Here is a 64490-nt window from a genome sequence, read left to right on the forward strand (position 1 = left end):
TGATGAAGACGTCCAGCCCACCCTGGATACTTAAAAGACTGAACCTCGACAAAAGGCTGCAGCGCGGCCTCAGCTGATCAAGTGTCTCAATGAGGCTGCCCCTGGTCCCAGTGTCCTGGGAATCAAACATGTATGTGAAGAAAGACAATGAACACCAATATTCTTGAGATGAAGAAACAATAATAGTATGGTTACAAAAACAAACACAAGATTTGGTTGCAGCTAGGTATAAAAAAAATCCACATAAATCGTAAAAAAAAAACAAAACAAAACAATCAAGAAATATAACCACATTATGCACTAGTCTTGACAGATTACAGGAACAAACAGTACACATGTGGGTTCACTTCAAATAAAGACAAATGAAGTGCAAAGAACAGCTGAATGATTATTATTTAATTTTGTAAATTTTTAGATTTACTAGTTTTTAAGTGTCTGTCTAACACTGTTGAAAATATAGTGCTAGAATGTGAAAACTGTGCTGCAAATATAAAATGTATGTATGAACATGTATGAATGTAATGTATGAAGGACAAAGGAGTTCATGGATTTAGGAAGATGTGGTCGTTGAATACATGGTGATCCGCAGTTAGTCCACATAGACTTCTGTCTCACTGAGTGTGAAGAGATTTGACAATATGACTTCAGTTGCGTTCAATGCGTGTAAGCTACAAAAAAGCCAGGAGAAACAGGAGTCATCCCCTTCATGTATTTGCATCATCACCTCGGTGGATGTCAAAATAGTGCTTGATAAAAAAGGGCTTTCATCTTTATTGAACACATAGAACTTTGAAGAGGCCCCCTGAAGCAAAAAACAGACATTTATGGTTGCAAACCATTCAATGACCAGAATGGACTGATGAAATCATCACTGACTCCTCACTGAAGGGCTCAATTCTCCTACTCCTTCAGCTAGGTAAAGTCTTTCAAAACAATTCTGAATATGATGCACTGCTATAGATTAAAGTAGCCAACAGTATGTACTGGAGTTAAAATTTGCTCAACCTTAAACATCTACAGCAGTAAAATGGCACATACACATTAATGCAGCAATAATATTAATCCAACAACAATTAAATGATGAAAAGTCAATACTAGCGCAATATGTCTCCTAACACACGTAACTGATTTTTTTATGTCATTATTTTATTTAATGTGAAACTGTTACGGCGCTGTCTTGACCAGGACTCCCTGGAAGCAGAGACCTTCCTGGATAAATAAAAGTATATAAAAAGAAATAAAAAAGAAACAAAAGTAAACCTACTCATTATGCAGACAGAGTATTATATCATTAATACATTATCAGATTTGATACAAAGAAATGTACGGCACTCACTACAACACATGTAGCTGACCTGTTTTGCCAAACTAATTTTATCATGTCATCATGTGGTCCACTGAACCATACACATCGCTTTGTTGTAGCAGCTGGTGTGACATCACAGGATGCTCTCTTTTACTTGTTGTCTCAGAGTGGATAGGAATGGTTGAAAGTGTATACAGTTCTCTCTGACTTAAAATGAATGTGGGCCAGGGGAGTAAAGTAGGGGGATGATGGCCTTAACCTGTTCTTCCTGTCTCCACAGCATTCTTCAAGCCTTCACTTTGACCTCAACTACACACCCACCTGTAAAGTTTCATCATATCTTGGTGATGGGATGATATTGCAGCGTCTTCTATGGCAGTTCCCACTACAGTAGGTGTCTCCAGACCACATTTTGCCATGACACACACACAGACTTACCCACACTCCTAAACACAAGGTGAAACAATACCAGCCACGATGCCATGGCTGTAATAACATGACAATGTTCAGATCAGTTGTTCTGTTGTTCACACATTAGCCAATGAAATCAGTTTACATTTTCAAACCTTGAAAATTGGTTCCCCGGGGAGAACACTGACAACTAATGCAGATGGCAAAAGTCCAGCTGCTGACATCTTTCTCACCTATTAACAAGAGCACACACAGACATGCAAGCACACACACATTCACACACGCACACAAACTCATGCACACATGCACACAAACGCATGCACATGCACACACACACTCACACGCCCACACAAACACATGCATGCACACACACACACACACGCCCACACAAACACAATGCATGCACACACACACACACACACACACACACACACACACACACACACACACACACACACACGCACACAGACAGTGTTCATCATAATTTAGCTGGTGAGTACAGTTGTTTTCCTGCGGGCTCCTGGGGACCCAGCTGACACACAAAGAGAACCCAAGAGGCCCTGCCTTGTTTCAGCCTGCCAAACACAGACACAGACACACACACACACACACACACACACACACTGGAAAACAACTTATTGTATGTGAGTGTGTATTCCTCTCAGGGAATAGACACCCCCACCCTGGGGTTTCTATGGCAACAGGCATGTCATAGCAGTTCCCCCCGGTGGCGTCACCAGCTTATACACATACACACTGGCAAATGTAGACCCTTTGTAGGGGTGCTCAAGCACATACATACATTTTGCACCTAAATTTACCCCTTAAGAATAATAATTCTTATTGTCAATTATTCAAATTTCTTTTTCCCTGCCCCCCTAAAAGGAAAAAAAAAACTTCATTGATCTTATTTATAGGACTGGCAAAATAACATGTTATTTTCGTTAAATCAATTACAGAAAAAATAACGTATTAAAAAAACATAGTCTGTTCAATTTTAGCACCAGGAAAATATTTTTTTTTGCTTAAACATAAAATTAAGTTATAATTAGATTAAATTAAATTATAATTAAAGAATTGTCTGGTAAGATCATAAAATTACCAAAGCACACTGGAGTGGGGTGTCAAAAAACACACACACGCAAGTGTTAACAGCAGCAATGTTATGTAGCAGTTATTATTAAATCAATCAGCTCCTACACTATTTGCTGACTATTTTTGATTTCACATTGCTAAGTGGTGGATTGATATAGGACTCATTTATGAAATGTGGATTCTCCCCAAACTCCTCTCTTTTCCCTGTTTTTGGAGGATGCACGGTTACTATTCTTCGTGGCCTATCCCAAGATTCTTTGCGCGCCCAAAAATGAACAGAGAAAATGGCGACATCGCGTGGCGTAGATTGACACTTCTAAGGCCTGGCCGGCAGGAATCGTTACGTAAGGGTAAAATGTCTGGTGACGCAACAAGGAAATGCTCCAAAGGCTAGACTGGGACATTTAACAACGGTTGACACTGATAACAAGGTCTCTCCGAAGGACTCCCCTTTGAAGACTGCAAAGGCCTGGTCCTTTGAAGGATGCAGATCCTGAATTGAGACACAGCCATTATCTGAGGAGTGATTGGAAAAGGTGTGAAAAGTACATGGCACCTGGCCTGCTGATTGGTCAGATCTGCTATCTACCAGTTGATCAGATCTGCTGTCTACTGCGCCACGTTGCTATGACGATTCCTCTACTAGGCGAGGAGATACCGGTGGCATGGCGTCAAAACGAACATACTCATCTGGTGCTGAAAAAAGAAGAAATTAGATGAAGAAAAATGCTCAGAGGATAAAAGCAATGTTTGTTTTCATGATATGGGATGGAGGGGCTAGCTTTAAGCCACATTTTTTGCTAGCTTACGTGTTTGCTTTAGGAAAGGGCTCAAATAAAATGTATATGTCACATGTGAATGCCGTAAGACTGATTAACTAAAGTGACACCTGTTTATAGCAGGTCCTGCGTGTTGGCAATACATTTGGGAGCAAGGGTGTGTTGTTAGGCAGATGTCTGTCATGTCTGCTTCATCATCATCCAGTGGGAGCTGCTGTTCCATCATAGACCTCCTATGCTGTTCAATATTTGCCACATAACATTACTTGAGGATTATTATCATTTATTTTTTTTAACAAATGTGTTTATTGATGTTTCAAGCGTTACATACTTAAACACACAGAATTTTTCTTATTAAAAGCTTTAAATTCTTTTGTTCCATACCTGAGTAAAAAAAGGCAAAAAAAGGAGAAACAGCATGAACAGAGAACCTATCAGCAATGTGGTTCCATATTCTTATGACAGTGTCAAAGGTATGAAAGTTAAAATAAATGATTGAATAAATAATAATAATATTGATAATTATGTATAAATAAGATTGAGTAGAATTACCATGGTGATTGGCCATTGATGTCTCCATCCGTGTCTGGGATTCTTAAATTTGTCGTTGTGCCTCCCCGGATTGAATTTTCTGAGCTCTTTTAGCATTAGCTGTTCGGCCCCAAACTCACTGTTGGCTTAATTTATTAATTTTAGTGTGTCCTCAGTTTATAGGTCTCTACTGTGAAGTGGGCTAAACAGGCTAAACACACATACATATTAGGCCTATTGTGGATTATTATGGACTATTGTGTGGCAATAGTGTGGCAGTGGATTATTGCTCTGAGTGGATTATTGTTAACTCTACTGAGTTAGTTGCACCTTTCTTTACCACATTTATTGGTAAATGTCTAAAAATCTATCACAGTTCTAGTGTACGTTGTATATCTCAACCGTAGAACCTCGGTATCCCTATGTATTAGCACAACTGGGCAACAGGTGATCTGTGAGCGGCGAAATACATTGCAGGGCCCAGCTGCTGGACGAGAGGTTTACTTTCGATAAAAACGACAATTTCAGACATAGACACAGACCGTAGAACCTCCGTATCCCTACAGGTAGCGCAGAGGTTACCTGTAGGTAACCTCTTTAGAGGATACAGAGTTTGAGAAAATGTAGTGCCAAAAGAAAGGGCGGTCTGACGGCGATTTACAGCGGTGTGAATTTTCTCTATACAACTTGCACTTGAACAGTTGTAGATTTTTTTAGCTGAGCCTTGTTTTAGGTGGTTAAAATTTCTCTCTGCATCTTGACCCCGTTCACTGAGCAGCTCTCTACCTCTCCAGACTGAGGCTGCGCTGATCGGTGATTACAGTAGGGAACTTATCGACTATAGATGTGTACTTTAAATGGCCCCACTTCAAAAAACATGAACTATCCCTTTAAGGACCCCAATCAATGGTTTAGCACACCGCATGTAATCTGATTGGCCACCCCGTGTGCCCCCCCAATGGTCATTGACTCGGGGTAATGTGATCATTGCGCTAGAGCTCTTTACCGATGTTGCATGTTAAAACCGAAGTAAATCTAAAACCTTGTGTGACTAGACTGTTAAGAACTCATGAAGGCTTTTATTTTGGAAAAAAGACAAAGGAAGTGGCTCCGAGGCTGCGCTAATGAACTCATATAACTTACTAGTCACAGACTTTTTCTCAACATGATGCTCCCAGGTGCACCGAGTGAAGGTAAGAACAGAACTCTACAGGTTATTTCAGACTGTCACAACAATGTTATACCAACTTTTGTTCCATTTGGGTCTAATTTGGTTCAATTTGCATGGGAAACTGTTCTTGTGTGTTTTACTTTACTTAGCTCTCCATCTGGATAAACGTAAACATCTCTCCACTGTTTCTGTAACGTTAGCAATTAGCATCCGTTCTATGTTTTGCATTTTGTGACATGAATTAACAGTCAACAATAGAGTATCATATCATATCATTGTTGCTACTGTGATGTTGCTATAATATAAATAACATGTTGCTTTTCATTGTGTTTGTGGACATGTTTTGAATGTAGACTACAGTATGAAACGGAGGCAGGGACATATCTCCAATTACTTCACCAAGAAAATTAGCAGGCAGAGTGCAGATGACCAGCAGGAGTGTGAGAGTTGTCAAGTTGAATGCAGCCAGGCAGCTAACACAGGCCAACATCTCCAGGGCCAGACCAGCCCTCATGGACCTCCAGGTGAGAATGCAGGTATTAGGGAAATGCATTAAAATGTGTAATGTGGTGTTCTGCATGATTTTACAGTTATTCAGTGAATGAAGAAATTTAAATACCTCCTTTTAATCAAAGTACTAAACTGGCATTATGCACTAAAAATTATGTAATTGTTAAATATTTGCAATTCATGCTATATATTATTTAAAAAATCATGTACACTTTATTGAAAATGAAATTAAATCATGTATGTTCAATTAAAGATAGAATTATTGAAGTGTTGACTGTGTCAATCAATACTTTCAGATGCACACAAGGAGAGGACTGACCCTGGTGATGATGATGCTGAGTCAGATGACAGCTACAGCAGCTCCAGCACCAACAGGAACTCCCAGTTAATCCTACTTTTGCCACACTGAATAGTCTCCAAGGTAGAGGTAGAATATTGATTTAAAATGCTATTAACCTATCACCAGCAATATGTGAAATACTCTTTTGTAATACTTGCCTGCTGAAATGTAGTCGTCCCTTAATATATTACAATACAATCTAAATGTTACTTTGTAGTTGCTCAATGATCCAACTCATCTTTTAAAAAGTTGCATAAAATGTTGAACATCTTTAAAAATCTTCTTCATTAAAAAATTCCATAATCTACATGTATGCATACATTTTCCGACATTTTCCGGGAACAAGAACAAAAGCATATTTTTGTCTCTAAATGTCAGTGATAATCATGAGTATTCATTTTCAAAGACTCATTTTGGATTTATTTAACATTTCCAGACATTTCTCAAACCAGAGCTGCGGCCCTGCACAACCTATCTTGAAGACCTTCCCTCGCACTCAGCACGGACAGGGTTGGACCAGAGCCTTCAGCACTTTCTGGTAAAAAGCCTATACCTGGGCTGAATACTCTTAGTGCCAAGACAGTGCTTTTTGTTTTGCATGCAGACATTTTTCACTGCCCTGTTTTGTTACTTCTTTTCCTGTTTTTTGGAGTATTTTTTTTCTGAATCATTGCGATACTTTGAACTCCCGCAGGAACCTCTATCCTGGAAGTGACGCCCATGGGCCTATAGTGACTCCTGCCCGCACATTCATGCCCGTGGAGCATGCCATATCTGTCCAACTGATCCTGGAGAAACATTGCTATGTCTAGCAGATCTGAATGGGCTTTCCTTCTGAACAACCGCAAAGTCCTCAGGTGCCTGCGTAGAGTCGACAAACTAATGGTAATACCATCGATATGACTTAAAGACAGGACTATCTCCCAGTGTCTTAAACCCAGCTCAAAGTAAATCTTGATTAAACTAAACAAGTCGGTCATGATTGTTTCCATCGAGCTCACAATAAAGGAATGAATATGGCTATTGTTTCAAATGCTCTCTAAACTCAGAAAAATAATTATTCAGAAAATCAGAAAAAAATTACTCCGAAAAACCAACCATAAAATAAATTACTCTGAAAAACAGAAGAAAAAATTACTCAGAAAAACACACCAAAAAATAAATTACTCAGAAAAACTGAAATAATTACTCAGAAAAACTAACCAAAAAAAATTACTCAGAAAAACAGAAATAATTACTCAGAAAAACTAACCAAAAAAATAATAATTCAAGTGAAGCCTTCAGAAGTCAACAATTGGACAATCCCTCTACCAAGAACTCTTCTGCCTGAACAACCATTGCCCTGGTGCCCTCTCCTCAGTGTTCTTGAAGTGCTTTCAGATGCTGATTAAGGACTGCTGCTGCTGTCGAACAACCATCTAGAATTATGACCCTGGTCTTTAAGCACGGCCTTAAGAAATCCCTGGATTTAAGTACATGTCATTTGTGTAAGTGACAAGTGAGCGTTGAAATCTTTGAACCATAGACATTGTTACTTGCATTGTAATATAACTACAGGAGGAGAAGTTAATGACTTTTTTAAAAGATTTTTTTTTCCATTTTGGATGGGAAGAGACCATGAAAGTCATTTCCCCATTCTTTCCAATAGCCTTACTAGTCGGGTTCTTTTCATGGTGTGTTCTACACAGAAACAATGAAAACATGAGGAGCACAGTGCTCAGCCAGCGAAGCAGCAACTATCTCTCACTTCAGTCTGTGTAGTAAATCAGTGTTGACACACACTCCACTCTGTGTGAATGAGTGGAGGCACACACACTCTCTGTGTCTTCATGGAAGTGAAGTGTTAAGTGATTTACACAACAAGTGATTATGCTGAGCCACTGAGCAGAGAGCCAGGAAATAAAGCGAATGTAAACAGTGTCTTTGTGGTGACCACTCTGGCACATTTACACAGCCGGGTGGAGTCAGCACAACAGAGCCAGACCTGATTGGAACTGTAGAGCTATCCAACAAATGATGACACGACATGAAGACATGAGGAGGGGCTGAAACAGGAAAATGTATTTAGAGAATTTACATGTTTATAATATCATATATGTTATTGACTCACACGGTGTTACAAGATAGTGGTATAATGCATTTAGTTTAGCACATTTTTCACTGCCTCTGTTAAAAAAGATTGTTTTCAGTCTGGCGCAGAGACACACTGGATTAGTAGATCTCCATCCCTAGAGCTAGCACCTCCTAATTCTGGACCCTGTGGCCAGCCCTTTGTGTGTGTGTGTGTGTGTGTGTGTGTGTGTGTGTGTGTGTGTGTGTGTGTGTGTGTGTGTGTGTGTGCGTGTGTGTGTGTGTGTCCGTGTGTGTGTCTGCTCCTCAGCAGAGCATGAATATGTGAGGATAAGAATGACAGATGTTAGGGTCCTTGTTTTTGTGAAGAACACTCACAAGAGTAATTCATCAGAAGGTTGTCAGCATGTGTCTTTTTCATTCCCTTATATTGTAGTGTTCTGAATTTGTGAAAAATTATTACATTTAAAAAAAGGTCAATTAAAAAAACGTGTAAGAATGTGAGAATGCTTTTACAAACTTGAGTCCCCACTGTCTAAAGACACATTTTTGGAAAAAAGGAACCCAAAACATTCTGCACATTAAACATTTTATAAATTATAAGACATATGATTCTGAAAGCAACAAACTGTATGAAGAAGCAGAAACATTCAAAATGAAGAGAAAAGGTAAATGAGAGACGCATAAAGACATCTCTCCTCTTACAGGTCAGTTTTCTTCTCCTCGTTGGACATGTCAGTGGAGGAGCAGCAGCTGACAGCTCTGCCATCCACCTGGTCTGCACTTCATTATGACAGCACATGTAGAAGAAGAGCAACTAATGGCAGCTCTCTGTCATCAGGTCACGTCTGACAAGCTGCTCCTGTCAAAGCTTTTATGGATGTCAGCGGAGTGTCTCTGCTCTGACTGCAGTGAGGCCTTCAGCTGTCCACACAGCCACTCAGCGTGAGATGATGGACTCTTCCTCTCCTCTCTGTCTTCCTTCTCCTTGTTTAACACTGTTACACTGTACAGCCCTAAGCAGGGGAATGAAATATACATACAGAGAGATTATATTAGTGTTTTTGCATTATTTTCTAAGATTTGAAACATCATCAACTTCTGGCTTTTTATCAAATCTGAAACTAAATGTAAGCAGCTAATGTTTCCCTTTCCTCCCTGCAGGATATTTGGTAGAAACATTCAGTCTCTCTTACCTTTCTTTAAGTTGAAGTTGTGCGGACTTACTAGATAATTCAATAATTTTTATTGGGGGGGGGATAATATGCATGCTGGATGCGACACAATTGTCTATACATGAAGGGGAAAAAACACACTGTCTGGATCTTCATCAACACTAAAAAAAATGACGCATTGAATTTACTCAATTCAGTAGAGGACATTGTTGCACACTGATCATTGCAACGGCAGACACTCACAAAATTGTATGAAAGCAACACAAACTATGTGTGTTCAATCAACACAAGTAATCAGTGTTAATAAAAAAGGATTGAAATGTGTTTCCATAAAGTAAATTAATCATTTTACTTCTACACAATGTTATCACTTTATTCCAACATGATTCATTCACTTTTACTGCAACACTATCTGTTCACTTTATTGTAGCAATATTTGTTATTTAAATAATGTGATGTCAATTACATTTTCATAGATTACAATTAATTAATTTCTTTATATACAGCATTTGCTCTAAATATTTATATGAATTTAAATACAAGAAAATAAATTAATTTGAAAATGTATTTAAAACAATTCAAATGTTAAACACAAAAAATGTTAAATATTCTCAGCTAGGAAAAATACAGTCAGATGTTTCAGCCTGGCGACACCAATTCTCTACATCACCGAACTGTCTTGCGTTTACATCTTACAGCCATATCAACCAGCAGAGCCGGTCCTAGACCATTTGGTGCCCTAGGCGAGCTTTACTGCAAGCGACCCATCCCCACGAGAAAAGACCAAAGACCATGTCCAAAGAATTGCTCATTTATTTAAACAATGATAATCCAAACAATATAACAATATGGGCAAATAAATAAACATGTTCAATAATTAATACACAAAAAGGAAAAATTAAATCAGCTGGTACATGATACGGCCCTCTCCGAACCAACTCTGTTCTCAGTAAGTCTGTTACATGAAGAGGCCAGTCAGCAGGATCAGCTGAAGGTGAATTGCCAGTGTTTGCTGCATCTAGAGGTCACATGAAGCACACTTTCTCACCTTGTATTCATGATAACTTATCACACACACACACACACACATACACACATACAAGATATAGAAAAAATATTATGTCAATGTAATGCTGTTGTGTGACTACAGCATAAAACAGAACCTGATATTTGTTTAACATCCTTGAGCCAACTTATATGAATAAAACAGGACAGTTCAGTTAGTGCTAAAATTCTTTACATACATCAGGCACACACCTGAGACACACAAGGTGTGGAATCAGTGGTGCATTCAGGATGAGCAGCTTGCACTCACCTGAACATCCAGGCTCAGTGGTTAGAGGCAGGCTGAGGTTAGCAGGAAGCAGGGGTGGACTGGGACAAAAATTTGGCCCTGGACTTTCTGGTCCAGACCAGCTCACTACAATCCGTGCGCAGATATTGTGCCAACTCGCCCAGTTGATGTACATACAAACACACAAGCTCTTAATAACACCACTATACTAAACAATATCCCTTTATATTCTGAAGCCTTGAATAAAATAAATGATATCTTCACAGTGTGTTGCTCACTTGCTCTTAAGAAAGATACCGGAGAAAGGATTTTAGATTCAAGAGTGTTTATTTGTCACTCACTCATACAGGTACAAGCAGTGCATCATGGCATTGGCAGGCTGGCAGCCAGATACTGTAGGTCACTCAAAAACACACAAATAGAGAGCCCTGTGAAAGACAGGCAACAAAAGATGTATACATTATTTAAGTGATTACTGAACAATATCCATTCAAGTCCTCAAGTCTTCACTAATATAAATGTTTAATAGACAGCAAAGAAAAGAGGAAAGTAAGTGTATTGCTCTTACAAGGAGGATGCTGGCTAAAGAACATCAGAGAGAGAAATGCAAACTCGATATGTGAGAGCCTGTCACAGCCTCAGAGATGAGCAGCACAACACATGAAAAGCAGTTTGTCTCCTCACTGTCTGTCCAATCACCTCCTCTACTCCATGTGGGCTTTTTGTTTGTTTGTTTGGGGTTTTTGTTCTTGATCTGTTTCTTTGTTGTTGTTTTTATTTTATTTCAATTTTTTTTAATTATTATTATTTTATTTTATTTTTATTTATTTATTTTATTTGACTCGCTATTGTATTAATATATTTGTGTTAATTGTTTCTTTTTTTTATTGATTCTGAACAAATGTTAATTACTTCTATGCCATTTTGCCATTCTGACATTTTTTTTTTCTTTTTATTTATCCATCTATGTTATTCTATTTAATGAATTGTATCATCTTTGAAGCTTTGGCAATATTGTTCACCTAACATTCATGCCAATAAAGCACATTGAAATTGAAATAGAGAGAGAGAGAGAGAGAGAGAGAGAGAGAGAGAGAGAGAGAGAGAATGGGACATAATGATTGAGTCAGATCACAGTATCTTCAATCAGAGATGGTTGGATAATAATAATAATAATAATAATAATAATAATAATAATGTTATTTTTTTCTACTACTGCTACTACTGTGCCTCTAAAATTGTCTTATTAGATGAGCTGTTTAGTCAGCAGTGCCGTCTTCTCTGCTACTCTGTTGATCACATTGTCTGTGTCCAGGTGCATGAGGACGTCCTTCTCAGTAGCCATCAACAGTTAAGCAACCGTCCTGAACCATTTATTTTAATGAATGTTTATCCACACCATTCTAGAAGGCACATACCTGCTTACCACGGTATCACTACCTCCTTCACATGGTGGAGAGTCTTCCTCAACACTTATTTTTTCAGCCTCCTCCTGCACCATAAGGGCAGTGGTAATGGGAGCCTCACTCTCTTCAGACTCACTGTCAGACTCACGTGAAGGACCCGCTGCTGAAGCTGCAGCATCGGTGCTGCTAGCCCCGGCCAGGCTGGCCCCTGCAGCAGACATCTGCGGAATTGTTTTACTTTTGGCAGCCTGTGCTGCTAGAGCTTTTCTTTTCCTTTCCCTCAATTTTTCCGCACTGCCTTTGCGTTTTTTTACTTTCCTTCTCCATTTTTGTTTTTCATGTGCTGGTGTGTTGTTTTTTTTTTTTTTTTTTTTTTTTTGTCTCTCACTCTCTCTCTCATCATCGACTCCTCATCATTAAAAGTGATTGGACGAGGGGGGGAACATGCGTGGGTGGGACTCATGGGCCTCTGTAGCCTCTCATAGGGCCATTGGGTCAGGTATTCGTTAGACAGACAAGCTACTGGGCCAATCGTCACCTCTCTGCTGTGTCTGTGGGCCGAGCCGATGCATGTCTCTCTCCCCGGGCCTGAAGAGTTACAATAGTTACCAAGGCAAGTTAAATAAATAAATAAATAAATACAAATAAAATAAAAAACGGCCGTCCATCGGCCCATTAGTGACCGGCCCACCGGGAAAAGCCGAGTGACGCCGAGATCCAAAAGTGGCTGAAGGTACGTTGATTGCTGCTCAGCGGCATATTCTGATCCCCAGACTGACATACAGATTCTCGAAGTGATACTGATCCCCAGACTGGCATACAGATTCTCGAAGTGATACTGATCCCCAGACTGGCATACAGATTCTCGAAGTGATACTGATCCCCAGACTGACATACAGATTCTCGAAGTGATACTGATCCCCAGACTGACATACAGATTCTCGAAGTGATACTGATCCCCCAGACTGGCTATTGCTATATGCTGCTATTGTTATTCCACCGACACAAGACGGTATGTGCCGCTTGAGATTGTTATGGCACTGAGAGACTGTTGGATGGGTACCGCTCCCTGATGAATATGCCAATATAATGCCACTGGGCTGGTTTGACGACAAGTACTGCAATTTACCGCAAACAATGTTGCTCCGACCATGTGCTCCATAGGAATTACATTGAGCAGCAGTTAGCTTGTGCTAACTTCGGGGAACTTTTGAGGGGCTCCATGCTCCACCATTGCTGTGAAAAAACTGAACCATTGCAGTGAACGGAGGTGGCGCCACTCTCTCTCTCTCTAGGACTCTAAGTAGACTATAGTCTGTGAGTGGTATTAACCTGTGGCTTAATGTCCATAGTGAAATAAGCTAGCTAGCTACAGACTAGTGTTAGCCTATATTTCAACAACATTTAATCAATGCAGGGAATTGTTTGGCAAGATATTCATTTCAATCATTGTCCCTGCCCCTTTTAGCAGACGTAACAACAGATGAGTCAGCAGCACCCCAGTCTTCCCATAACTGTCGCCTCCCTGTCCCAGTGAAGAAGGTGAGCAACATTGTGAAAACCTACTGATTAAGTGATCTCCTGATCTGTTTTGTAGCACTATAATAACCCTGGTGTGGAAATTCCATTTTGCATGTCAACTTTATTTTCATGGTGGTATATATGTGCAGCTAAGTTAAAACATCTGCTGTTTTCATTGTTTTGAGATGATAATTTATTTTGACAGAAAAATGAACATATATTTAAGTTTGTTCATTTTTCTTTTTTTGAATCTTTCATTAATGTCAAGAAAATTTTCCATTTTTAAATTTTATAATAAAAATACATTGATACTGTAAAAGATGGCCTTTATGGCGGCTTTTAATCTTGCATTAAAAAGTGAACCGCATACTGTATGCAGACTTGCATGTACAAATCACCAGCAGTAAATATTGTAGTAGTACTAGTATTGAACTACAAGACACAAGACAGTTGCAAGCCTTTAATTAGTTATGTAAAGGTTTTGATGGGACAGTTGTGGTGACAACAGCGGCGCAGAGGGGGCCCAATTTGATTTTTGTCATGGGGCCCAAAATTCCTGGCAGCACCCTTGCATCAGAATCCTCGTTGAGGTACACACTGGTATCTTTGTCTTTCATAACAGGAATAACTGTGGGCTGCTCAGTAGACCCCTGGATGACAACTGATCTGTGACCTTTAGAATCCAAATTCACAAAATAAAACAAGAAGAGATTAAATGTCGGCATTCAACAATTAAGTCAGATAGAGTCAGGAATGTGCACATACATACACATTACATGAACCACCCTCACAGGCCATATACAGGCTGAAAGAGTTGTTAGTGTGTGTAATCATTCTGTCTATACTTATAGTCTGTGAAGAAGTCACTTCATATAGTGGGGGGAATTATCGACGAAAAAAAGGCTGAATCGTTACAAGGTGGATAGAAGCACAAAAATTGGTATAGATACTCTTTAGGATGTTTTTCATCATTTCAGAAGGGGTGCCTAAATGTTCCAGTCCATCAAAGTCATTTTTAAAGGGAAAATCCAAGATGGCCACCAAAAAAGACCCAAGAGTAATATAATATTACTTGGCTTCGAAATTATGCTTTATTCTGCCATTTTCTTTTTTGCATGTGATGTATACCCAGATAGCAAAAGACATTAATTCAATGTTGGATTTTGGTCAGACTGGTTATTTTTGGTTGAGGTTGAAAAATCTATGTTGATGCAATGTTTAATCACAGTTAACATTTCAACGTTTGAAAAACTGTTGTTGAATCAGTGTAGTATAGATGATGATTTTTCAATGTTGAAATGCCCTACAATTAATCAACATCGTTTCAATAGCCCCATTCACACTGGCTTTTGGGTGCGGCTTTAGTACACCAATTCTGCTTCCGTCTCAGTGTGAATCGGAGGCGGCGAGGGGTGAAATTTCTCTCCGGCCCTGATCCGCCTATGGAGGTAGTATCAGGGCTGTATTATTGGAGAACCGAACCAGTGTGAACGGTGTTGCTGCAGGATTTTGTTCCAACCAGTCAAGAGCACACAGTTTGAAAAATCAAGTTTCTGAAGACTGAGATCAGTTAATTAAAAGATTCAGGTCTGGTGTGCTGCTGCTTGGTTGAAGAGAACACCTGCAGCCACACCAGCCCTTTGTGGAATAGTTTGGACATGCCTGCTTTAAAGCTACTGTGCTCTTATGTCCAGTTCATATTGAACTGGGGTCCTATTTGTCATGTTTGTGTCCCCTGGATTTTCAGGGCAAAGGTAGCCGGATAATTCATTAAGATGTTTGTTCATGTTGAACTGTGGTCTTATTTCTGAAGGGCATTTGCCATGTTGGTGTCCCCTGGAGTTTCAGGGCAAATAGATAATTCTCCACCTAAGCCAGGCAGGAAACCTGATGAAAGATAAAAAGGTGTGTGCTAAAAAAAAAAGTACAAAAGCGTAATTGCTTTTGAATATTTCATAAATAACTTAAATAATGGTCTGTTTTGTTAGGGTTTTTTTTGTTCATACAGCATGCAGTAAAGCAGCTGTTCTCAACTTTGGTTTCTTAAAAATAATTGAAATAATCTAATGGGGTTTTTAATGAGGCATATTAAAAACATACAAAGTTTAACTGCCACAAATATTTATGTAATTATTTGATGGTTTGTTATATATTTTATTTTTGTACTGATCATTTTCATGGATAATTATTTTTATTTGTTTTTGTTTGTGTTGAAGAATGAGTAGGAACTTATTTTCAACCTGTGCTGCAAGTGGGACGAATTTGATCACGACACGTTACTCAGGAAGAAAAGAGTGAAAAAGAAAGTTATGAAGCAAGTGTGCAAGCCTCTGAAAATAAGTTTGAACCTTAAGTTTGCAGAGATATTTACTGCTCAATTGAAAATATTTTTTGTATTAAGTATTACGTTTTGTGGACGTTTTATTTTTGTTTTTGCAAGATTTCTGAAGTGGACTCATTTCCTCTCGGTTGTGTGCAGCCAGCAAGGTACGTTTATTTCTGTTTCTGATGTTGATTTAATTCTACATTCTCTCAATTTTGATCATATCATAGTTGAATAAAGGTTGATTCATTGTCAGGATTGATTGGACATTCAACGTTATTTCAATGTTGATCACAGCGAGCACTTTCAATGTATATTTCAATATCTGACATCAATGTTGATTCAATCCAACGTTACTTCAATGTTGATCATATCATAGTTGAATAAAGGTTGATTCATTGTCAGAATTGATTGGACATTCAACGTTATTTCAATGTTGATTACAGTGAGCACTTTCAATGTATATTTCAATATCTGATATCAGGGTTGATTACAATCTTCAGCCTGACTATATCTCAATGTTGATTCAATCAAATTTTGCTATCTGGGTATAGACCACTATCAAAAAATATGTGCAATATATACCATGAAATAATGTTAGATGACTTTTAAACAGCTTTAAAGAGAAATGGTTATAAAAAAAATGTCAAAATGAGAAGTCATCAAATGGATCCTCATTTGAGTGGGAAATTTTTTGTAAAATACAAACATAAATGGTTTTAAAAACTTTTACAAGAACTCATCTATAACTTTGAAAGAGTAGTTTATCGATAAAATGTTAATGTGAGCAGAGATAACGCCTTACATTGGGACACAACTCACTGACATAAGGTTATGCCAATGTTAGCATTAGCATTAGTAAATGGAGACTCAGTAAGATATGCTAATAATGATGATGCCTAAGTTAGGGTATTGTTGCTCCCAACCCAAACCTCCCCCTCCTGTACTGTCAACACCATTTGAACAAGACAAGGAAGTTTATGCCGCCAAAGGTAGACATGTTCTCTCATCTGGTCATTCCGTTTCAATGCCAGAGTGTTACCATGAGGAGGCCGACAAAAGAGTATGCATCCATATAATAGATGCTTTACTAAAAGGTGTGCAGAGAATTGTAGCAAGAACAGTGGATACAGACATTGTTGTGATTCTTCTTGGGGTTTTTGGACAGCTTCTTGACAACTACCCATACATGGATATGTGGGTTGCTTTTGGTATGGGGCAAAACTTTAAAGAAATACACAACAATAGTATTTTCAAAACTCTCGGAAGTAACATGTTTGGCTTTCCCAGGTTTCCACACATTCACAGGTTGTGATACAACCTCTCAGTTTCAAGACAAAGGCAAAAAGTCAGCATGGGCTTCATGGAAATCATTTTCCAGAGGTAACAGATGCCTTCATTGCCATGACTGCAATGTCCTTTTCAACAGCTTAACCAGAAATCAAACATTATAGCAGTGCTTGAGCAGTACACATGTTTTTTTTACAACAAAACAACTGACCTTGAAAAAGTTAATGATCTCAGGAAGGACTTGTTTTCACAAAAATGTCTGTCAATGGAAAATATCCATCCCACACAGGCTGCACTGTTACAGCATTCTAACCAAGCAGTGTACAAAGCCAACATTTGGTCCAAATGTCTGCAGACAATTCAGTTGGTGCCTTCACTAGCAAAATATGGATGGACCAAAATAGATGATTCTTGGACACCTTTATGCACACTTTTACCAGAGGCAGCCAAGTATGTAGAGAACTTCTGAAATGCGGCTGCAAAATTGGTGCAGGTGCAATAATGCAGGGTTGCCTTGCACAGCACTGTGCCAATGTACTGTGTAATGTGAATAGATGTGCTGTACAGGCCTTTTTTATGGTTCGATATGTCGGGCCAAGTCCTGTCATAGCCCTTCGGTCGGAGGCCTGGCCGAGTCCTGTCTCTGCTCCTCAGTCAGAGGCTCGTCCGAGTCCTGTCCCTGCTCCTCGGTCAGAGCCCGTCCAAGTCCCGTCCCAGCCCCCGGTGAACCTCTGTCGGTGGCTCTGCCAAGGCCCTTCATCTTCGCCGCCCGCTTCCAGTGCGTCCCAGCCCACACCCCAGACTTCTGAGGGCTATCGTCTTCGCCGCCGGCCTCCATTTGGGTCCCAGTCCACGCCGCATCCGCTGGCCATCAGGGGGTCCCAGCCCAATGCTGCATTCGCCGGCTTCCAGTGGGCCCCAGCCTTTGTCTTCACCACCAGCCTCCAGTGGGTCCTAGCCCACACCCCCGGCCTCCAATGTGTCCCAGCCCACGCTGCTTCTGCCAGCCTCCAGTGGGTCCCACCCTACACTGCTTCTGCCGGTTTCCAGTGGGTCCCAGTCCATGTCGCGGATTTCCAGTGGGTTATAGCTCATGCTGCTTCTGCTGGCCTCCGGAGGGTCCCAGCCTTCGTTCCCGCCGTCGGCCTCCAGAGGGTCTTAGCCTTCATCCCCGCCGTCAGCATCCTGAATAACTCAGCCTTCGTCTCCGCCGTCGGCCTCCCGAGTATCTCAGCCTTCAACCCCGCCGTCGACCTCCTGAGAGTCTCAACCTTCGCCCCTGCCGCCACTCTTATCAGGGCCTCAGCCTTGGCCTCCACCCTCCCATCATCGTTTGGACTTTGACCCCCCTCCCAAACCCCTCCTACCTCCCGGCTTCGTTTGGACTTTGGCCCTCCTCCTGACCCCCCTCCACCCTCCTGGCTTCATTTTGACTTTGATGTGTTTTGGGATTTTGATTGTACTTTGTTAAAACTCTTCTGTTGCACTTTGTTTAGCCGTTTCACTTGCTACTTTGGTTTTTGACTCATTTTCATTTATGCGCCTTGGGTTTTTTGTTGCCATCAGCTTTTGTGTTAATAAAAGCTCGCCCTTTGTTCTCCCTCAATCCTGCTCCTTGTCTCGAGAGAAACTGCATTTGGGTCCACCTCCTATTTCCCTAGTTTTCCCCTTTAAAAACTCCTTCCTGACAAACTGGCACAAGTTGATGACGGGCAGATAAACTGGATGACGGCTCATTAGAAATAATGCATATCAACGGACCATCTCTAACTCTTACTGATTGTATGGTTTTAACCCTTTAGGCGCCAGAGTCGCAAATTTGCGACACACTGCGGTACTGAACAAAACAGCTGTTTTCTCCCAATAGAGTGTTACATGTCGTTCATACTCCCCATCACTAGTTGGCAGACATCCTATACTTAGACCTTAGCTCATAAAAACGTCTTGCTTCAATGCAAAAAGTTCGAGGAAGTCCCATGCAAACTGTGGGGTGAGAGAGCGGAGACAGTGCGCCAGGAAGCCATTTTGCTGAAGGGGTTTTGCTGGATTCAGAAGTTATTGAGACGAAATAAACGACAATGGAATGCAAAAAGTTGACACTTAGGGAAGTGATTGAGCTCCTATTCGGTGATTCTGATTCTGAAGTGGAAAATCTAGCTTTGGGAGATGACGGTCAGTTGATTAGTGAGCTTGCTAGTCGCGGTGCGTCTTTGCATAGCAATGGCGGTGCCGCGCAGAGCGAGGAAAACGCACAAGCACTAACACACGATCCTTTGCCCAATAAGTGGGAATGGAAATGATACACGAACTCGTAGTATCAGTAGGGAAGCGAATGGATGTGGTAGAAGTAGCGGGGGTGGTGAGAATAGCGCTGGGTGTCAGCGCTAGTGTTCACTCTTTCCACCGCGACGGTCACGTAGCCTCCATCCGCGGCAGCGGTGCAGCTATGCGCCGCAGCAGTGTTCACGAAGCACAAAGGACACACGAGTCCAACTCTTCTCACAACACTAGAGGAGATAGCAGGGGGAGACGTGGGTGAAGTGTTCGTAGAAAGGCTGATGGGTGTCGTAGGGGCAACAGGGGAAGGCAGAACAGGGCTGGAGATGATGATGATGATAATGGTAATGGTGGCTGGGCTTACTTGAGAGATGAAGTATATGGATAAAGCCCTTTGATGAGCAAATTGGATATCGTGGTGACAGAAAGCTAAGCAATGATTCAAGGTCTATAGTTTTTTTGTCCCTCTTTCTGACTGATGATTTCTGGTATCTTATAACAATGGAGACAATGCTCATCAGTATTTAGGCTGACATGAACTAATTCCAAGTTCACGGTTTCATGAATGGTATGATGTAAATGTTATATATATATATATATATATATATATATATATATATATATATTAGTTCTTATTGTCTCTATGCCTTGCAATGAGAGGCTCCACACTCTACAAATATTACAAACTTTTATCTGGATAGATGGGCACAGATAAGGCCTCTGCAGCTAAAAGACGCCTACTGTTATTATCATCATATAATAATAATAATAATAATAATAATAATTATAATAATAAAGAAGAAGAGAAGAGAAAACAAGAAAAAGGGAAGAAAAAAAACGCATACTGTTTACATGAGTTTTGTGGTGTACTAATAGTTCTAGTTTACGACTGTTGGCTTACAATTTACTTTTTCCCTGTTCATTTGATGTGTGGACAACATAACAAATGGATGGAGGGGATGAATCTGATGAAATAAGTTCAACTCTCTTTCAAAATACCAGGTATTTCATGGAAATTACATAATCCAATATGGCCGCCACCATATGACGTCATAATATGCAAATTAGATGGGAAAAATTACTCCCTTCATAAACTTTAGGTCATTCTCAATATTTGTCTCATTTACACTTTGTCTCTATCTCAAACTACATTCAAGCCAGAGCCTTCTGAAATGTAGATGTCAAAATCTAGTATTTTTTAAAATAAAACCCGGCGCCTAAAGGGTTAATTACTCCTTGGCTGTTATTGCACCTGTTTTCAGGAGGCAGGGTTTTCCATTTGGAACAAAACATAACTAAGTAATCTCAACATGATTGACTTTACATCCCTAAACATGATTGACACTAATAGACTTTACATCCCTCCAGATTAAACTAGTTCTACAAGTTTAAAACATGTCTGAGAGAGAAACATCGATGAGTTTAATATTCACTAAATGCATGTTTGTAACCTGAACAGCCCACCATATCCCTTTTTTCGGTAAAGGACTGACACTGTAAAATAAAAAATGTATGAATAAATGGCTCAATAAAATAGATTAATATGCCATTAAATGCACCATTAAGAATAATGACAGCCCTCCCCCCATTTGTATAATGAAGCAGCTATGCATAAAGGTATAAGGAAAAGACAGACAGAAATACAATTTCTGGAAATATAAAAGGATGAAATCCAGTGGGAAGATGGGACAGAAATAACTACATAACTGAATACATGAATTCAAATATAACTCAATTAATAAAGTAGATGAACATTTATACAAAGGAAAAATAATGCAAAAGCAGAAACAACAATTTGTCACATGTTGTAAATTAATTTATACCTACATTAATTTTTCATATAATCTTTGGTGCATTTAATATGAGAAGCAGACATAAAATTAAATGATAGAAATTGATAACTAATCAACCAATTTGATAAATTCTTAGCCAATTTGATTCAATAAGTTGTGATATGATGTTGTGATATGACTCATGCCTGTTACAGTCAATATGTGTAGTAAAACATTGATCACTACTCCAGTCAAGAGGATGGACCTCTAATGCCATATATCTGGATATAATTCAGTTCTCTCAGCTCACTGAAACTGTTAGCTCAGCGATTAGCCAGAAAGCTAATGTTATGCTAGCAAGATTCAAGAAAGTGTTTTTGTGTCACGACCCCTCCTGCAGTGTCTGTGTTTTGTGCTTGTGCTTTGTTGCACTCGCAGAGGTGCTCCGGCGGGCTGGGTGGAGTTTACGGCTGTAGGAGGGAGCTCTCTTACGCACCTGCAGCAGGGTGGTGATCAGCGCAGCCTTTAAAGACCCGAATCATCGCGATGCCTGCTGCCAGATGATTACCTTTACCTCTCACGGTACATGGTTCAGTCGATAGCGAGTGCTTAGACTAACAAAACCCTAGTGTGTATGCTTCTAGTGTTCACCCTTACATCGTCTTGCTGTGTCCTCAGTAAACCTCCAGATCCCTGACAAGGGTGCCGCCATATATCCAATCCATACCGGAAGTCCCAACCGGAAGTTGGTTAATCACCAAAATAAAACCAAAATAAAAACTGCCATTTATCCAAACCATACCAGAAGTCTCAAGCGGAAGTTAGTTAATCACCGAAATAAAAGCTTAAAAAACACGTATGTTTACACCATAGACTGTATGGTTAACACATAACATATTAATAATTCTATGTATTTGTGCATTTACATGTTTATCGTAACAGTATAATTGATTAGTTAATTGTCTCGCCATGACTTTACTCAGAAGTTAGTTGAAAGCCTATAATAATCACTAACTTATAATGTTAACATTTCATGGATTTAGCTTCAGTATCAATGTTATGAATAAAAATGTGAATACTATGTTTGTGTGGTGGTGGTAGGGGGCACACACACACACACACACACACACACACACACACAAACAATAGGACTGAAGAATAACTAAGATGAAATAAACTGAATTCTCAAATTAAATAGAGAATTGATAAAACGATCACAACAAATGTCATACTTACTATAAAAATTAGTACATGGTAAATGTTAATTTATGTTACTGTTTCATTGATTTACAATTAATATGGATTGTAAATATTAATATTTCGGCTATTAAACACAAATACAATGTTCGTGTGTGTGTGTGAGTATATATGTGGGGGGCTGCTCACACATATCATGCACACTAGAACTGAAAAATAAGGCCAACACTGTAATTTAATAGTTACACATAAAAATGAACACATCTCCAGACCCAGGAACTCTCTGTTCTGTTGCATCACACTTGTCTGTGGTCACTGTGTTGCTCATGATGCCCCCCTTATCCCTGAAGATCCCTGGTGGGTGAGGAAACGACAAGCTGGACTGATGTCTTTTAGCTTAGTTTCTTTATTATGCTTTTGAGCAAACAATGTGTGGGTAGTCTGTTCTGTGCTTAATGAAAGCATCCTCTGGTAAACAGGCTCGGCCATATACAGGAAAGACGGAGAGAGCATGCCAGCTTCCTGCAAACAAGATCCTGTATAATATCTGGGCAATACAGTCCTTGCACTGTATCACCACCAATGATTTACAGCAGGGGTCCCCAAACTTTTTTCGGTGGGGGCCACATCAACTTTCCTTTCTGTGGTGGGGGGCCGGTGTGAGTCTATAACAGGAAATGATATGGGCCAACTACCACTGTTCAGCTATTAAACACCAAGTCCTTACCACCATTACCCATTAATCTCAATGTCCCGATTCAAAATGTTGCACCATAACTGCATATGAAAAACTATATAAAGGGATCTACCATGTTAAATAAAGTTTATTTAACATTTGATTTATTTTCATTAATTGTAGGCCTATATATTAGGAAATGAGGAAAACATCAACACTTATAGAGAAAATACAACACTTTTAACATTGAATGAAAAAATGCAATACTGCTGTCACATGACTTTTCCCAAAAGTGTCTGTATTTTAACTTTGAATAGTTTTTATATAGGCTAAATTACACAAAATATGATATGTTAACCTGTTTCGGCCATAAGCGGTCAAACTGACCGCACATCACTTCGCGGGGTTTCATTGTTCCATTTTTCGCGTGGTTTGCTGTTTTCATTGTCTCTCTTGTCTCTAACTGTGTTATCGGTCTCCAGCTGTGCCTCTTTGTGAATTTACTTGTGAGTTAATAATTATATAGTTGTATTAAATAGCTTGTTTGGCACCATGGGCAAACAACAACGGGAGTTCCCCCCTCCATGAAACAGCGAGCGGAACTGTTCACAACACGAAGTGCTGAAATGATGCGACTCTGACTGTGTACCAGCCAGGGAAGAATGTCTGCATCCTGAGCACCTGCACACAGGTGTGGGCACCTTCAGTGGGGCGAAGGCAACACCAGAGTCTGTGATTTACTACAACAACACCAAGTACGGCGTGGACGTCCCGGACCGTACTCCGTCAAAGGCGGAAAGACGTCCAGTGGCGGTCTTCTATAACAGTGATTCTTAACCATAGGGCCGCGGCCCAAGCTTGGGCCGCAAGCGCCACCTAGAGGGCCGCCAAAAACTTTCAGTTTTGCACCTGTGGGCCGCGAGGGCCGCGGGACTGCATAGGTTATCAACTGAAGACACCAGAGAAAAGCTGTTATCCATGAGACGCTCAGTTACAATGCAACTTCCGACCACACGGTGGCGGTAATGCGTCAGTAAGTTGTTTAAGAAGCTCACAGAAGAACAGAAGACATTCAGCTTGCTGCTCACCTGTAGCCAGGGGCGTCGCACGGTGCGACTCGCACCCGTGGGAGGTGTCGGTGTTTCAACATCCACACTTTTCCCGGTGAGAGGGTTCAACACCCTAACTTTTTCTGCCATTTATCCGCAGTTTTGCACAAACGCCTCACTACAGTCGCTCAGTTTCTCTGGCCGCTCTGTATCTGCGCTCGCTGCAGCTGCCTCCTCTCCCCCTCCCTCTCCTGTTGCTGCTTCAAACATGACACCGGCTTTGGGACTGACCGGCTGATGATTGGCTGTTCTGCCTTAAGTCCCGCCTTTCTTGCTATGTTAGATTTATTGTTCAGCTTGTGCTGATGATGCGGGAACAAACGTAAAATACAAAATAATAGCCCGTTTATTTGTTTCAATCACTTAACAGACCAGGCGTTTATTTGGGACAGGCGTTTAATTCCCTCCTCACAAAACTCCGGGATGAAAATGTCACAAACTTGGCCAGCTTCTCTGGGCACAACACGTGAAAAAGGCGAAGAAGAAAAACGTGCAGTGTCAGTGGTCACGTCTTCTTCCTTGATGTTTTTTCAAAATAAATTAGGCTCTGCATTGGCGGTTATTTACCCAAATATACACCTCCACCCAGCGTTTAAAGGGGACCACATGATGTGTTTTCTAATGTTTTTATGTGTTTACAGCTGCTAATGTATGTAACGCTGTTACTGTGATGATACATGACAGTTAAATATTGAATATGTCTATAATAACCACATCCTGACATGTAACTGTGATTTTTGATGGGTACTAATAATAACAATCATGACAAAAAATTAACAAAGACTGCAGATCACGATAAGAAGCTGTAACTGGCAGTGAGCTGCTTTCTTTTCTGTTAGCAGTGAAGTGATGTACTCCATGACAGAACATTATAAAAAATGATAATGTATAAAATAATGTTAAACGGTGAAAAAAAGTACAGTTGCAGTAGGCTTCTATTATAAATATGCAGCATATATAGTTTATTATTATTATTATTATGACTACTACTACTATTTTTCTGCATATTCTTGACTTTGAATGGGAGCTGCTGTAAATCATTTCTGTGTCTGATTCATATCATATATTATGCAGTCAGTTGTCCATATTTTAAGTTAAATTAAATGAATCAAGACAGATGTCACATTTACATGTCAGGGTGTGGTTATTATAGACACAGATTCAATATTTAAGTCATTTATCATCACAGTAACAGTGTTACATACCAGCCTTAAACTGGTAAACTGGTGAGTTAAACTGTGGTCACTGTATGTTACTGCGTTGACGATTCAGGACCCTTTTTAAAATTAAGAAACTGTTCTGTGAAACTTTCTTCTGCCCATGCCCACAATATGCTGACAGAAGTTCATTAAAAATCTTTGTGGTTATCACGTATAATCACGTAATTGTATTATTTATTCACCTTTATTAACGTATTACCATGTTAAACTGTAAGTGGATTTTACTTATTATTGAATACAAATCAAACCAAGAGTGAGATCAATTAAACCTATATGCAGTGTTGGGGAGACTTAAACTACATGTAGTTGAACTACACAGCTTAACTACAATTTGCTGTAACTTGCTGGTAGTTAAACTACATTCATATTTTGTGCTGCGTCAAGTAATTCAACTACTTTTTGGGTAATTTTTTGTAGTTTAACCACTCAATGTACTAACTACAATTTTGGCAAATAAGACGAGTTTTCATACATATATAGAAATAAAAGATCTATATAATATACATTTTATTTTATTTTTCTTTGAAGAAGTTCAACACTGGTGTCCCAGCCAGTGCAGCATGTGAGCGGCTTTTTAGTGTTGGTAAAGATGTTTATAGTGCCAGATGGATCTGGCTGTCTGATAAAAACTTTGAGAGACTGCTCATGTGACATCTAGTTCTAGTGCCGAAGTGTTAGTGCCTCTGAAGTTCCTGTGATGTTGACCAAAAATGTCAGCTTTTGTTCTTTAAAAAATAAAACTTGAGTTGAGAGGCATATTTGTATGTGAATTTTTTGTAGGCTATCATATTTTGTTTCATACACATCATATGTTGATTTATTTAACGCTGATTTAAATGAGTATAATGAGTATAAGTAGTTGCTAAAGCTACTTTTTTTAGCAGTAGTTTTACAAACCACATTTCTCCAGGAGGAGAAATGCAGTTTGTTAAAACTACAGCCAGGCTGAACTACATGTAGTTTTGCATGCTACGCTTGCAAACTAGCTTCCCCACTGCATATACAGTGTTAATATTTAATGGGCCCCGGGCCACTCTGCACTGAAAAAATTGGGCCTTAAGGTCGAAAAGGTTAAGAACCCCTGTTCTATAACATCCTCGACCTGGCTGGGATCAGCAGCTGGCAGAGGAGCTGAGGGCAGAATACATGGAGGGGAAAGCGGCCGCAGCAGTCGGCACAAGGTGGGCAGCAGCGGAAACAACCACCACAGCAGCAGCAGACACGGAGACGGAAGCAGTGTCGGTCCGAAAGAGCTGCAAACGGAACCAAACCTCGGACACTTGAAATGCCACAAGCCCGTGTGTGGTGACTGTGTGAGGAGAGCGGAGGTAATCTGAGTAGACTGTGACCAGTGATCACAACAGCTCTTTTTTTGTTTGAGATCAGCTCGTTTCCAGCTTTTTCAATTATTATATTTTTTTTAACTTATATTATTATAAAATCATTCATAATCAAATAAGTTACTTAACTTTTCTTAGATTATTTCTTAAGAGGTTCTTAAGAGGTTCCCTGTTCCGTTGGCACGTTCCACCGTGTGGATGAGGGGAGCAGGTCCGGATGGTCAGGGGCCGGAGAGCAGGGCAGAGACGGCAGTCTAGAGCAGAGGACATGATTACTAATCAATTCAGAGCTAGGAACAGAGTACAAGGCTTTGACGCGCAGTTTACTGACTTATCAGTGGCTACAATCTGGCAGCGTGGAGGTGGCGGGGCTGGACATAAAAAGGAAGGCTGATTGCAGGATTGGGTGCAGCTGGTGGTTACCTGCTCTGTCTCCGGCACACCTGACACACCCACACACACTGACACAGAGAGAGACTGGGGAAGGGGCAATCAACCCCGGGAAGCAGTGGGGGTGGCTGAGGCAGACGTAACAGTTCCTTAAGAAAACACTACGTCAGATTCATCAACGCGTTCGTAAGCCTCAGAATTGTTCGCAGCCGAGGGTCGACAGTACCTGCACATGCGGGGGGACAGGGTTGGACCGAAGTGTGTGGCTCCCAAATGCTGGTTCCAGGTTGTTGCATAGATCTATAAGAACCGGTTGTGGGAGCCTAAAGTGTCCAAAGAGGAACTCATCGCTCTCTGAAAAAAGATCTTTGTGATCCCGAAACATTCGTTCCATCCGTAGGGCACAATCACCAATCTCTCTTGCAGCAGCAATATATATGCCATTGTTTTGCAAGCCTTGGATAGAGAAATGCCATGTATAAATAGGTAGGGGGGTTTACTAATTAATGGCATGGTTTCCAATTTACTTGATTAATGTTAAATCATTGGCACATTTAATTTATTTTAAAATTCTCTGTAAATTACCAAAAATATGAAATGAATAAATAAATAAATAAATGTGACAGAATTATCACTGTTATATTGTATTTTATTGAACCGCACAAGAGAAGAAAACACAACCATGCTGTAGCGTAGGGGCTGGAAACAGATACTCATAAGTCATAAGTTGGGCGCCAGACAGGGGAAAAAAATTCTACCTGTCGTTCTTTTCTTTAAATGTGAAAAGAAACAAATCTGTAAATTGGAAAGTATCTGTATAATGAACAAAATCAGAATCCCGCTAGCCTATGGCCCTAGCTACAAAAGGCAGGTACATCAAATAAAACACTGGTCACCATACCATCTGAAAAATGAAGTGGTAATCAAATAATGATCAATCACAAACAAACCAATGATCAAACCACTTAAATCACTTCAGGAAATAATGAAGTCCACCAAGCAATAAATCAACATATCTTCAATGGCAATATCAATTGAGAGTTAAATATAAGTCCCAAGGTCCACAGTCCATATAAAAGAACAAAAATCGCATTCACCATAACCGAGTGAATGGTTGTAGGTGGAGTTCAATTTAGTTCAGTTCATTCTGGTCATCCAAAAGTATGTATGTGAGCGTGTGTGTGATATGTATGCAAGTGAAAAGGAGGGAATGGGGGGGCGGGGGTAGATGAAGTTGAGGGGGCAGATGGAGACAGGGAAGTGGGTGAGGGGTTTGGTAGCTTAGCCTTTTCCTGATAGAACGTGAAGATAGTTGCTTTGGAAGGGGGAAGAAGCCTGGAGAGCGACAGGTAGAGACCACTTATCTGCAGTAGTTTTCAGCCCAGACCGTTTTTGGCTTCTAAGTGCCTCACCACAAGACATCCGTCTGCCCTCGCACACACTCCGGGGTTGCGTTGGTCCTTTTCAGCTTGTACACTCCTTTACAGACTCCATTTAGTGTTTCTCCTGTTCAGCCTCGCTTCCTCCTGATCTCCTCCATGCTGTCTTTGTTTAACTGGCACTTTTTTTCCTCCAGCTCCCAGGTGTAATTTTTCTCTAACCCCTCCCCTTTCCTCTGAGGAGGAAATGCGATGATGCACTTCCTGCCACAATGCCAACATGTCGGAATTGAAATGTGCGTGAGAGTATTCCTGAGTGTTAGGATTTGTTCTTACTGTTACGTGTGCATGTATTGCTCCGTTCTCCTGTGTACTGCTTCAGGTGGCGCCCACCCCACCTGACTGGTCAGGCACACCTGCAGCACCTCAGCAATCAAGTGGACTGCGATAAAGCTGTAGGGATGGAAGCAGACGGGGCCAGTGGGCCAAGCCGCCAGATAGTGTCGTGGAGCGCTGTCGGTCGTGAACCTGAAGCTGTGTCACTTTTCATATTATTATTCCCTCGAGGCGTTGGCCTTAGTGTTTATCTTTGTTGTTGGTAAGACCACAGTTTGGTCCAGTCTGAATGGTTTTTTTCGACTTCGCTTCCATAAGGGAGTAGCTTTGTGTTATCATTGGGCTTATTTGTGTATAAATAAATAGTTTAATTATACAAATCTTTCTGTTTCCTCTCATCCTAGAAACACCCGGTTTACTATTAATTTGTTGCTCGTCTCTTCCCCTAGATACCACCAATAGGGACGTAACAATTTGGGGGCTCGTCCGGGATTTAATTTCGTTTTGAGAAATTAGTAAAGATACTTGTAGTTTATTTTAGACTATTTTGTTTTGAAAGCGGAAAGTCACTTCCGGTGGTTCGCAAGAAGTATTGGCGACGGGGTGTGTGCACGATCTAGCCTTCACTATTTTTCTAACAACTCCCTCAGTAAGACAGAAGTGTCTAGCTGGGTTGCACGGCGGCCCTTCCATCGGTCACTTGTGTTTTGCCTTTTTTATTTTCGGAGTAAATCCTGGGCGGTGATCAAGTTCCCCGACGGAGGTAGGCGTTTTCAGCCGCTGAAGTTTCCGCCTTTCAAGTCGCCTCGAGCCCGGCAAGCTCCAGAAGATAGACAGGTGAGGTTTTGGTAGGTAGGATCTGGGGGATGTTTGTTTACTGTAAGGCTGGGTTTGTTTGGTTGTGTGTGGCATCCGGCGTTAATAGTTCTGACGTTTACCACGGAGTGAGTGGGGTACACGCTAATTTGCTAATAGCTTAGCCTAGCGACTAGAGGCTGCTGCCGGCGTAATGGCAAGTGGGGCAGCGTTTAGTGTGGAGGAGTTTGTGGCGAAGCCTACGCTGAGTCAACTAAACAACCGCAGGAAAGTTGATTTGTTTGCGATTCTCTCCGTAAGAAGGAGCTGAAAGCTGCCGTGGTTGACGGATTAGTGAAAGGGGGGGTGTGTAGTCTACCGGCGGCCGTGGCCGTCGCCGGGTCCGCAGGGGAGGCCAGCTCCGAGGCTCGGGGGGCGGAAGCGGCTGAGCGGCAGGAAGACATCTTGAACATGACCCCCGGTGTAAAACATGATGACGGAGACGAGAAACAGTTTTGAAGCGTTGTCTGTCGAAATGACCCCTGGGACCAGGGTAGATGCGCGGATAAAGTTGCGTTTAGCTCGTCTCCAGCTGGAGAATGGGGAACGGGAACGGGAGCGGGAGCGTGAATTTCAGCTCAAGTTGAAGCGGATGGGGTTGGATGCGGAGACCGCGGTCAAAATGCGCGAGCTGGAACTACAGTCTAGCTCAGTTTTGCCTGGTCCGCGGCCGTCCTCTTCACCTGTAGCATTTGACGTGAGTAAAAACATTGCTTTGGTCCCTGTCTTTCGAGAATCTGAAGTTGAGTGTTATTTCGGTGCGTTTGAGCGCATTGCTGCCGCTCTGCACTGGCCGAAGGATGTGTGGGCGATACTGTTACAATGCAAACTAACAGGTAAGGCTCAGGAAGCTTGCTCGTCTCTTTCTGTGGAGGATGGCCTCTCTTACGAAAAGGTAATGGGCGCAATACTGCAGGTATATGAGCTGGTGCCTGAGGCATATAGGCAGCGTTTCCGGGGTCTTAGAAAAACAGCGGGCCAGACGTACGCTGACTTTGCCAGGGAGAAGGGGATGCTGTTTGATCGGTGGTGCTCGGCTTGTAAGGCAGATACCTTTGATTCAATACGTGAGCTAATGTTGTTGGAGGAATTTAAAAACCATGTGCCTGAGCGAACTGTTGTGTATTTAAATGAGCAGAAGGTATCTACTCTGCAGCAAGCTGCTATTCTTGCTGATGAGTTCGCTCTTACCCACAAAAGCTCCTTTGTCAGGCACGAGTCTCCTGCTCAACATGAAACTGCTTTTAGGCCTAGTGACACGCGTGCTCCACGTCCTGGTACATCAGTCTCTGCACCTAAGGCAGATAAGCAATGCTTTTTCTGTCATAAAGCTGACCATCTAATAGCCGACTGCAGTGCGTGGAAACGTAAGCAGCATGCGGCTACTTCAAAGCCCAAGGGTGTGGGGCTAGTAAGAACGGTAACCAGTTGTCCACCGTCCGCCATTCAAACAGTACCTGATGAGTGTTTCAAACCTTTCATTTTCCCTGCATTTGTCTCGCTCACAGGAAAGCTGGATGATCAGCGTCCTGTCACAGTGTTGCGAGACACGGGTGGCTCTCAGTCATTCATCCTTTCCACTGTACTGCCCTTGAGTGAGGAGTCTGCCTGTGACGCGAGCGCAATCGTAAGAGGTATCGGGATGGGATTTGTACCTGCACCCCTTCACCGCATTCACGTCCAGTCTAACCTTAAAACTTGTTTCTTCCGGGTAGCTGTGCGTTCCTCGTTTCCCATCGATGGTGTTGACTTTATTATGGGTAACGACATAGCTGGGGGCAAAGTATATCCATCCCCGGAAGTTGTTGACAACCCAATGGCAGAATCTAGACACGATGATCTGGTTCAGTGTCACCCTGACGTGTTTTCAGTTAGCGTGCTAACTAGGGGGCAAGCTAGAAAGCAAGCTCAGGATGTTGATCTGTCTGACTCTGTTTTTGCTTCTGCCTTATCTGAGGACAGGCTGCCACCTACGGGGGATAAGGAGAACTGTACTGAAGGCCTAGAAAAATGTGAAAGTGGGGCAGAGCCTGTTGCTGCTCAAGTGCTGCCACTAACCCGAGAGGCACTCATCAGCTCCCAGTCAGGTGATCCATCCCTAAAAAAATGTTTTGCAGCAGTTGAGGATGTCGGTAAATGCACTGAGAGTCAGTCATTTTTCATAGAGAACAGGATGTTGAGGCGGAAGTGGATTTCACCTCTAGAAAAGACCAATGCAGTTGGTGACTTGGGCTCAGTGTGTCAGATAGTGATTCCTGCTGCATACCGGCAGCATGTACTAGAGTTAGCCCATGACCATCCCTGGTCTGGTCACCTTGGTGTCACTAAAACCCATGACTGTATTCTTAAGCATTTCTTCTGGCCAGGAATGAAGAAGGAAGTGGCGCGCTTCTGTAAAACATGTAGTACCTGCCAAGTGGTGGGGAAACCAAATCAGGTTGTTCCTCCAGCCCCTCTACATCCTATTCCTGCTGTTGGTGAACCCTTTGAACATGTATTGGTCGATTGTGTCGGTCCATTGCCGAGGACAAAGTCTGGTAACCAGTTTTTGTTAACTGTAATGTGTATTACCACCCGTTTTCCCAAGGCCATTCCACTGCAAAAAATCACGGCACCTGCCATCACACGGGCATTGACCAAGTTCTTTGCCATGTTTGGGTTACCAAAAGTTGTACAGACGGATCAGGGAACCAACTTCCTGTCAAAATCATTCAAACAAACCTTGCATGCCCTAGGCATCGTTCATTCAGTTTCTAGTGCGTATCATCCACAGTCACAAGGGGCACTTGAGCGTTGGCATCAAACTCTGAAGTCCATGCTGCGTAAGTACTGTTATGAAACAGGGAGAGACTGGGATGACAGTGTCCCCTTCACACTGTTTGCCATCCATAAAGCCAAACAGGAGTCCCTGGGGTTCAGCCCGGCTGAACTTGTGTTTGGGCACAGTGTTCGTGGCCCACTGAAAGTGTTAAAGGAACAGTTCTTGTGTAACGTTTCTCCACAGACTACAGTTCAGGATTTTGTGTCGCAATGTAAGGAGCGTTTACGTCATGCTTCTGCGCTGGCTAAAGTGGCACTCTCCTCCTCGCAGGAGAGAATGAAAGAACGGTTTGACCAGAAAGCCGTTAAGCGTGAGTTTGAACCTGGCAAGAGAGTTCTAGTGCTGTTACCCACGCCTGGCTCTGCCCTTACTGCCGGTTTTTCAGGCCCTTATGTCATGAAAAGCAAAGTGTCTGGTACAAACTATGTCATTCATACGCCTGAGCGCAGACGTAAGGTGCGATTGTGCCACATTAACATGCTCAAGTCCTATCATTCCAGAGAAACCAACGAGGGGGAGCGGGAAAGAACTCTGAAGACTGCTGCCCCTTGCGAAACAACTACTTCCTTGGTTTGTGTGGAATCTTTGCCTGACGATGGTTTTGCGTTCCTGGGGAGTGATCAGCAGAGTGGTAGGCTGTCTAACACAGAGTTTTTGGCTAAAATAGACGCCCATTTGAACTATCTCCCGGTAGACCAGCGACGAAAGATGGTTTCTTTGATACGCTCCCACCCGTCCCTGTTTAGTGATGTACCATCCAGCACCAACGTATTGAAACATGATATTGATGTTGGTAGTGCATCTCCCATTAAACAGCATGCGTACCGTTGTCCTTTAGCTAAAAGAGAGCTTATGAAAAAGGAGGCTAATTACCTGTTGGAAAATGGTTTAGCTGTACCTAGCTGTAGTCCTTGGAGTTCCCCTTGTTTGCTGGCTCCTAAATCGGATGGCACCCCACGCTTTTGTACTGACTATAGCAAGGTTAACGCAGTTACAGTGCCAGACTCATTTCCTGTGCCTCACATGGAGGACTGTATTGATAGTATTGGGCCGGCCATGTTTATTACAAAACTCGATCTGCTGAAAGGGTACTGGCAGGTTCCATTAACACCCAGAGCCTCTGAGATCTCGGCCTTTGTAACCCCTGACCACTTCCTGCAGTATACGGTTATGCCATTTGGGATGAGAAATGCGCCTGCCACGTTTCAGCGTCTAATGAGTCTAGTGCTAGGAAATGTCAAAAACTGTAAAGTTTACCTTGATGATGTCGTCGTGTACTCAGCCGATTGGGCCAGTCATATTGCTAGCGTGACGGAAGTGTTTCAGAGACTTGAAAAAGCGTCCTTGACTCTTAACCTAACCAAGTGTGAGTTTGGCAAGGCTACGGTTACATACTTGGGGAAACAGGTTGGCCTCGGGCAGGTCCGGCCCGTAGATGCTAAAGTCTCGGCCGTGGTGTCCTACCCGGTTCCCACATCAAGGCGTGAACTACGGCGTTTCTTGGGCATGGCTGGTTATTACCGGTGTTTTTGCAAAAACTTCTCGGTAGTAGTGAATCCTTTAACCAGTCTGTGCAGTCTGTGCAGTCTCTCCATACAAAAGTTCCTTTTGTATGGAGTGCTGAGTGTCAGTATGCCTTTGAGGCAGCAAAATCTTTGCTCTGCAGTGCACCTGTCCTCGCGGCGCCTAACTTCTCTCATCCTTTTAAGCTGGAGGTTGATGCGAGTGCTTCAGGAGCTGGTGCTGTGCTGATGCAAGACGGGGAGGGTGACGTGTGCCATCCAGTGTGCTACTTCTCGGTCAAGTTCAAACACCATCAACTAAACTACTCCACCATTGAAAAAGAGACGCTGGCTATGCTACTTGCACTTCAACATTTTGAAGTGTATGTTGGTGCCAGTTCATCTCCTGTGGTTGTATACACGGACCATAACCCTCTTGTCTTTCTAACACAGATGTATAACCACAACCAGCGACTGATGCGCTGGGCCCTGTTGGCGCAAGGTTACAACCTTGAGATTAAACACAAGAAGGGGATCGACAATGTGGTGGCTGATGCCCTGTCCCGTGGGTGAGAATTGTAAAAAAAAAAAAAAGTGGACGGTTGTAATTCTGATGGGCAGTATGTTATCAATAAGAGTCGTTTATAGTGTTCAAGGTAGCAAACTATTAGTTTGCACTTATGGGAGGGGGTGTTACGTGTGCATGTATTGCTCTGTTCTCCTGTGTCCTGCTTCAGGTGGCGCCCTCCCCACCTGACTGGTCAGGCACACCTGCAGCACCTCCACCACAGTGGACTGTGATAAAGCTGTAGGGATGGAAGCAGACGGGGCCAGTGGGCCAAGCCGCCAGATAGTGTCGTGGAGCACTGTCGGTCGTGAACCTGAAGCTGTGTCACTTTTCATATTATTATTCCCTCGAGGCGTTGGCCTTAGTGTTTATCTTTGTTGTTTGTAAGACCACAGTTTGGTCCAGTCTGAATGGTTTTTTTCGACTTCGCTTCCATAAGGGAGTAGCTTTGTGTTATCGTTGGGCTTATTTGTGTATAAATAAATAGTTTAATTATACAAATCTTTCTGTTTCCTCTCATCCTCGAAACACCCGGTTTACTATTAATTTGTTGCTCATCTCTTCCCCTAGATACCACCAATAGGGACGTAACACTTACCTAAGAATAAATCCTGGATAAGAAAAAAATCATGAATGCCACAATCTTTGTAAAATCTTCGTAAGTGGGACTTAGAACAACTTTGCTCGTAAGAACGGTTTATGAATGAGGCCCATTGTTTTTATTCTCAGAACACACAAACACATGGTAACAAATATATTTCATTTTTCCCACAAAAACAATGTACACAGTGTACATCCCTACCAACAAAGTTGCACATACAGGGGTCTACATACAACACAACAGCAGAAGAATTTACTGTATACAGTTACAGTAAAGAAAAAACAAAACACTATGCTGCATCCTCTCTTCTGTTTCGGTCCGGCCACAGCACCTCATCCACATCACAAGCAATGTTTTCCCTGGCCAAGCAGCGGGGGAAACATAGCTTAGCATGGCGAATCCAGCCATGAAAAGCATCAACTGCTATATCTTCACATGCGTCTTCCATAGCTTGGAGAAGGGGTATATGTGTTTGGGGATTGCGGTCATACACTTTCCATCTCCAGGCAGAAAAAAATTCTTCAATAGGATTGAGGAATGGAGAATATGGAGGGAGATAAACAACTAAAAAAAGTGGGTGGGCAGTGAACCAGCTACAAACCAGAGCAGCCCAGTGGAAACTTATGCTGTCCCAAATGACAACGTACCTGAGCTGCTCTGGGCCGTCTATCTGATCTGGTGGAATGAGTGTGTTGTGTAGGGTGCCCAGGAATATGATTAGATGGGCAGTGTTGTAGGGGCCAAGGGTAGTATGGTGATGGATGAGGCCGTGGTGGGTAATCGCTGCACACATTGCGATGTTCCCTCTGCGCTGGCGAGAGACTTCAACAATGGCCCGCTGGCCGATTATATTTCTTCCCCTCCTCCGTCTTTTTGTGAGGTTGAATCAATGAAGATGAACTGTTGCGCCACTGCAGCCACCTCTAGCTGGAGGACTCTCTGAAACACACATGACAATATCAGAAATAGACATGGAGTGGTCATTATAATACTCAAATATGTATAATTTATACAGTGTTAAGTGTATGCATCAATGGTGGGATTGTATAAGACTCACTTGCACATAGTTATATTGCAATTCTTTAACTCTTTCTGAATTGCATTCAAATGGCACCCTGTAGACCTGCTTCATCCTCAGATTACTTCTGAGCAAGACACGGTCCAGTGTTGATAAGCTTACCCTATCAACATTTTGAAATATCTCATTATTTTCTATAATTTTTCTTTGTATTTGCCATATTTTCTAGGACCATGTTCATGATTTCAGTTTCCTGACCACCTTGTGTTGGTAATCTTTCAGTTCTGCCATACAAATAGTAAAACACTGTTAATACTGAGTAGGAGTACAAAGTAGGAAAACATTTCCCAAATACTTGAAACATACTTTTTTTATAGTCCTACAGAACAGTCCACAGGCAATATTGTACTACTGTACTCATTGAGCACTGCATTGATATGCAGTACTGCAATTTTCTAGTGAGAGTAGATTTCTTACCTATTTTCATTTCGGAAAGTCCAGGTGATGGATGCTACATTGTACTTGCACAAATTTGGCTGTACTCTTTGCCCAGCCTCCCTCATTGTTAGACCATGGTTGACCACATGTTCAACCAAAGTGGCTCAGATCTCATCAGAGATTACGGTCCTTGGCCTTCCTCGTCCTCGTCCTCCCTGTCCTCCTCCTCTTACTCTCACTCCTCTGGCTCTGGCTCCGCCTTGGTTTCCAATGTTGGCATCCATTGCTCCAAAATAGAAGTGCTCACCTGTTGCCATTTTATGCTAAAGCTCTGATTGCTAATTGTAAAACTGTGTGACAGGTGTTTGCCCATGTGATGAGTCAGTGTGCATAGTAGGGCAATTAACCAGTATTTGTGTGTAAACAATTGAGAAAAACTGTAATGGCCTGATTACTTCTCCTCTAGCGCCCCACTCAGGACAAAGTTCACACTTTTAGCAAAAGCTGTCTAGGGCAACATATATGGAGGACTGAGGAAGCCAAAATCATAACATTAATAGATAACAGAATAAATAACTAAAATAATTAATTGTTATGCCATTCAATGCGCCAAAATGCTCCAAATAAAATACAAATAGATGGAGGTATTCATTGATTATAAAATGTGTCACAAATACAAACATAGGTGAACAGCTTGTAGGAGACAGCAACAGATACAAGAGAAGCAGACACACACTCTCTCTCTCACACACACACACACACACACACACACAGTCACAGTGGGTTGAGTGGTCCACTGATTGTTTTCCTGATCATTCATCAAGCTCAGGAGCTATAAAAGCTTTAAGCTAATAACAACCACGACATGAGGTGACAAGGTCTGGGTGTCTCTGAGGCCTTGTCTGCTACAGCCAATTAGTCAGCAGCACCTAATGAGATGTCAATTTTCTTAATAGGGTGGGGGAGAGATTTCAAGATTATCTCAGCTTTTAAAATTGTTTTAAAAGTATCTGTCTTGAGTCATTGTCTAAACTTAAAACCAATTACCTGCCTCCTGAACCTAGACCAGCAGAACTGTGTAAGGCTCTTTGGACATCACTGGGACTTTTGTAAATGTATCACATTTCTTTGTATGTGTGTATGTATGTATGTATGTATGTATGTATGTATGTATATAACAAATGGAGCTGAGGTTTCTATTTGGCACTCAACTGCAACTATTGTTTATCCTCTGTTAGCCAAAAACTTAATTTGCATATGGTAGAAGGTTCTTTTCAAAAAAGCAGCAGAACATTTTTAAACCAACCTCTGAAAACACATTTAAACCTCCTCTCCTAATCTGAATAAATAGAATAAAAATCAGATATCATCACATTATATAATCTGCATTCACCACCATTTGCCTCCCAGGGACCTCCACAGGGACAGTTAATAAAGGGCAACGCCACCATTTCACAGCTATTATCCTGGCAATTATACAGCACATCAATCAATACCTCTGCCAATACCAACCTTATACCACTGTCAGCCACCTGAACCATCAGCAGACAGACAGGGAGGCAGACAGAGAGAAAGAGAGAGCGCGAGAGAGAGAGAGAAGGAGAGAGGGAGAGAGAGAGAGATTTTTATTTTTCTATATTTATTAACCCTTGTTTTTAAAACACCTTTATTTTCCAATAAATAAGGACGATCTCAACATGACATGATAACCAGATGAGACAGAAATAAATATATATGTTAAAAAATGTCATAGAAACAGAGTTAAGTCTCAGCTTCCCCTCAGCAACAGAACACAGAGCTCTGCTGAAACACCACTGAGACAGAAACTCAGCAACATTATTCATCATTAGTATTGACGGCAGCTCCTCACCTGACACATTCTCTTCTCTTCTCTCTCACATTTGATTTTTTCTGCTTTCATAGGTGGACTGTTTGGCCTGTCCCACTACAAAGTTCAACAGCTGCCACTTTTTTTTCTTTGTAGCCTGCACCAAAAATAAAAGCAGTTTCAGACCAACTCTCAATACATTTTAAAAACACAGTTTTCAGGGCTTCAAACAGAACTTCTAGTCTTCTACAGTCCAGGAAACGGTGAAAAATTGTTTCTAGTTCCTTACAGAAAGGACAATTAATGGAAACAGTAGATTTTATCCTAGAAACAAAACTATTAACAGCCACGCTGGTTTATAAAACAGTCTCTACACTGGTTTCCAGTCATCCTGTACCTATAGTCTCTCTCTCCACACAGTGTCTTTCCTCCCACTTAGCTTTCTCTTGTTTCAAGCTTTACAGATTTTACAGACAATATCCACAATGCATTTCAGCTTCACTGACCCGGCTGAACATAACCGCTGTGTGAGAGCAGGTCTGCTGGTGTCTTGAACATCCAGCCAGGCCCGTGGATCAGAGGCTCTTCCAGGAGCCAAACAGTGAAGCTGAAGGTTCCAGTCTTTTCCATTTAAAAAGAGTCCAGGCTCTAAACAGTCCCTGATAAAATGGAAGCAAGTCACACAAACAATTAAAACCACAGTCACTTAAAAAGGTTTACACAAACCACCATTAATTTTCAGTACACTCTCAGTGTCCTCGTACAAAACCTTAAAGGACCCATATTATACTGTTTTTCATCAATTTCACACAGCTGTCAGAGGTCCAACAACACTGTATTTGAAATGCATTGCCCCAAACCCATCCGTGGTCCTGAATTTCAGCTGTCTAAAAGTCTCTCAAGTGAGCTCACTGAGATCAGGCTGTTTCTGTGCCTACACCTTTAAATGCTAATGAGCTCCGTCTGTCAACGCCTGCCTTGCCTGCTACACACCCCTCTCAGGGAGAGGATGCCGCTTGCACTAGCGGTAGCATGCGCTAATGTTTACGGTGGATGTTACACTATGGCTCGTGGAGATTTTTTCGTTAACCAAACCAGTTTGGCCCAGAATCAGACCCAGAAGGAGAGGCTCCTGAAGAAGTACAGACTCTGCGACTGCAGCAGGATGTTTCAGAATGGTTAGTATGTCTGAATAATGTGAGTTTGTTCGTATGTGTTGTTACAGTGACTACCATGTAGCTAATGGCTAACAGCTAGCGAAAGCTGTGTTTGTCTCAACACAGTCTCCAAACTATTATACACTGTTCGAATCATCTCTGTCTCCAGTCTGCACGTTTCCAGACTTTCTACTGTGACAACCAAGCTCCATCGTAATATTATTAACATTAAACTCGCTTCAAACGCCATTGCATAGCAGACCGAAATGGAGCTAACTAGTGAGCCAATTTCCAGCTGACTTCACCATACGTAGGCAACTGTAAATACAATCAAAACGTGCAGACACTTACCTGTGGCTTGGGTGCAGTTGCTGGGTCCGGTATGGTTGGGACTGATTATTTTATGAGGGTCAGCACAAAGATGGATTTGCCTCGACACTGACTCTCGTAAAACAATCAGTCCCAACCATTACTGATCGTTACTGAAGCAGTCCGATGTGAAGTGGTTAGCACACACATACAAGCTAAGACGAACCATAGCAGGCCACGTTGTCATTATGAAATGAAATGCAACCACTGTCTCTTCTGTTGTTCAGTAGCTGGGACAGAATATAGGCACTGATGTTGATTTTTACAACCAACAACAGAGCAATTTGCGTGTCTAACTCTGAGCTAGGATATGGCTAGGGGTGGGAATCGAGAACCAGTTCCGACTTAGAACCGGTTCGAACTGACCAATTCAATCGGAATTTTACGCCTCTGCCGTTATCGATTCTTCTTAATGATTCTCTCATTTCCCTGCCTGCACAAGGAAATTTTGCGTCACACTCTCTGACGACTCAGACCTTCAACCGCGAGGCAGCATCATGGAGAAGAAGAAGCGATCTATTCTGCCGTGTGTAATCAGTGCAATAAACCTGGATGCGAGAGGACGCTAGCGTAAATATCGCCACTTCTCTCTCTTTTTTTTAGAGATAGAAAGCCAAGTTGTCCCTACAAGCTCTGGGACTGTGCTAATAACTCTGAAGGCTGCACACCTGAACAATTGGCTCCATGGACTCACCTTTCTCCCCTGATCAGCTGTTAGCCCCATTGATCAGCTAGATAGATAGACAGATAGATAGATAGATAGATAGATAGATAGATAGATAGATAGATAGATACTTTATTTATCCCGGGGGAAATTCAGTTTCTCAGCTGCACGATGAACATCATCATTCAACAACAAGACAACAGATCATAAAATTAGTGAATAGAAGGATAAGTAAGAATAAAGAAATTCAAGGTAATAAATAATAGAAACAGTGACAATAAATAGCCCATGGTAATAAAAATGCAGGATTGCAGTGGAAAGTGCAAGTGCGTACATGTGTGGGACATCATTCCCCTCATTCCACAACTCCTCTTCCTCCCCTCCCCAGTGATGTGTTATAGAGCCTGATGGCTCTAATGACAGAGCTGGCCTTTTTTATTAGTCTGTCCAGCCTCTGTGTGTCCCTCTGTTTGGTGCTGCCACCCCAATACACCACTCCTCAAGAAATACAGCCTACTCTGCACCTTCTTGTAGACATGGTCAGTGTTCGCTGACCAGTCAAGCTTGTGGTCGAGCTGTAGCCCCAGGTACTTATAGGAGGCAACCATCTCAATCTCCTCGCCACTGATGGTGACAGGCGGCACCTCCTGAAATCCAGTACCATCTCCTTTGTCTTTAGTGTGTTGAGCTGCAGGTGATTCAGGTGACTCCAGGTGGTAAAATCCTTTACCAGGGACCTGTACTCTCCCTCGTCCCCACCTCTCTGTGGGCTGTCCATGGTTGCTCCGTTGGTCCTCCCTCCACCACAACCTCCTCGGGGTTATTCACCGCCTGGCTCCTTTAACGCTCTCCTCTGCTGCTGTGCTCTCCCCCGGCTGTGGCGATGTTGGACGGGACCTCCTGACGCAAGTCTGTTTATAAGAATGGTGCTATTCCCTCCGAGCGGACTGACAGGCGCGTTATTTGTTCTTTTTTTAGTTTGTTTCACTTTGTCAAGTGGGTACCCTGACAGGCGCTATATAAATTAAATATATTATTATTAATGCTGTAATATCGTGTTAGGGCGCCTGCGTTGATGCTGGTCAAACAAGCTCCCCTGGGACCTCCGTTGATGGCCGTAACGTTGACAATAAATATCCTGCATTACCGCACTGTCGCCTTGCAACTGCAAGCAGCATGCACAGTTTTTGGTTGTATGTTTGAGTTGAATATGTTCATGTTCACAGTCTTGTGCAGACATAATTTTGGGAAAAAATAAAATGGTTGTTTTTGGTGCAGAAGACTGTGTAGAACTCCTTTTTTGCCACTCAATGAACTACTCAGGAATCGATATGAGAATTGATAAGGAATTGAATCGATAGGCAGAATCGACAATGGCATTGATATTGATAAAAACGTATCAATTCCTACCCCTAGACATGGCGAAACATAGACAACGTGTTCTTCATAATATGGGACCTTTGTAACACTTTCCAAAGGTAACGGTGCTCAACCCGGTCAAATGACTTTTCCTAGTTTAAAGAAACCAGACCAGCATCAAAACCCAAAGAACCAAAGACCTCCAGGAAATCTCTAATCAGTGACACATTGTCAACGATGTACCTGATGGGCACACAGGTTTCGGTCCGGTGGATGACTTGGTCCATCACATTCTTCAGTCTATTAGCCAGAACTTTAGATAGCAGTTTATAATCTGTGCAGAGCAGAGAGGCTGGCTGCCAGTTCTTTATATCCTGAAGGTCACCTTTTTTTGGTAACAGAGTCAGCCCTGCTCTCCTACAGCTCTGTGGCAGAGACAAGTCATTAAAGCTGTCAGTGGCGACTTCTAAAACATCTTCTCTCAGCTCATTCCAAAAAGTTTTGAAAAACTTTAGTGGAAGCCCATTGATCCCAGAGGCCTTCCCCTGCTCTGTAGCGCCATGTACATTTCCTCTTCAGTAAAAGGACCCTCCAGCTGCTTGTTGGTCTCCTCCGGGACTCTGGGCAGCCCACTGTTGAAGGAGTTAAAGGCCCCCTTATCCTCTGTGTACTCACTGTCATACAGATGGGAGTAAAGGTCCGCCGCTCTCTGCCAGATCCCACACAGTATCTGTCCTGAGGGCGAGTGCAGAGCGTGGATGAACCTGCTCTGCCCATTCTTCTTCTCAAGGCTGAAAAAAAACTTTGACGGCGAGTCCATCTGAGCAGCACTGTGAAAGGAAGACTGGACCAGCGCCCCCTGTTCTTTAGAGCCCAGCAGGTCTGCCAGTACAGCTTTTTTGGATTTGAGGTCTTCAATTTCCTGTGGACTCTATAGAACTCTGCAGTTCCACTATTTCAATCTCAAGATCCCTCATAGATTTGGTAATGTCCTGAGAGACATTGAGAGTGTACTGTTGACTTAGCTGCTCGATCTCCACCTTCCCACAACCCCACCACTGCTTCAATGATGTAAAATCCTTTTTTCTAGTTTTAAAAACTTTCCCAAAAAATGTAAAGGTTTCTCTAAAATGTACATCTAGTAACAAAGCAGTGTTAAAGTGCCAATGCTGAGACTTGTGTTTTACATTTGCAATAAAAACATTACGAGAAACCATGGAATGATCTGTCAACCCTACATGCAGTATTCTGCACCCTTTAAAAATACTAAAATGATGCTTAAAACAATAAAATCTGTCTAATCTGGCCATAGAAAAATAATTATCTCTGTGTTGCATTTCTCTCCATACATCAGTTAACTGACGTCCACCAGCTGTTTCATGGAACGTTTTAAGGCAGCATGAGGTTCACTGTGATTTTTGTCCACCTGATCGTTCTCTGTGCAGTTAAAATCCCCTCTCCCCTCCTAAGAATAAAAACTCTTAAGGCCCACACTGACTTAAAACCACACTGACTTCATTTAAAAACTGAACTCTTTCAGGTCCTGAGTTGAGAGCGTATACATTTATAAATGCACTAGTGTAGTGGTATGAGGCACCACTGCCATATCACATTTAAAGTTTTGCTGCACCATGACCCCTCTGGCTTATTAGCCAATCGTTGCTCCTACCAAGGGGATAAAAGTAGGCCGTGTCGCTCCTCCTGACCTCTTGCTTCCTGCCTCTTCGGCCCGCCCACTTCCGGGTCGTTGTATTCTCCGCTAGCATACAAGCACAGGTAGGCGCAAATTGCCGTGCTGTTTTGTGTACATTCATCCATGTTTCATTTAATTAAAACCGTGATTCCTTAATAGATCCGGCGTCTCCACGGCGGTAGAGGAGATCATTTGGGGTTGTTTACCGCTGCCGGTAGGGCTGGGTGATTAATTGAATTTCAATTTTGATTTCAATTTTGGCTTCCCTCGATCATGAAAACAAGATAATCATAATAAAACGATCATTCGGCTGAACGCCGTGTCTGTGACACACTTTACAATGCCACCGCACATCCACCCAGCTCCCACAGGCATAAAGAAATAATGGATGCTGTCATGTACATGATTGCCTAAGACATGTGCCCTGTCAACACCGTTAGCGACCCGGGGTTCAATAAACTGATTAACACATTGACAAGCAGTATGTGTTACCATCACTTCACCATATCGGCAGAATTGCGCTGCCTGCCCTTTATGACGATTGTCGCAGAAAAGTTGCAAGAGACAGCATTATATTTTGCCAACACAATGGACCTATGGTCGAGCCACACCGGGATAGTGTTTATTTTTTTAGTTTTACATATTATTTAATTCATTTTATCGATATATTTTTATCTTTTTTTTTTTTGCATTTTTCTTGTTTTTCAGGTCAAACTTATCGTGTTAAAAGAAATACCAGAGTTCAAAGTTCAGTAAGTGCTTGTTCTCAAATCAATGAATAATCGTCTTGAATAATCGTCTTGAATAATCGTCTTGAATAATCGTGATTACAATAGCAAGCAATTATTGCTGTGGCCGCTCCTCTCCCTCTAACAGTCTGCTGGTCGTGTGCTGCATGGTGGCTGTCTTCCCCGCTACATTTGATTCTCCTTACCCCTCTCCCTCTTTGGAAGGTACGCCAATGCACCCAGGCTTAGAACCAGAGCTATGGATGCTAAAGCCAAGTAAGAGATCACTGCCGATCAATCACGGCTACTTGGCCACTGCTACGTCGCTACCGCTGCTTCGCCACTGTTCTGCCGCTGTTTTGCTGCCGCTGCTCCGACGGCCTGGTCCGGTCGGCCGCCTTTGGTCAGCCTGCTTCCTGCTACTGGCCCTGCGTACTGCTGCTCCGTGTGGTGCTGCTTTGGTGTGTGTGCGGCTGTCATTCGAGCTGGATGTTACGAGTTTTGCCAGGACTCTCAGACACTCATTTAGACTGCTTGGTGTGTGTGTTCGTGTGTTTTAAAGGCAATCTGCCAAGGTTTGGTTTAATTGTTTATTTATTTATTTTATGATTATTGGTTGAATTTCTTTTGGTAATTTCTCAGTAGTTTATGTGTTTATTGTTTTGTTGGGTTAATTATTTTGTTTATTTTGGGAGTTCATTGTAGTTATTTGATTTTTGTTTGGGAGGGGATTTCCCAGTAAATATTTGAGCCCTCCTTGATTTGTGTTAAAACCGATTAATTATATCTCTGGCCAGAGACTTTGATTTCCTTTGTCTCTCTTGTTTGGTTGATTTATTATTGATCAAATTTCATACTTTTCAGTTTCTTAATTGATCATTTACATTTTGTTGGCACACATTATGAAATATTGTTTGTTTTTCTTAAATTTTAAGCCCTCCCAATTGTGTTTCTGCTCTCGCCCTAGTGCTGAAGGCTGACGGTGGTGGTGGTTCTCCTGGGTGGTGGTGATCCCTTGGGTGCTGTGTGATCCCCTTTCAAGATTTTCTGTGTTTGCACGTCACCTTTTTGCTGTGTAAGTGGGGTGTTCTCCTTTTTCTTACGGATGTCACTTCCCCTGCAAAGCCCCTCCTCCAGCCAGTAAGCCTTAGCCTGTATCCAACCTTTTTTTACAGTTGGGCCCTTCTTCTTTTCTGTTTACAGTGCCAAAACCTTGTGCTTATTTTAAACAATAACATTTTGTATGTGACCATTGAACTCTGTCTCACTGGTTCTGCTTTAATGACGTAAAACAACCTCCCCATCCCATTCTGTCCTCCAGTCAGTCTCATTTAAAGTGTCACTCTGCGTTTCCTGAACCAACATCACACTAAGGCTCTTCCGTTTTAACCAGTTCAAACAGACTCGCTCTCTTCCTCACATCTCTAGCTCCACTTAAGTTGAGTGTGGAGACTGTGAAATCACTCATGACCTCTGATGTGAGAAGTAACACACAACATAACACAGACAGCAGACAGACTGTCCTACATGGCTTCTGAGTCTTCATCATTATTAAGTTCCTGTTTGAGATTCTGGACTGTTTTCTTCAGTCCATCAGTCCAATTCTTTGAACTTTTTTATCTGTTCCACTTTATAATGTTTTTCCTGCTGCTGCGATTCAGCAGACAATTGTGAGTCAGCCAGAGTCAGAGTCCACCATCAGGTCTTTCTTAACTGTCCCTCACTGTGTCCTGTGCTGCTCTGTCTGCACTGTTCACCAGAGGTGGGAGTAAGTCACATACGTGCAAGTCATAAGCAAGTCTCAAGTCTTAACCTTTGAGTCTCAAGCAAGTCCCAAGTAACTGTGATGAAAGTCAAGCAAGTCAAGTCATTGCTATCACTCAAGCAAGTCAAGTGGAGTCATGGCTAAGGTCAAAGAAGTCACAAGAAGTTTGTGTGAATGTATTCTTCATATCTGTAGACACAGTAAACAGAAGAGGGTGGTTAGTCAACAAGATCATGTATTTGCATAGTTTCAATTTTAGAATTGTTTTTAAACCCATGAATACAAGAATAAGATTAGATTAATATCAACCCTGGAACTGCAGCATACTGCACATCCTGACAGCTGAGAATATTACTCTCAGGTATTGTTCCCCTCCCCCTCTATAAAAGGAGGTTGAAATCACAGGACATGTTTGTTGTGTCCTGAAATGTGTGTTTCTCTTCTATAAAATACATTCTACATCTCGGAGGCGACGTCTTTACACATACGAGAGACACAGACACAACACCTGAGGGAGAAGCAGGTCCATCGCGGACGTGCACCAAAAAACAAGTGTGTTGCATTGAATGTGTGCCAATACAGTGTCGTGTTGGGTTGTGAGCGCACCTACATTTAAAACAATGGCTTTGTGCACACTGAAGACGCTACATCTGAAACACACACGCATTAACCAAGACGGCAGCCAAAATCACCAAGGCATGAAATAATCTTTGAATCCAAATTGGATTATTTTCGGAGCTCCCTCCATGCTGCCTCTTCTCCTCTGATCCTGTCTGCCACAGTGCCACTCTGGCACGCCAGCCACCTGCCAGGCTTGCCACGCACCGCGTCATACAGTGGCAAAGGGCAAAGTATCAAAAACGAAACTAACGTCTCAATATGTGCAAAAGAAAGAAAGAAAGAAAGAAAGAACAAAAGAAAGAAAGAAAAACCAAGACTTTCGAGTCATCTGTGTCAAGTCTAAGTCAAGTCTCAAGTTATGAATGCCAATTCAAAGTCAAGTCGAGTCTTTCATCAGTGTTAGTCAAGTAAGTCTCAAGTCCTCAAATTTGCGACTGGAGTCCGACTCGAGTCAAGTCATGTGACTCGAGTCCCGTTCATGCGAGCAAATGATTTAATGCTGCTGTCACCCATAGGGATGGGTACCGAATTCGGTACTTTTATTGGTACCGACCGAATTCCCCCCGAAGTACCGAGTATCGATTCACGTGAAGTCAATCGGTACCATATTTCGGTAACTGAACGCATCTTCACGGGCGTCAGTTATAGTGGAAGTACGGTATGGACGGGACAGGGACTGAACGTAAAGTACGTTGCATTCTCTGTCAGAAAGACAATGAATTTGTCTTCAAAATAAGAGCTTTACATTGCACCCAATTGGAGTTTAGAACTGGGTTCTTAGCGGGGGCTTTTAATTTGAAAGTAGCGACCGGTATTAGCTTGGTGCTACGACACAAGCGGACAACGAAGACAGCTACAGAGACCGAGGAGACGCCTGGATCTCTCAACGGCTGTCCAGTTGCTAATCTTGACGTCCGCGGATAAAGTGATGGACTGACGGCTGTGATCAGCTGTTTCCTGGTTTTGAAACTCCCCGGCTGTGGGTCGCACCATAGACATATATACAAAGACGCCTCATTGAGCGCTGGACCGTACGTCAACGTCGCCACCATGGGAGGAGGCAGCTCAGCCCCGTGAACTAATACGAGTCAATGAAGTGAACTTTATAAAGCTCACTTCTACAAAGTGCCATAAGTTAATAAGTTAATTCAGGAAACAGATACGAACCAAAAACAACGTAACGTTCTCTGATGACTATAAACATTACTACTTCTGCACCAAACCACAATATGTATTTTTATAATGTTTAACAAGTGTTTATAGCTGCTAATGTATGTTATACTGTGATGATACATGACAGTTAAATATTTAATCTGTGTCTATAATAACCAGATCCTGACGTATAAATGTGAGATCTTTCTACCATACTGTCAACTTGTTTAATTAAATTTAAGTTTAAATAACTGACTTCATAATATATGAATCAGAATCAGAAATACTTCATTGATGCCCGACGAGAAACTGCAGCGTTACAGATGCTCCCATTCAAAGTCAAGAATATGCAGAAAAATAGTACTACTACTACTACTACTACTACTACTAATAATAATAATAATAATAATAATAATAATAATAATAATGATAATTAAAACTATATATGGTGCATATTTATAATAGTAGCCCACTGCAACTTTACTCTTTTTTTTAACCATAATTAAATGTTATTTTATACAATATCATATGTTATAATGTTCTTTCATGGAGTATGTCTCTATGCTGCTGAAAAAAAGAAAGCAGGCTCATTGCTGCTGCAGTTTATCTTGATTTGCAGACTTTGTTAATTTTTTGTCTCAATGATTATTATTAGTACTTAGATCATCAAAAATCAAGCATAATGTGACCATGGATAGACACTTAAACAAATATTTAAAATTCAGAAGTTTTGACTATTTTTTTTTATATACAAAATAACTTTAATTACACCACATATAGGCAAAAAAGTACCGAAAACAGGTACCGATATATACCGGTACCGATTCGCAGGTACCGAGTATCGGTACCGTATCGGTTCAAATGTGAAAGGTACCCATCCCTAGTCACCCACAACTTCTCCCACTGCCAGACTGAAGTCCTCCACTGAACAAGGGAAACCCAGGGAGATTTTTCAACCATGTTTCCTGCTGGGTTTGGTAAATCCATACCGGCGTCAAGCACGCCAACCAGTGAAACCTGGCTGACCGCAAAACCCGCACAAATCCCCACCAATTACCTTTTTACACACTAACACAATGAACACCAAATACACCTACAACTACACTATGTACAACATTTAGAGATAAAGACAAAGATAGAAAAACACTCTCACAAACACACCACTCAACACACTCACTCCTTCCCAGGGACGTGCACATGATTATAGAAGGGCAGAAAAAAGTCAGAAAAGGGCAGTACACGCACGCATTTTTTTTCAGGCCCTAATAACACAATATGTTGATTAATTTAAAATTAATAAACAAAGTACCTATAGAAAGCTAACTTCTTAGCTGTGTATCCTGTGTAGCTGTGAGTGATATGCAACTGCCATTTCTTTTGTGTCAACAAATTATTGTCAACATGAGTTTATTCACATTATCATAATACTGAGGTTTAGAAGACATGCAATTCAGCTGCAATTCTTAAGAAGCAATAAAATATTGGTTTATTATTAGGCTATTTATTGGAGGGCAAGTGCAAACTAGAAATACAGGCTACACATCTAAACATGTGACAAAACCAAGTAATGACTACTGTGACTGCTGTGAATGTTAGCAGGAACAACAATGTTTCCAACAGCAAAGTTACAATAAGCTCAATAACTGGAAGAGGCTGAAGATTTGTGGAAGATAAACATCCGACACAGACAGCTGTCATGTTAGATTATTCTTAACTCTCATTAACCAGCAGTTAGCTTAACAAGCACAAATAGGCACTTTTCTGAAATATGACTCATATTTAAGCACGTTGAATAAGTGGAAGGCTACTTGCTAGCCCCACAAGGAAGTTATGTTAATGGCTTATGACTCACAAAGGTTCAAGTCGCTCTACTGTCACGTCTCATCTACGTGCGTGGTGGAGTTCCCTTCTATGAGAGACAGAGCGGAGCCACAGCAGACAGGGAAGCGGATTTAGGCTCACACACAACACCGTATTACAAGGAAATGTGTACATTAGATAACCGTGGCATTTTTATACCGCCGTTTTTTTTTGTTTTTTTTTACATCCCTTCTGTTAAGTGTTGTAATTTAATGGCGCCCTTACTCCCTGTATTACAGTAGACTGTTATGCTGTACTGCTTTATTGTGAAAGGGTTACGGTACGTACAAGACATGATGTCACCACGCTCCTAGTGTGCGCCAGTTGTTGTTCTGTGTTAGCCATGCTGATGAGACGGCGGCACACCGGTCCACACTTTACTGTTAAATAAATATGCCAAGGGGCTAAAGATAAATTCGACTATGTTCTACTTGTCCTCCATACACAGTAGAAGACTATGTGCTGCAGTAAATAACCCCCTCAACACCTTTGCACAACAGGAATTTATTTATTCATTAAAAAAACACAAAAAGGGCAGGGGCTCAAGCTCCCCTTGGGCCCTGTGTGTGCACTGCCTGCTCCTTCCACTCAGAGAGACAGAGGCTGTGTCCGAAATCACCCACACAGGTTTTTTTTATTTTTTTAATTTTCAAAACCTCTTTATTTGCTTAACACAATTAGTAAAAACAATAACATTACATTTTCAGAACGAAAATAAAATGTTAATAAAATAAAAAAGAATGAATTAATAAACAACAAAACAAAAACTGCTGGATCATTGCTCTCCTCTGCTTCACTATCTCCTCATATCTTTATTTCTGTAAATCTTGATGCCTCTCTCTGTCTATTACTAATTATCTTGTGTGGCCTGCCCTCCTCCAGGTCAACATGGTGGACAGGAGGTCGTCTGGCTCGGGCTCCACTTGGTGATGCCTCGTCCTGCTCGGTCGTCTCCTGGTTCCACTAACGTTGCATAACTTGTATCTGATCTTCTGTTGATGTAACTTGTAAACTGTGAATTGTTGCTCTTTTCTGTACACGCAACATCTATTGCATGTCTGTCCGTCCTGGAAGAGGGATCCCTCCTCTGTGGCTCTTCCTGAGGTTTCTTCCATTGTTTTTTTTACCCTGTTAAAAGGTTTTTTTTCCATCAACATGTGAAGTTTTTCCTCACTCGAATCGAGGGTCTAAGGACAGAGGATGTTGTTCACTGTACAGATTGTAAAGCCCACTGAGGCAATGTGATTGTGATTTTGGGCTATATAAATAAAATTGATTTGATTTGATTTGATTTGATCATAATTTAACTCAAAACAAGCCCAAATATCAACTCATTCTCTATAACAGATCATAAAACATTGTTAAGGCTCCATATGTTTGACAACTCTTCTACATTAGTTCTGTAAAACTGAAATCAGCATGTAATCTGGCCTTCACCATTCTAACAAACAATACAGTGAATGTGGCCGGCATACAATGCTTTGTAAAAAAAATCCTCAAACATAGACATATCCGTCAAAATATGGATACAAATATTTCAGCCCATAATTGAACCAATTTTATTGTATGGTAGTGTTGTGGGGGGCCCTCTCATAAACCAAGGCTTTGAAAAATGGGACAAACACCCAATCAAAAGCCTGCCCACAGAGATCTGCAAAAGCATCCTCAAAGTCCGCAGGAACACACCCAATAACGGATGCAGAGCTGAATTAGGCCAATTTCCCCTGTTAAATTGGATCCAAAAATTTGCTATAAAGTTCTACCAACACCTCAAAGCCAGTGAGCCCAGCTCCTACCACTACAAAGCCCTAAAACGGCGACTATGTACAGACTCAGCAACCACAGCCTTAGAGAGCAGCCAACACAGACAGACATGGCTGCCCAGAGGAGAGCGGCTGTGTCGGCTCTGTCCACACAGACAGGTGGAGACAGCAGGAACACATACCCAGACATCAGAACCCAGCACTACACCAAAATTACATGCATAACCCCAAACTTCCACAAACTCTCAGACCAAGAAAAACTACATCAATTCCTGCGAGAAAAAAGTGCCACTGCTGTAGATACAGCAAAATATGTGAGTGCCTCCACCGGAGAAGAGAAAAGCTGCACAACGACAACAACTGACATGATCTCCTCCACATGAGCCAGCTGCTCCTGACTGAGTTCTCACCTGCACATTGATTGTTAATTATTATTATTATTATTGTTAAAATTCGTGTTCTGTAGTCCTAAGGCTTTCGCAGCCAATAGAGAGAGAGAGAGAGAGAGAGAGAGAGAGAGGAAAGAGAGAGAGAGAGAGAGAGGACTAAGTGGGTCTATTTGCAGGTGGTTAGAGAGTGAGAAAGCATACAGAGGAGGAGAAAGGGGAGGAGAGGTAGGGGGTTGGATATAGAAAGTGATCTAAGGGCTCTAATTGCAGGATAGAGAGAGAGAGGGCTTGATAGAAAGGCTCAAGATACACTGTAAAACAATTTGTTTTGACCATGCTGTCTGAACTACTGATCTGATTGATTTGTTTGATATTTTAATTAAAAGTTAAGTTAGTCATCTTCTCCAAACTGAAAGTAAATTGGATAAAGCATGTTCATCAATTTCATTGTCAGAAATTAAGCATTTTTCAGTTTTTATCGAATTTCTGATCAAATAAATTGATTTAAAAATGTACTACCTTGGCCCCAAATTCAGCAATCTGCAAAGTAACTAGTCAATAAGGTTAGCAAATACATGTGGTGGAGTAAAAGTACAGTATCTGCTCGCAAAAGAAAGTGTATAGTAAAGTATACTGTAAGAAAAAATGGAAATGCTTGAGCAAAGTTCTATCTTGAAGTTTACAAAGCAGACACTAACACCCTCCTCACACACAGAATGGTCGAGTGTGTATAGGTGAGAATTTTGGAAAATGAGGGAAACCCCTTTTCAGATTTCCCTTATTTCATGATTCCAGACGTGCAAATATAAATTACATCTACTGTTGTTATTTTAATTTACTTGACTTTAATATTTTTAATAAAGAAATGCAATAAAATAAATGAGGCCAGGTGACAGAGCCCTCCCTCTGGAAACACATGACAGACCTGACCATGTTCACCTCACCGGCCAAAGCCTACCTCTTCAACTGCTTTTAATCTCTGATGATGTAAATTGTCTTTGAGTATCATCAAAAGCACTATAAAATTATGTTTTATTTTTATCATCTTTATCACTACAAATACACAAATATAAAATAATATTTAAAAAAATAATCTGATAAAATAATGTAACATACTCAGTTTTATAATTGAAACATTTTTAAACACTTGTCCGTTGGTTTGTTAATCTAAAACTACTGAAGATGTTTCCATGTAACTTGGATTGGGGATGGGTCTCAGTCCAGAACAGACCATACTGCCCTTTGGTGTGTTTTCTCACTTTCTTTTACACTATAATATAGGGCGTTTTCAACATTGACTTTCACTTCTCAAGGAATGATCTTGATGAAAAAAAGGAGGTGTATTAGGTGGCTTCTATCTATGAGTGAGTACCATAGGGACTTTAAGGCCAAGGACCACACTCTACTGAGTGTCATTCTAGTTTAGTAGTTCAAATAAACAGTATTCTACAGTATTGCTTTTAAAAAGTATCTCAGAAGTACATTTTAACAGAACAACTTATACTTCATTCATTTAATTTTAGTTTTACTTTAGTGAAATTTCATTAAAGTAACATTAATTGGACTATTTTTTAACTAAGTCTAAGTAATTTTTTGTTGGGTAGTTTCCATCCCTGTAAGACTGCACAAACAGGCAAAACCACAAACTTCTTAGGTGATTTGTGAGTGGCGAAATACGTTGCGAGGCCCAGCTGCTGGACTAGAGGTTTACTATTGATAAAAACGAAACTTAACAGACCGTAGAACCTCCATATCCCTACACATTAGCGCAAATGCGTAGGGACACAGAGGTTCTACAAACAGATCGACTATTTACTTTATATGGCCCCACTTCAAAAAACACGAACTATCTCTTTAAGGCCCCACCTAAAACTAAACCTGGACGAGAATGAGCTTGTGTTTCTTCATGGGAAAAGTTGTCATTGAGACCTTTGAGAAAATACTGTGGTGATGCCAAGTTGAACACAGAGGAAGCTTGGTGTAACATGGATGATAAATCCAGCCCATCTTTACTAAAAGTGTACATGCACCCAAAAAATTCTGATTTATAAAACTTGGCTTATGCACAACAGTGCGCAACTTAGTTTTAGAAATACCAAATCAAGTTGAAAATGTGAGCACATGGCTCCGCCTCTTTCAAATTCAACCATAAATGGTCAATGCAAAGTGCCTCATGAATGTTAAAGGTCTCATACTGTTTTTCATCAATTTCACACAGATGTCAAAAGGTCCAACAACACTTGTTTGAAATGCATTGCCCCAAACCCATTCGTGGTCTTGAATTTCAGCTGTCTAAAAGTCGCTCAAGTGAGCTCTACTGAGAGCAGGCTGTTTCTATGCCTGCACTTTTAATTGCTAATGAGCTCTGTCAATGTCTGCCTTGCCTGCTACACACCCCTCTCAGGGAGAGAGTGACACTTACGCTAGCATTAGCATGCGCTAGTGTTTATGGTGGATGTATCGCTATGGCTCTGCGAGATACTGTCATTCAACCATACCAGTTTGACCCAGAATCGGACCCAGAAGGAGGGGGTCCTGAAGAAATAGAGACTTTGGGCTGCAGCAGGACGTTTCAGAATGGTAAGTTTGCTGAATATGTCACTTAGTTTGTTCGTATGTGTTGTTACATTTACTACCATGTAGCTACTGGCTAACAGCTAGTGAAAGCTGTGTTTGTCTCCAACACAGTCTCCAAACTCTTGGACACTGTTCACATAGTCTCTGTCTGCAGTTTGAACATGTTTCCAGACTTTTTACTGTGACAACCAAGCTCCATCGTAATATTATTAACATTAAACTCGCTTCAAACGCCATTGCATAGCGGACCGAATCGTAGCTAACTAGTTAGCCAATTTCAAACTGACTTCACTATACTCTTAGGCAACTGTAAATACTATCAAAACATGATGACACTTACCTGTGGCTCGGGTGCTGCTGCTAGGTCCCGTTTGGGTGGGACTAACAAAAACCAAAAGGTTTGAGCACATCACTCCTATTTTATTTTATCATCTCTTCATTGGCTCCCAGTAAAACAAAGAATTGATTTTAAAATACTTCTTATTGTTTTTAAATGTTGTAATGGCTTGGCTCCCTCTTACGTTGCTGACATGCTCACCAAATACACACCAGGGACATCCCTCAGATCATCAGATAAAGAGCTCCTCACTACACCCAGAATCAACTCCGAATCAGCTCATGGCGCTTTCAGCCACTATGGTCCCACTCTCTGGAATTCTCTTCCACATAAAATACGGTCTGCTACAACAGTGTCTTCTTTTAAAAGTAAACTAAAAACATATCTTTTTTCGCAAGCTTTTAGTTAAGTATAAAGAGTGTATTTTAATTCTGTCTCATTTGTTTTAAGAATTTTTTTATTGTCATCTCCCTTTTTAAATGATGATAAAAATACAGTCTTGTGTGACTGTATAATGTCCTAAATGTTTTTATTCTATTTTATTTTATTTATTTTTTTTTTATCCTATATGCTATTTTATGTTCTACAATGTATCTTTGTTTTAATTTCTTGAAGCACATTGAGTTTACGCTTGCCGTATGAAATGTGCTATATAAATAAATTTGACTTGACTTGACACACCAAAATTTATGGAGTTAGAATCATGCCAAAACCTCACACACACACAAAACTTGTTTTACTCACACCCAACGATTCACAAACAAACTCAGTGTGGTCTGCAAATGCAAAACATCATTCACAAACTAATGCATTTTGTTTTGCAAATAAGAAATGTACCAATCAAACAAATTCATCATGCTTCAGAAACAAATACAGCATGTTTTACACATACAAAGAAACATATTTCTTCAAGTACAAAAAAGTATCCTTCAAGTACAAATTAAAATCTTTCAAGTACAAAATAATTTCCTTCAAGTACAAACTAAAATCCTTCAAGTACAAAAAACAATTCTACAAGTATGAAAAAAAACTGTCACGTGACTTTTGGCACTGTCTTACCACTGTCACGTGACTTTTGGCACTACTTTTCCGCCTTGCTGATCCACACACAAATGTCTTCAGATCCACACACAAATGCCAGTAAACTTTCCAACAAATGTCCTGTAATTTGCACTCCACAACAACAGGTGGCGCTGTTCAGTCATTTTAAGGCCAGCAGGACGATTTTTTTACCCCTAAATCTTTATTTTTTATTGTTCTATTTTATTCAAGACTGCAACAGGATTTACCATAGACACATGTATGTCGAAGTCACCATCATATTGGAGATGCAGCTCCGCCCCGTGAACTGTCATGTATCATCACAGTAATAGTGTTACATACATTGGCAGCTGTAAACATTCGTAAAAACATTATAATAATCCGTCCTGTGGTTTGGTGCCGACCTGTATACTGAACATATAAGGAGACGTTACGTGGCTAGCTTGATGGGGAAAAGTCTCATCAGACAGATTTTTTAACTTCAGTGCGTACCATTTACATGTCAACGATTCCAGACCGCAGGTTCATTTTCATCTGGCTTACAAACACCTTTGATGAAAGTCACCACCCGCCCTATCATCCTCGGCCATGGTGGCTAACTGCAAAATCTATATCTATGTCAATTCAATATCACACATCCTCAGGACACAACAGGACTCAACAACAACACCCAGAAGATGTACAGAAAGCAACCAAAGAAACATATTCAAACAACAACAGTCTCATGAACACTTGAGAATTCACTCCCATGAGTCTTTGCGCCATCAGCGCTCACCGTCCGCATTCGGTACCCCTCCAGTCACTACATTTATAATCATCAGAGAACGTCACAGACGTTGTTTTTGGTTCCTATCTGTCTCCTGAATATATCCTTACATCTGTGAATGTGTAAATGGGAGGCATTGACTTATAGCACTTTGTAGAACGAGCTTTATAAAGTTCACTCCATTGACTTGTATTAGTTCACGGGGCAGAGCTGCCTCCTCTAATATGATGGTGCCGTCGACGTACATGTGTCTATGGTAAATCCTGTTGCAGTCTTGAATAAAATAGAACAATAAAAAATAAAGATTTAGGGGTAAAAAAATCGTCCTGCTGGCCTTAAAATGACTGAACAGCGCCACCTGTTGTTGTGGAGTGCGAATTACAGGACATTTGTTGGAAAGTTTACTGGCATTTGTGTGTGGATCAAGTACCAGTGAGCATCATGAACTGGCCTGTAAGGTATGATCCATTCCACACACGATCATGACACCGTCGGAAATATCTCATACACCTTCATCTGGGAACCATGATGACACAACTCAAAGGACTTTTGATCTCGACAATATGGAACTGAAAACTTTTCAGTATACAGACCATAATGTACTGGACATAGAAAACGATATAGATCCAGACAATAATTTCTTTTCCAATATTACTGACAATTGCTGTTACTATACGGACGAACAGTACAATCAGACCATTAAAACGGATAACAAACTATCCATAATCCATTTCAACAGCAGAAGCATGTACGCAAATTTTAGTAACATTAAGGATTACTTGAATAAATTTACAAAACCATTCAAGATTATTGCCATATCAGAAACATGGATTAAAGCTGATAAAGGAATGGATTTCGAGCTGGATGGATATGAACTCAACCACATCAACAGAAAGAACAAAAGCGGAGGAGGTGTGGCTGTATATGTGGACAAAGACTTGAACTATAGGGTAGTGGAAAATATGTCAACTGCTGTGGACAATCTGTTTGAATGTTTAACAATTGAAATCTGTAGAGAGAAAAACAAAAATGTAATAATCAGCTGTATTTATAGGGCACCAGGTTCTAGCATAGAATCATTTAATAACTGGATGGAGGCATCTTTTTCAAAGGTTAATCAAAAAGTCATTTTCATCTGTGGCGACCTCAATATTGATCTTTTGAATCCAAACAAGCACAAAGCAACAGACGAATTCATTAATACAATGTACAGCATGAGCCTTTATCCAAAAATCACCAGACCTAGCAGAATCACACCTCACTGTTCCACATTAATTGACAACATCTTCACCAATGATATTGAAAACGATACTGTCAGCGGATTACTGATCATTGACATCAGTGACCACTTGCCAGTCTTCACAGTTTACGATGGTGAATTTAAAGGAAACCAGACAGATGAAAAGACAACATATAGACGGCTGAGGACAGATGAAACTATGGAGGCACTGAGAAATGACCTATGTGCACAAAAGTGGGATGCTGTGTATAAGGAAAGTGATATTGATAAGGCATACAACATATTTTTAAGCATATTTACATCATTATATAATATAAATTGTCCTATTAAACAATATAGTAGGAAACATAAATACTCAGATCGACCATGGATCACTAAGGGGTTACAGAATGCCTGTAAAAAGAAAAATACACTCTATAGAGAATTTATAAAAGAAAGAACTAAAGAGGCTGAAAATAAATACAAAAAATATAAAAACAAATTAATCAGTATTTTAAGGAAAAGTAAAAAGGAATACTATCATGAGATATTAAATAAAAATAAAAGAAATATTAAAGGAATATGGGATATACTAAACAGCATTATCAGAAAATGGCTCTAGACAATGCTACCCTCAGTATTTCATAGATAATGATATCAGAAAGGAAAACATGGAGGAGATAGTGAATAGCTTTAACCAGTTCTTTGTGAGTGTTGGACCAAACCTGGCTGAAAGAATTCCTGATCCCCTGTCATCACAGGATTGGAATGATAATCTTATAGATAGAAACACTAACGCAATGTTCCTCACAGCAGTGGAAGAGGAAGAAATAATTGATATTGTAAATAAATGTAAAGATAAAACATCTACTGATGGCAATAACATTGATATGAAAATTGTGAAAAAGGTCATTGAGGGGATTTCAGAACCGCTAACTTTCATCTGTAATTTATCATTCCAAACTGGCAAATTTCCAAGCAAAATGAAAATGGCTAAAGTTGTACCGCTGTATAAATCTGGAGATAGACACCAATTCACAAATTACAGACCCGTCTCATTACTACCACAATTTTCAAAAATTCTAGAAAAAGTATTCAATAATCGATTAGACAAATTCATAGTCAAACATAAATTACTCACTGACAATCAGTACGGATTCAGACCAAACAGTTCAACATCACTGGCATTAATGGAATCATTAGAGGTAATCACTATTGCCATAGAAAATAAACAATATGCAATTGGAATATTCATTGATCTTAAGAAAGCCTTTGACACAATCAATCATGACATATTAATCAATAAACTGGAACGGAACGGGATCAGGGGGATAGTTTTGCACTGGGTTGAGAGTTATTTAAAGGGCCGGAGTCAATTTGTGAAGTTGGGAGACTGCAGCTCATCGTGCTTGGACATTGCCTGTGGCGTCCCCCAGGGTTCAGTGCTGGGTCCCAAACTGTTTATTCTATATATAAATGATATATGTAACGTCTCAAATATATTGAAATTGGTACTATTTGCTGATGACATGAACATGTTTTGCTCAGGGAAGAATTTACAGGAGCTTCTGGGGTGTATCACTGAAGAAATGTGTAAATTAAAAAGGTGGTTTGATAGAAACAAATTATCTTTAAATTTAAACAAAACCAAATTCATGTTATTTGGGAACTGTAAAATGAACACTCAAGCAATAATACAGATAGACGGGGTGGACATTGCAAGGGTCCATGAAAATAGATTTCTGGGTGTAATTATGGACGAAAAAATAACATGGAAACCTCACATAAAGCATGTTCGAAGCAAACTGTCACGGAGCATCTCAGTACTAAGTAAGGCAAAACACTTTCTGGACCACAAATCACTCCACATTCTTTACAATTCACTGATATTACCGTATTTGAGTTACTGTGCAGAGATTTGGGGCAATACTTATAAATCTACACTACAACCACTGTCGATTCTGCAAAAAAGAGCAATCAGGATAATTCATAACACTGGTTACAGAGAACACACTAACCCCTTATTCTCAAAATCAAAAACACTGAAACTCACTGATCTGGTGAGCTTCCAAACAGCACAAATCATGTATAGAGCAACAAACAACATATTACCAGTAAATATTCAAGCATGTTTTTTTCCGAGAGAAGGGGGATATAATCTGAGGGGGGAACAGAATCTAAAACATCTGTATGCACGCTCAACTTTAAAAACCTTTTGCATTTCAATATGTGGAGTGAAACTGTGGAACAGACTAGCGGAGGAGCTCAGACAATGTCCAACCATGAGCAAATTCAAACAGCGGTACAAACAGATGGTATTTACAAGGTACAGGGCAGAAGAGGGGTATGACAAACACTAGGGTTCTCACATTTTGCCATACTTGTCATTTATTTTATTTTTACACAAGCGGTTATTGTGTTGTTTGTTGGTGATTGTTTTTGTTTAGAGTATTAAAAAAAACATAAAAAACAAACAAACAAACAAAAAAAACAGGATACACAGGAAGTAAGATAACCTATAGTACTAGGTACTAAGTGGAGAAGGGGTAGGAATTAATAAGCTAATGCTTCTTCCTACTCCTTTTCAAACATACAAAGGGTTTTAATGACTAGTGCTTCAAGTGTAATATATTTTTCACATGTTTGAAATAAAGCATTCATTCATTCATTCATTCATTCATTCATTTGAAAGTGGAAGTTTGATACAAGAACACAATTTATCAATTTAGTTATTTAATGATGTTTAGTTACGGTGAATGCGGCTGGCATTATTATCAGGATTCGCAATGAGGGTGTGGAGTGTGTAGCTGTCAATGACTTTATTTTCTACACGTTCTTAATTTTCACAATCCATATATGCTGGTTGTGAATATGTACACAGTAAGCTGACTGCAGAAGGCGTGTGTGTGTGTGGCAGCCAAGGAGCTGCACATGACTGTAGTCGATGGTGTTCACTGCAGTGATCTACACACAACCATGCTCTATGAAAACTAAAATCATACTTATGATATGTGTACAGTATTCATTCTTCGATGATATCTGATGTAATCTTGGATTTCGACAACCAATGATGATCATTTGGTTATCAGTCCAGTCCTGGGGCTCCGGGGTTTGGAATGTGATGGTGAGACAGGAAATATGATTTCAGATCTGAGTTGGCTGATATCTTTTACATTTAAAAGGTGTTTATGAAATTATTATACTTTACTACAAGCAAAAGTACAAATGTAACCACTGGTTTTAATGTTTATGATGGCTTAGATCTATGAATGACGGTTGATATGACATGAACTCAACTGTGACATGTATTATCATGCATACAATAATGCCTCTTAGGTTTCATTTCTACAATCTGCTTCAGTTCACCATTTCACTGTTTGTGTCACCAGTTCTCCTTGCCTCTTAAAAGTCCATACACATGGGTCAGAGTTTGCTTACAGGTGTGCACACTCAAACGCTTACGCCTCTTTCAGGACACATTTTGTGTGTACCCAAGCTTTATAAATGAGACCCCAGAGCAGTCACCCTCTGCTGTACATTCTCCCCATCCACACTAAGCAGTTGGTCCAGGTGCTCATGCAGACATCTTGCATCACCCACCTGGACTACTTAACTTTCTCTGACCAAAGCACCTTCATCTGCCTTCTTCAGCTCCTAATAACCTTGAAAGTGGCTGATGGCTTTAAGGTCACATCAGCTTAAAAGTTGAGGTTAAACTCATTCTTGACAATCTCACCTGAAGGTTCATACAGTCACTGCAGTGGAGCTTTTGCTTAGCAATATTCTTTTTGTTTGGTAGAGATGCACTTTTCTTTTATGCCAAGTTGCTTAGCATAAAAATACCTGACGACTTGAAAGCAAGAAGTATATAGTGTGATGTTTACCAAAAAAAAGTTTGGATAATTTTAATGCCTTGAAAGCCAAAAACTACACTGCAGCACTGCGTAAAGACAGAGTCAGCACAGAGCCAGAACTTCTGGAGGAATAAACACCCAGAGTCACATCAGATTCAGCTCTGATCCGGACCCATTTACAGACAGGAAGGTAGACATTGTTTTAACTTTGGGGATTAAAAAGGTGATTTATTTTCACTCCTGTTGCTCAGCCTGACTGCAGCAGTGATCCGGAGGTGAGCTCCATTGTCAGGTGTTTCTGGTCTGTAATGTTGACTGCTGACTGGAGCTGGATGGGAAATGGACTTTACTTCATGAATGTAACGTTACAGAAAGGGGACAGAGAACCAGAACCAGAGTCTCTGCTTAGTGCTGACTTCACTCAGAGTTCACCTGGATTTAAACACACTCGTGTTGTGTATCGGCGATCACTAACAAGCATAGTAATATGACTGGATGAGGCAATCAAACACTTGCGTAAGTAACGCGAATAAACCCAAATTATCCTGCAGTCAAACACCTTTAAACCCCCATTGCTGATGAAAATCTATCTGATGTGACTCAGGCAACAAATGTTCACAGAAGAGGTAAAGTTCTAAAGTTTTATTCATATTATGTTTCGTCACATTTGCCAAATTCCTTCCTCACTTTCTGACTCTCCCCTGGAAGTTATAGCGACAAACAACCAAAGTAAGTACCCCAATACATTGAGTGATGTGAAATCCTCTGGGTTTGAGCATTGTGATATTGTAAGTACACAACTCATCAAAAAAATGTAACAAAGGTGCAGTTGTTACTCTAACATTGTGATGCAAAATTCTTAAATATTATGTCTTATAACTATTAAAATAACACTCAAGTTGTTATCAACTTGAATTGTCCTTCAATTACAATGAGCTGATTTTTAAATGAAATTACATTTTTAAATGACACTGATTATAACATTTTTACAGTGTAGGTCGAGGATAGAGGCAGGATTCTGGGGTGGGGTGTGTGTTCGCTAGAAAGTGATCTAAAGCGCTCTAATTGTAGGTGGTGTGTTGGTGAAAATGATTTTGTGTCCCAGCACATCCCAGCACGTCTGTGTGTGTCTGTCACATTAACATTCTACCAACCCCTCATTTAAACATCAACTGTCACCCACTACCACCAAACACCTCCGCTATCAGTGTTTACATAGAGACTGTCCTACACTGCTGAACACTGCTGACAACTACTGCTCACCCTGACATGCTGCAGAGAGAAAATAATCAGAGGAAATGAAGACAATAAACCCCTCTTCCGTGAAACCCTTACTTCCACTGGATGGATGCATGGATGTATGGATGGATGTATGGATGGATGTATGGATGGATGGATGGATTAGGGGGATAATAGATGAGAGATGATCATCAATCGGAGCCTTTTTCAGTTTTGACCTTTGCAGGCCGAGTGACTAGAGAGAGCAGAGTCATTACCAGCCTTTGTCCTTTTGTGTGTCTGTCACAGCCCCGTAGAGAGGAGAATAGCTCTGTCATTTAGGGCACCAAACATCCACCTAGGGGTCAGGACCCCCTACATGGTCACAGGATAATTTTTCAGGGTCATATGATATAGTTTTATTATTACAAAAACAATTATATTTAGTTATATGTCAATCAATTCTAAAGAAAGAATGAATGTATATGAAATGAGTCTATTGAGACAGCTCACTTGCTCCCAAAGGTAGGCTGAGGAGGAAGTGATAACAGAAGTTCCAACTCCAATAGAATCAGCTGGAGCAAGTGTATTTATACTGTGAAAAACATTCAGATATTGTGAGAAAATTACATAGTCTTCCTTTTTGTTATCAAATTGTACTGTAAGGACAGGAGGGGGGAGAGAGACTGTCACACTGCCTGAGGTGTCACAAGAGCCACAGGAGGGGGCACATCCCCACATGGAAAGATACACAAGTTTAGATAAGATAACATTTGCTGTCCCATCTGTTACATCAAAGGGTCACTATCCTGGGAAGACAGGATACACCTAAATATCAAAGAGTCATTATTCTGTAAAGAAGATGTTTTATGACTGTTGTAAATGAAGGTAACCTCCTCTCTGTTTCTGTACTTAAGGGATAACAATTTAGAGTTCGTGAGAGAATGCTTTTGCCTTCTCTCCACGCTGCGTGTTATTAAATGACATCTGATTCATACGCTGAAGTCTGAAGTTCTTCGGAGACTTAGCAACTCTCTACCTCACAAAGGAGAATTTCCACTACAATATTCAGAAACAATGTGGGTCAACATATCAAATATATTTAATATTAATTCATATTAATAATGACAAGTGTTTATATATATTACGGTTTCGAATATATTTATAATATTAAAATAATGTATATCAATTTCAATATGTATATATGTTATTAAAATTATAACTACAGTAGTATACTATAATAATAATACAATATATACATTGGACAACAATTGGTAATGATTTCTTTTTATAGAAGAAATCCGCAGTTTAAACTGCAGAACACACCTTTTGATGATGCTAAAATACTTGCACTGATACCTGCCATGCGAGCAGGTGTGTCCTCAGCTAAACAAAAAGAGTAGTTCATT

At 40.9% G+C, this 64490-nt stretch overlaps 2 long non-coding RNA genes across 5 annotated transcripts; both read right to left on the reverse strand.

The window, feature by feature from the left end:
• Positions 1 to 8190: 8190 nt before the first annotated feature.
• LOC115586888 (uncharacterized) lies at positions 8191 to 40088 on the reverse strand. 4 transcript variants are annotated; one of them, XR_003984931.1, is made up of 4 exons: positions 40058 to 40088; positions 39056 to 39208; positions 38592 to 38706; positions 37134 to 38253 (listed from the first exon to the last, which is right to left on the reverse strand). It is a non-coding gene; the product is annotated as an uncharacterized LOC115586888 (long non-coding RNA). The 4 variants fall into 4 exon arrangements; XR_003984930.1 differs by lacking the exons at positions 37134 to 38253; positions 40058 to 40088 and adding an exon at positions 8191 to 9229 and having other exon boundaries at positions 39056 to 39733; XR_003984929.1 differs by lacking the exons at positions 37134 to 38253; positions 40058 to 40088 and adding an exon at positions 35849 to 36204 and having other exon boundaries at positions 39056 to 39733.
• Positions 10184 to 15137, reverse strand: LOC115586889 (uncharacterized). The gene is made up of 2 exons (XR_003984932.1): positions 10704 to 15137; positions 10184 to 10406 (listed from the first exon to the last, which is right to left on the reverse strand). It is a non-coding gene; the product is annotated as an uncharacterized LOC115586889 (long non-coding RNA).
• Positions 40089 to 64490: the final 24402 nt, after the last annotated feature.

The sequence above is a fragment of the Sparus aurata genome, chromosome 8, assembly GCF_900880675.1.
Source record: "Sparus aurata chromosome 8, fSpaAur1.1, whole genome shotgun sequence".
Taxonomy (NCBI): domain Eukaryota; kingdom Metazoa; phylum Chordata; class Actinopteri; order Spariformes; family Sparidae; genus Sparus; species Sparus aurata.